The 72,089-nt window shown below is 38.0% G+C and overlaps 3 protein-coding genes across 13 annotated transcripts in view; 1 reads left to right on the top strand and 2 right to left on the bottom strand.

Annotated features, from left to right (window-relative positions):
• The window catches only part of LOC103699317 (protein SUPPRESSOR OF MAX2 1-like), a 4,432-nt gene extending 1,338 nt beyond the window's left edge, over positions 1-3,094 (bottom strand). Inside the window, exons 1-3 of the mRNA XM_008781350.6 lie at positions 1,401-3,094; positions 624-897; positions 1-538 (exon numbers count right to left, since the gene is read on the bottom strand). The exon at positions 1-538 is cut by the window's left edge and continues 1,338 nt beyond it. Of these exons, the coding sequence (XP_008779572.4) occupies positions 1-538; positions 624-897; positions 1,401-2,647 (2,059 nt within the window). The 5' untranslated portion in view covers positions 2,648-3,094. The remainder of the gene's footprint in view (positions 539-623; positions 898-1,400) is intronic.
• A 15,596-nt stretch (positions 3,095-18,690) lies between these two features.
• LOC103699326 (Transmembrane amino acid transporter family protein) lies at positions 18,691-40,953 on the bottom strand. Of its 11 annotated transcripts, none has more exons than XR_602857.6 (12): positions 40,627-40,924; positions 39,091-39,371; positions 38,624-38,838; positions 30,032-30,055; positions 29,729-29,909; positions 29,418-29,637; positions 29,169-29,304; positions 29,053-29,072; positions 28,752-28,897; positions 21,245-21,316; positions 20,282-20,344; positions 18,691-19,000 (listed from the first exon to the last, which is right to left on the bottom strand). XR_602857.6 is itself a non-coding variant. In XM_008781359.6 (12 exons), exons 1-12 carry the CDS (start codon positions 40,797-40,799, stop codon positions 18,908-18,910), a joined length of 1,596 nt encoding a protein of 531 aa, XP_008779581.4. In that variant the 5' UTR covers positions 40,800-40,953; the 3' UTR covers positions 18,691-18,907. The 11 variants fall into 11 exon arrangements, 9 of the variants coding, with proteins under 9 accessions (XP_008779581.4, XP_026657677.4, XP_088572784.2 ...); XR_602858.6 differs by having other exon boundaries at positions 21,245-21,310; XM_008781359.6 differs by having other exon boundaries at positions 21,245-21,288; positions 40,627-40,953.
• A 30,166-nt stretch (positions 40,954-71,119) lies between these two features.
• Positions 71,120-72,089, top strand: part of UTR7 (UDP-N-acetylglucosamine (UAA) transporter family) — a 6,834-nt gene continuing 5,864 nt past the window's right edge. Inside the window, exon 1 of the mRNA XM_008781376.6 lies at positions 71,120-71,851. Within this exon, the coding sequence (XP_008779598.4) occupies positions 71,811-71,851 (41 nt within the window). The 5' untranslated portion in view covers positions 71,120-71,810. The remainder of the gene's footprint in view (positions 71,852-72,089) is intronic.

Here is a 72,089-nt window from a genome sequence, read left to right as displayed (position 1 = left end):
ACTGCATCACAGTACTGGCGACTGAAGAGGCCGCCTCAGGCTGCCATTCAGTACTCTCCATTAGGCCCTTGAAGAGCCTCTTGAGAGAATCGGTCTCGGAATTGCCTACTGTTTTATCTCTCGGTTGGTCGGGGATCGGACCCTGCATGCACCCTGGGAAGCCTTTGACACGCTCTCTATGAGTTTTCTCCAATGAGTTACCGAGAGCCTTCGACTGCCCGAGAACTAGGTCAGTCTTCACCGGGCTGCCGGGCGGGCTCATAGGGCGCTCCGACGATGAGTTTATCTGAAGGCCGTGATCGCGGCTCATCTGAACGGGGGCGATGCTTCGAGGAGAAAGCGTTGATCCTGTCTGGAAAGTTTGTTGGGGACGAACACTAGGGGTATTTGCGCTTAGCAATGGAAAAGTGGGAGCCAAAGGCTTCTCGGAGGAGGCGGCCGGCGGGTGGGAGTTCCGGTGGAGGCGGACGCATGTCATCCGCCATTTATTCAGCAATTCTTCTGTCCTCTGCTTCCACCTGAGCTCTTGCGCCCTGGTCTGTAGATAAAAAACTGCAGCTTTAGAAATATTTTAGGAGATGCGATTCATAAACATGGATTAGAGTGTGGCAATGCATGAAAACCTGAGGCTGGTCTGATGTCGGCTTTGTGCAGCTGGGTGTCCCAAGCTGCAACCAATGAGGCAATGCCTGCCTGCTTTCTGGTCTGGATTCAGTTGAGGACTTCTCGACCTCACTGGCTCCGAGCTTGGCGAGCTCACGCTCGTAATTCTCTCTGCAAAGTTTGCAGAGGCTTATTTGGTGGGAGGAATTGGTGCGCTCCAGGCTCATGGGCTGGAAACCCTTCAATGGCGAGAGAGACTCGACTGAGCTGCTTAGAATTCCATTGCCTCCAAATCTAAGACGTCACAGTTGAACGATAGATCAGTGCCGCTAAGCTTTGTAAGCATCATGCTTCTCTTGGAATCAAATGAGTAACAAAAAAACAGGGGAAGAGAAGCAGAGCAGCAAAGCAGTCTGAAAATTTGTATCCTACAATTGACCCATGAACAGTAAATTGTTTCCTAATACCATTAGCTTCATATCAACGAGCAAATTTCGAAAGAACCTGCACTGATTCTGGTCGTCTTTCTTCTTTTTTTTTTCAAAAAAACAAAAAGTCCCGACAATGAAGCAAGCCCCTATATGTTTTTGATTTTCCTTTTCCTTCTCTTATATAGGATTTCTTGTTCCTTCTTTTAGATTGAGTCAAAAAAGCATCAGCTAGCAACTGAATCCATTCGACAAAAAATCCTGCTACGTTTCAAGCAGCAATAAAGTAGAGATGAAAACCAAAACCATGCATGAACTAAAGGCTAATGAAGAAGATCAAAACAGGGAGCGAGTGCAGGCGATTCACACCTCGGGAACAAACCGGTAAGCGGCGATCTTGGTGCGACGGGCACGGCCTGGAGGTCCCATTCAACCTCCATGGAGGGGAAGTAGACCTGGCACCTCAGGTATGTTGCGCAAGTCGCCGTCCCGACAACCCACAACCGTCCGCCATTACTGCTACCCTCTCCAAACCTCTGCAGAAGCCTCCCCATCTCCGCCACCACCTCCCGGCCTATCTCCGAGACGACCTGCCGCTGCTGCAGCTGAATTGGGCCTGAGCTGACTGACTCCCCGTACCCACCGGGGCCCTCCACCAGCCATTTCAGGTCCCCCAGATCAAGAATCACACCTCCCCCGCCATTAATGGCGGAAGCCTGGATCCGGGATTCGACCAAGCCGCCCAATTCCCTGATCTTGGAGGGGATCAGGGACCGATCCGAGGAGGAGAATTCCCTCTCCAAGGTGACGACCTGGGCCAGCTGAAGAGCCGGCAGGGCATGGCTGCCGAGTTCCCGCCTTTCGATCATCAGCAGAACCTCTCTCTTCGCGGCATCCGGGTCGGAGTCCCCAACGAGGACCGGATTGTGCTTGTTGGTTCTTGTCAGTATCTCCAGCACCTTCTTCACCTCCCCCCTCCTCTGTGGCTGCTGCTGCTGCTGCTGGAGGCGGGGGCTGACATAGAGGTTCCGGGAGGGGGGGCGGGGGCCGGGACTCAATCCAAGGCCGGCCGGGGTAGCGGCGGAGGAAGGGAAATTGGCGACGGGGGACAGGGAGGCGAGGGACTGCTCGATGGCAGCCTTGACGGCGGGGCTGGAGAAGCTGGCCTCGCGCATGACGCGGCTGACGGAGGGATCGTCGAGGATGGAGACGACGAGCTGCTCAAGCTCGACCTTGACGGCGAGGAGGGGAGGCTGCTGCTGCTCGGGGCACCCGCGGCGCTGGTGGGCCTGGGCGCGCTTGAGGGCGGCCATGAGGGCATTGGAGAGCGGCGGGTCCGGGACGGGATCGGCGCCAGAGGAGGCTGGGAGGCGGTCGAGGGCGACGGAGAAGCAGAGCTCGAGGGCGCGGCACTGTAGCGGGTGGGAGGAGAGCGGGTGGGAGCGGGCGCAGGCCTGGCGGAGGAGCCCAGAGGGGGCAGCCAGGAGGGTGGCGGCGACATGCAGCGGCGTCGTCTGGCCGTGCCTCCGCCGGGACGCCTCCGCGATGGCCCGGTTGAGCACCGCCGCCGCCTCCGTCGTCAGCGTCTGCTGGATCGTCGCCAGCCCCGCCCTCATCTTTCTTTCTACTTCTCTCTCTCTACTTCTTCAAAGAAGGAAAACTAAATACATATATATATATATATATATATATATATATATATATATATATATATATATATATATATATATTAGATTTTAAGGCTGTAGAGAAAGAAAGCTGGTGAAAGATATGGAAGGATTCATTCATTCATTTTGCTGGGGGTTTTCTTTTCTTTGTTTCCGTTATTCGAAGAGGAGGAAATAGAGAGGAGGGTAGGAGAGTGGGCGTCCACAGGAAGAAGAACAAGAAACGCGTTTTTTCTTTTGATTTTTTTTTTTTCCTCCTTCGTTTTGGAGAGTTTCGGTGGGGATTTGTGGGCAGAGAGAGGGGAGTGGGGTTGGGATGGTTTGATCGTGAGCTGGTGAGAAAAGGAGAGGGAGGAAGGAATTAGGCTGTGGAAAGAGAGATGCAAGAATATCTGCTTGGCTATTTATGAGATAGCAAGGCGTTCTCCCATTTCTCCGCCTCGGTTTACCCTGCCAAGAGTTTTATTTAAAACCTTCTAATATTTTAAAAAATAAGTTTTTATATTTTCTATGAACACCTTATTTAAAGCAAGTTCTAGCTAACTGCTCTTGTTTTCTTAGACCGTACTTTCAAAAAAATCTAATCTGAGAGATAAATTCTCAATTTCGCTTATTTATTAAATTAATTAGCCTTTTTTTCCAAAATGTTAGTCTCTCCCAACCTTATCAATCAGTCACTCAAAGCTGACCCACAATTGACTACGAATATCTGCTTTTTGCTGCCTGAAAAAACGTCACCACATCGCCCTTTTCCCACTTCCAATCTGCCTTTCTTTCCTGATGCCTTCTCCTGAGGTTAGCTTTTATCATTACTTTACTAGTTTTCAATACTATATTATTGTTATATTAACTTTTCTTGTCCAACAAATTGTTTAACTTTACTGCCTCATTTCTCTGTACCTTTTTTTATATTTCAAATCTAATATATATATATATATATATATATATTTGTATGTGTTACATTTTTTTCGTACTTTCAAGTTTTCACTAAAGTTGGCCAAAGACAAAGCTAGGGGAAAGAAATCATCAGCATCATTATTCGCAGTCCCACAGCACCATAACGCGCACGCCCGCCCGCTTTTTGCTGTCTTTCCTCCCTCCTACGCGTCTCTCGAGTCCGTTGGGTGGTGTGTAAAGGCAGCAGCGAGTTCAACCGGCTCTTTTGTTCTTTACTACAAACCCCTCACCTTCTTCATTACCACTTTCCCTTCTTCCTCGGCCTATTTACTCTGTCCCTGCGAAAAGTTCCACTTTTCTAGTCATCTACTAACCAGACCTAACAACTTAATTAGCTGCTGTAATAGCTATTAATTAGGATGGATGATGACATTTCCTATGAGCAAGGTAACTAGGAGAAAATGGTTGCTGGACTCATAATTAGGCTAGTTGATTTGACCCTTCTGGCACCATAGAAGATTGCATGTCTTGAAGCTCAAATGGTATTGTTGAGTATACATTTGATCTTTTAATTTGGATTTTGGATGGAACCGCTTGATTAGTTGTTTTGCTATTAGCAAAGAGTACGGGTGGATTCGAATATGACAACTCCTGTAAAGTTCCCCGACCAATATCTACCATTTGCATTGCATAGATAGATAGGATTCCGCAAGTGGCCCCAAGAAGGGATGACACCTAGATTTGCATGAATCACTACCTAGAGGGAGCAGGGCAAGTGGCAGAAAATTTCAAATGCAACGGAATGGTGCCTTGGAAATACCAAGTTATATTTCATAGTAGATAAAAGATAAGTGATATTGTCTCAATTCTTTCAAAAAAAAAAAGGGTCCAGTAATACTCTGATAAATGCTCCAACAAGTTGGTAGGACACCTTGTTACAAAGAATAAAAAAAGTTAATGCCACACCTACTCAATATGGTATGCTGTAGAGTAGTTCACATCATCAAGATGCTACGAAGGATCACATACAGTTGCATATCTTGAAGTCCAAATAACATTACAAATGCTCTAAATTAAAATTTGATATACATTTAAAATATCTAAATTGAAATACGGCTTTGTTAAATTATTTATGGAAATGCATTTATTGCCATTGCAAAGAATGATGGCTTCAACCCAAAAAAAATACAGGTCGTTTTGCATTTAGAAAGGGATAAGATTCCACAAGTCCAGGTGGAGGCACTACATCAAAATGAACTTGTCTGATTCTTTTCCACCAAATTTCGAAGCGGTGATAAAATTGGTCGGTGCTTTTTTATAATGTCGGATGAAATTCAAATTAGACGACACTTTAAAGCATAATAGAGAAAAAAAAAAGGGAATAAAGCCAATCCTCTGCCTTTTTCCTCCCTAATCCCCCTGCCTTTCTCTCTCTCTCTCGCACGCGGAGAACAAAGCCCAACCCTTTCACCCAGCCGCCATCATCCCAGCCCACCCCATCCCTCCTCTTTCCTCTTCGATCCAACTTGGCTACCCCTTTCCCCCCAAAGCCCCCACCGAGCTTCGGATCCCCCTCCCCCTTCGAGCTTCGAGGATAACCCCGTGCCTTCGGGAAAGGTGTTCTATCCCTCCGAGCTGAGGATACGGCGGTGGCGGTGGCGGCGGGCGGACTATGGTCCGACGAGATGAGCGACCATGGATGCAGGCAGATGGAGGCAGAGTTCGTGAGTTTCAAGGCCCTGCCCATCTCGTAAGTTTCATCTCCTTCTCACCTCTCCATCCACCCTTGCAGCCCCATCTCCCTCCAAGAACTCCTCCTCCTCTGACCCTCCCCTCATCGGAGGCCCAGGCTGCGGCTCGTGGCAGAGGAGAAATTGGATCAGGCCGTGGCCCATCGCAAGAAAGGAAAGAGCAGGGCTACTGCTTCCACTGCGTCCCCGAGGAATGATCGAAGGGCTTGGAGGCGGCTACAGAAGGAGATCATAAGAGAGCAGAGGGAGTTGGGTCCTCCGAAAGACGACGTTGGGAGGGCAAGAAAGTGGAGGCTGAGCCGGCCAAAGGTTACCCACAAGGAGAGGTTGAGTTTCGTGGCTTCCATCCCTTCTCCCGGTTCATTACCAAGTATGTTCTGATTCTTTAATTTTTCCTTCTAGTTCTTGAGTTTTGATCATGGGTGGGTATGCATCAAGATATAAAATCTGAAGCTCGTGGATGCATTCATCGATCAAATGATTGATGGGTTGTTGAACAGTAGAAATTTTATATTCCGCTAATGTAGATGTGGATGTCCCTCTTCCCTCTTCCCTCTTGTCCTAAATCATAGAAAATAATTTTTTTAAAAAAAGTTTAAGGCTAAAGCCGTCACTTATAAGCGTCGGCTTTGAGGCTTTTAGTGATGCTTTTAAGCGTTGCTAGAAAGCGTCGCTAAAAACCGACCTTTTACAACGTTTTTTAAAAGCATTGGAAAAAAATTTTTCCACCTAGAAATCGCCGACGCTTCGGCAACGCTTTATATAGGGTCGGGCGGATCTTTGCCGACGCTTATAAGCATCGGTAAAGGATGTAAAAAATGCCAAAAAAATCGCTTTTTTTGTAGTGAGGTAATCATGTGTAGTCTTATATATGACTACCTAGAGACCGTAGGATGAGTGGTATAGGGTATGTTTCCTTTTTTTCTTGTTAATCCCTCAAAAGTACTAAATAACATTTATGCGAAATACTGAATAAAAGATATGTGATATTTTTCTAAAATTTTTAAAAGATAAATTATTTTATGATACTTTGAGAATGCTAAAGCAGAATATGTCAATACCAACTCTTCAACATAATTACTCGATTTAGTTCCTCAAGAATAGTTTGCAGCATCACATAACACTAAGAGTGACCAGGTCACTTATAACTGCATATGTGCGAGTCCATATATACATAGCATCATTACAAATGCCATAAATTAAACTTTGATATTTATTTGCAAAAATATAAAAAGAAGATATTTTGTTGAATTATTGATGGAAATGAATAACTATTGCAAAGCTTATTGGTTTGAATAAGAGAGTCCTATAAAGTCCGTCTATCAATATTTCCCATTCTATATTAATTTTCACATTTATGGAGGAATATAATTTGTCAAGGTACAGTGGACTTGCATGGGTTTTTCCTCATCAAGTAGGCTAAGACAATAAGTGGCAAAGTGGCTTGCCATACAACAGGGAACATGTTTTTTTGTGCTAATCACCTTCTTTCTCCTTTTCTTTATTTTTTTTATTGAAGTTCTAACACCTCAAAATATGAGTCGTACTTATTAATATTATTAGATAAAAAAGGATATATGTTTTTTTGCTAATTTTTAAGAAAATAAAAAGTAGTTGCTTCCGTAAGCTTATATAGAGACTGAGCACTTTAGAGCTATCTATTAATGCTCCCTAATATTTCTCATAGAATAATCAATTTAGCTTCATTCCCAATATCAAGTGTTGTTTGATTAGCTTTATTTTCTTTTAATGAAAGATTAATTCGGCTTGTTTACCTGCAAATTATTAATGTAAGATAAAATTCATTGGCAAATAGAAACATCAATTATTTCAAGGAAACAATATGAAAGAATTATCCATGAGAAATATTTTAGAAAAGCATCGTCCAGAATTTGAATGCAAAACCTCTTCTCAATGGGAGAAACATTGGACACTGGGCTATTGCCTGTTTGCAAAATCCAACAAAATATTAGCCACAAATGATAATTTGATCCTATAAATTCCATTGGAGTATATTACCGATACATAGCCTACATGGTAAAGGAGAGAAAGTTTCTTCTCGACACACAAAGTATTTTGTGTGAATTATATTCCTGACTTGGACCATTTTTATATTGTGATATGGTCTGTCTATTATCACCAATTGGAACCAGTCTTGGGTCACCATATTGGGAGTCACCATTTCTTCATAGCATCTTTGGACTGTATACAATTGGTAATTAGCCTACAAGAAGTTATTGTCTTTATACTATAAACACTAAGGTATTGGAATATAGCATAATTAGAACTTAGAAGTGGGATTCTTTTTTTAATTAAAAGAAACTTTAGCCAGCATAGAACATAAAACCTTTTTTTTTTAATTTCTACATTTCTGACATGCTAATATAATATTGGTTCATGATACACTTTTTTGGAGTTGCCTTGCTCGTCGTACAAATTGAACAAAATGTCCAAAAAGAGGAATGAAAAAAAGTAAAAATAATTCTTCTATATTTAAAGTAATGATTCCATGTACTTACAAGCATGACTTGCCAGCACGATGACAAAACCCTAATGGAATTACATGCACCTCACCATCTTTGTTGTTACCAACTCTTCATTTCTTTATCTCTTAAGGCTTTGAGAGAAACTTCTGTCTAAATACATCATACTTGCTTTTTACTATACTATTAAACAAAGAGAAATAGGAAAAGTGCAAACATAAAAATAGGAGTCTATTTATTAACTTCCATATTTGATTAAAAAATATATTTGATATAAGAGATCACAACAATCTATGCATCTTCTCTCTTGTTTAGAATTAGTAGAGAGGTTTCGCTAATAATAAAAAAAAATTATAAATAAGATAAAAGTTAATAGAGCTGGTAAGTAATCAAAATGTTACAAATAACACCAATTGTTGCAATAAATAGCATAACATTATTTACAAGCATGACTTGCCACCATGATGATAAAACCCTAAGGGATAGAATTGCACCCCACCATGTTTGTTGCTATTAACTCTTCATCTCTTTATCTCTTAAGGCTTTGAGAGAAACTTCTGTCTAAATACATCCTACTTGCTTTTTACCATTAAACAAAGAGAAATAGGAAAAGTGCAAACATAAAAATAGGAGATCACAACAATCTATTCATCTCCCCACTTTACTTGTTTAGAATTAGTAGAGAGGTTTCACTAAAAATAAAAAATAAAAATAATATAAAAGTTAATAGAGCTGGTAAGTAATCAAAATGTTACAAATGGCACCAATTGTTGCAACAAATAGCATAACATTATGTTAAGAAAAACACCAGCATTTACATCTGTTCTATCTTTTCTCCTCAAGTGTGAATATAGTGTCAAGAATACATAGTGATAATTAAAAAAATGATAATATTTATGATACATGATCAATAGAAATCTCATAATACTTATAATTACAGAGCCTTGAGAGAGAGAAAGAAAGAGATTTTATTATTATTCCCTAGCCCAATCTCCTTGCATTCTACCATTTATCTAATTTTCTTGTTTTCATTAAATTATTAACCATTTAGCTGATTGACAAGTCATTGTAATATTAACTGAATATACATTGATCAGCCAAGGATTAAGTAGTTGAGATATAGAAATCTATTAGAGTCATGTGGCTTAGTTCATGAAGTTAGGGTTAGGGTACACAAATATATTAGCTAGTAGTTGTAGAATAGCACGCTATGTAGAATAGATCGACCATGTCGGCCCAAAATCTAGCACAAAAACCAAACAAATAACAAAAAAGAATGAGCCACACGAAAAAGCTCTCTCTCACTCCTCACCAAGAAGAACAACTCTCACTCTCTCATTTTCTCTCTTTTCTCACATCCCTCTCCTTTTCTCAAGCCACTCTTCCTTTCTGAAGCCAAACCAAAGGTGACACCAAAGGTCCTTTTAAATAGAGTGGAATATTTGATTCATACTCAAATTCAATACCCACTAAAAGATATGACTTATCACTACTAAAGGATAAGGATAAGACCTGTCACTACTAAAGGATAAGAATAAGATTTATTACTACTAAAGAATAATGATAAGACTTATCACTACTAAAGAATAAGAAATCTAATAGAATAACACTAGCAATGATTCTCAATACTTCTCCTTATTAGGAAGTCCATATTGACAACATTGAACTTATCAATGTCGTCCCCCTCCTTGCAAAGTCCATGCTGACAACGTTGAACTTATCAATGTTGTGAAACGCGACAGCAGTCATTGCCAATATTGCTGCAGTAATAATAATATGTAATAACTTGTCAAACCAATAATTGAATCGTAAAACTCCTTGGCCGGTTTGTCTTTTTCGATGCATATGTTGAAATCAATGGTGTCTTTCAACATGTCTCATGGGCATAAACTCCATGATTACTATATCGAGATTTCATAGAACGTCTAACTTATACTAATGAACATCAAATTACTATTTGCAATCAATGTAAGCATCTACCATTACCTCCACTTGGGCAGTTTTAAGTATCTACGTATAAATTACTCCTACATATAAAATCAAATCTATGCATAGTCTTCTAATAGCTCGAACTTTGGAGCAGCTTCAAAATCAATTACTATACTAAAAACTTGTCGAGGCATAACATGAATCACTCCATCAAGCATATCTTCTTCCTGCTTTATTATTAAAACTATTCAAAATTAGTTAGCTTTTCAACCTCATGGCTAACTAAATCTCTATAAGAAATGCACATATCTTGGATAGCTTCGACACAAGACTCTTTTGCATTATTTGATTTCTTAGCATAGATCTCTATAGATAGATAAGCTGTAGTATCCTTTGACTCTTTCTAAGCAATTTCAGAAGCAACTGGTTCTTCATCCTTTGACTCTTTCTAAGCAATTTCAGAAACAACTGGTTCTTCATTCATAATCTCTTTTTAAACTTGATATAATATCTACCTGATCAAGCTCTTTCTATTCCATATTTTCTTCTTGATCTGGTTGATTTTTGTGCTGATCAATTTTGTCATACTTTGAGTCTTCCGAACTTGAACCAGACTCTAATTGATCAAGCTCTCTCTTATTCAAATCTTCATCTTTAAACCAATTATGATCTTCTTCTGAATTTCTAGGAAAGCCTGGAACCAAAATTCACTCTTCAGGTAATCTTTTTTTAAAGATGTCTCACCTTGCTTGAATTTAAATGGAAGGCCGCAAGAATATCCCACACTTTTTTTGGCTTTTGTATATCTTAAATATGGAGATAATTTTTTGTATCAACTGAAACTTGAATAATCTATAACACCTTTTTTGATTTTAGATTCTACTTTCTTCTTGCAACCTCATTGTTGAGAATATCTGTTGGCATAATCTTTGACTTATCCAAGATATCCCATAAATCTTATTCTATCAAATGAGACTTGACAATAGCCTTCCAAATCGGATAATAGGTATTGTTCAACTTTTTTATCCAATTGCTAGAGATGATAGTAGCTTCAGCCATAATGATATATCTCTGAAATCACCAAATAGGAGTTCACACGCTTGCACCGCTGCATAGCGAATTACTAGAAGCTCTTCACCATGCCGAGCTACGAACATACGAATAACCAATCTCAAAGCCTATGACTCTGATACCATATAGAACGTCATATTATGCGAAGTAGATTGACCGCGCCGATCTAAGATCTAGAATAAACACCAAATAAATAGCAGAAAAGATATGCTAGAAGAAAAATAATTAGGAGAGAGAAAAAATACTTTATTAAAAAAATGAGCCACATAAAAAAGTTCTCGCTCACTTCTCACCATGAAGGACAACTCCCACTCTCTTTTTATCTCTCTTTTCTCACGCCACTCTCCTTTTCTCAAGCCATAGCAAATGAGACACCAACAGTCCCCTTAAATAGAAGAGAATATTTGATTCCTACTCAAATTCAACACCTACTAAAAGATAAGACTTATCACTACTAAAGGATAAGGATGTGACTTATCACTATTAAAAAATAAGGATATGACTTATCATTACTAAAGGATAAAAATTTTTGTAGAACAAAATTAGCAATGATTCTTAACAGTAGTGCTGGGGTTAGAGTATAGTAATCGAGGTAGATCTAGAGTAGATCAGAGGTGACCTTGAGGTCGAATACCTTGAAAGCTCCAAATTAAAGGAACAAGGCCTTGGTGCGTGAGATGAGGGCATCATTAGGGTTTAGAACCCAGCTTTTAGGGTAGGGTTTAGGGTCTTAGCCTTAAAACAAAGGAGTAAGATATCATAAAACTAAATAGGTATGCAAAGGCAAAGGAGCAGGAGCAAACATTGACTGAGAAGAAATGATGGATGGGTTTGAGAAAGGAATGAGAAGGTGAGAGGAAAGGTGGGGAGGAGAGGAGAGATGAACTAAAGCTCAAGAGGTGGAAGCAAACCTTATAACTCAACCATAAATCTATTACCACTTACATGGGCCCCACAACAACTACACCAAAAGCATGATTTTGGCTAACTCCTTCAGCTGGGGTTCACTTACACCAAGTCGTAGGTAACCAAATAGGCCCTCAAAAAAATTCCTTAGGCACATTGTGCCTATTGATTCCTTAAAAAAAGTGCTGATACGTACTAACCAGCTATACCTACATCTTTTTACAAAGTCATGGTGTTTATAATTGATAAATATATAGTAATCAAAAGCATCATGCCATCTATACTAGGTTACTAATGTCGACTGGCACTTCTATTAATTAGTTAGTAGGGCCGTCAAAGTTATGATTTTTAGTTAATCAACTTTGCTTTCAGTGGACATGGCCAGCAAGCCGAAGGAAATATATCTGTTGGCACTGAGAGAGCTCTGATTATTGGCTGAACTATGACTACTTAAAATATTTTTCTGGGCAACATCATCTGGAATAAAAAAGATATAGTGAAGAGCATGATTATTCTAGGGCTAATCAGATACTATGCGGCTAATAGCTTGAGATACAAAGGGACTAGTTTTAACTAAGAATGATTGTAAAATTCTATGAACAAGAATGCCAAACGCTCAAAAATCGTATAGAGATCATGATTAAGAATAGACGCAGCGTACTCCCACTATAAGTTCTTGAATTCAAAAGATAAGAAGGCATCCACAACTAGAGCCATAGAGAAAAAGCTCATGTAGGCCTCCCTTTACAAAAGTAGTAGTTGCAGTCGTTGCTTTGAAGGGGGGGGATGGGAACTTCCCTTGAGAATTCTCTTTCCCTTGTCCTCCTCTACCAAACCATATCCAAACCATCATATTTTAGTGATTCCTTTCCCATCCCAAAAGCCATGACTGACCTCACCATTCCAACTCCCACCACCTTTAGTGATCCTTGAAGGACCACACATCTCTAACCATCATTTATCCCCTTAACCTTCTTGTCCTATCTCTCTTTGCCATCCTCATGGTAGCTGATGATTGAATGAGCAGGACCAATGCCTGGTGGACACAATTGGAGGAATTCTCAACAAGGATTATGAGATTGTTGAGAAAGCAGGAAAGCAAAGCAATGGAACAAATTATATGCATGGGCTTGACTTGAGGTGCAACATGCCTAGTTGATTGGATATCATTAGACATGAGGGTCCCTCAAGGCTTTTCACTATTATAAGTAACCACCTCCACCACCACAAACCCTATAATCATCATGCACAAATCAAGGCCAAGCTTTAAGCAACATGCACAATCTATTGTGAGAAGGGCTGAAGGGGGCTTGAATAGGTTTTGATATCCTCTTGCACCCACAGAGTGGCTGGAATTGAGAAAGTAGATTTGCTTTAAGAAACATAATTAGTTTGGCACTTCGAAACGCCAATCAAGCAACGAGAAAACCATTCGTTCCTTTTGGGAATAAAGGAGCTGCATTAATTCATTAAAACTCGTATGAAAAGTGGTCTTGGACACGGACAATTGCAAAGTGGAATGCACCCCAAAAGGCTTGCTTTTTCACGCAAAGGCAACCCCCTTCCATGTGGCTTTTGTGTCTTGGGATTCCTTAAAACTCGCCGGCAAAAGAAACCCCCCACTTGCACAGAAGAAGATTTTTCGGCTGACGTAGAAAAGCTTATAGGAACACTACGTTAGACCATATCTTAAACTAATGGAACAGCAATTGCCCCTCCACTGAGGTTTAGAGCTTGGAAAAGTTATACGAGATATATGAGATATTTCATCTATCAAATGCTCTTAAACGATTTGAACAGAACAAGACTAGTTTAAGAAGTTATGGTCACCCTTTTGGTTTGTATATTTTCTAACAAAAATATGCTACAGAAGTTAAGAAAACATCAAATTTACTACGAAATGATATACTTGAAATCTTTTTTTTTTTTTTTTTTTTTGGGGGGGGGGGGGGGGGCACTTATGGATGATGTGTATCCTGATAGATGATGTGAGCCATTGTTTAAAATGTTTCACCATCATTAAATGTTAGTTATTTCTCTCGGACAAAAAATTCTCTTATCCTTAGGAATATCTGGTCATCCTCTCTAGATAGATAGATAGATAGACACATGTGCATAATGTTTACATGCACACATGCAAGAGATTGTGATTATCTGGAACATGATTCAATCTATTATGGAAACAACAAGATCTTGTAACATGTCAAAGAACATTAATAACAATTGTTGGACATGGTCCCTAATCTATACCAAGACTTTGGGTGGGACTTGCAAAAGTTATGTGAATCCAATTTCAGCAGTATGCATGCAAAATTCAAGAAAAGATTAGCTTCAAGCAACATCGAGCATCAACATACCACTTGATCTACCCTTTAGGAAGTTGATATTATGTTCTTAAATACTTCTAAAATTCAATCATATTCTTTCCTTTCAGCTATTCCTATCATGAGTTATGATTTGATGAAACATTAGATTAAAGGATCGCGCAATGGGACAAGGTAGAAAGTGAATCATGAGATGATAAGAGAAAAAGATTGACTAAAAAGATGCAGACAGAAAAAGTTGGTGAATGGTTCTTTTCCATATTTCACATGTGAACAAACTTTATGGGGTGTAAAAAATGAAAAACCGATTTTGTATAGCTGACTCAAAATAGGAGATAGTCAAGCACCACTCTGGTCAAAGGGCAAGCCTTAGCACAACATTAAGATTGCTCCATATGATCTATGTATCATAAGTTCGAAACACGAAAATAGCCTCTCCATACATAGGGTTACGGATGCATGTATCTGACCCTCGTCAAATTCTATAGTGGCGGGAGGAATGCCCAATTTTAGGGGCCCCAGTCACAGTCAAAGGCCTTTCTTCTTTTGGAGGAAGAAAATATCAAATTTCATATCTTTCTATGTCCCACCCTACCATTGAGGACTCCAGACTTCCTCAAAGGTTCAAACCAACCCATGGACATTTGACTGGGCAAACCCTATTCCTAGTAGATACGCATGTATTCATGTAGTTAGGAGGCCTATGAATGAAAGTCATTTCCAAGTAATTGCTTCTCCAAAAAACCTATAGGCCTAATCTGAGAAAAGAAGAAGCATAGCATATGTTTAAAACATATTTGCCGATCCAGAATTGCTACAAAATTCTGGGCAAATGCACATTGTCATAGGAGAGATTTTTTTTAATATGGTCATATGGTGCGGCGTTTTAAACGTCCTTCTTTACTTGGAGGGATGCTCATAAATTATATATACAATAATGCAAGGAATCCAACACTAGGTCAAGGAGAAGAAATCAGGTTTGAGTACCTGATCTACAGCTTCTCTAAGCTTTGGTAGATCATAATCTCCCTACATAGATAGGATAACGAATGCAGGGGGAAAGATTTGGTAATCATCCCCTGTACTAAGAAGCAAAATGCCTCTAGGACCAGTTTTTACATGGTTGGATCTCCCGGTATAAGTTATATATCTTTATATCTCTTGCAGAAAGAAATAGATGAAAAAAAAAGACAATTGGAAAGGCCAAAGCAATTACAAATCATCTAAAAGACCGAGAAATGTAGCTCAGTCAGAGACGAGCTAGGGATCCGGCCCACAGGCGTGACGCTGTACCATGGGCTGCCCCTTGTCGTGATCTTCTTGGAGAATCCCGCGGTACGCCCTCCTTTCTCTCCAAAGGAGAGACTTGAGAATCCATTAGGTTTGAGGGGGGAAAATAAAGAAAAGGAAAATTGCCACTAAGAGTGGCTCAATGCATTTGGGGACCTAAGGCGAACTCAAAAGCCCTAACGTAAATACATTTGGAGGCCTCAATACATAAATAAGGAAAGAGATAATAAATTTCTTTAGATAAAAAATACGTCCTAACATAAATGCATTTGGGGCCTCAATGTATTTAAATGCTTGCCTTGGAACTTACTCTAATAAATGCATTTAGAGGCTGGGGCTTAAGATGACCGCTTCAATCGCCTATGGGTTGAGTTAGCTCTAACTGCCGTCTACCCTCTGTGCACTAATGTGGTCAAGCCAATCACGGCCGTTGGTTCATATAATGATATATCGAGATACATGTTTGATAAATGGAGCCCGATGAAGAAATTATTATGTGTACTGTATACATCGGCATGATTGTGCATGCAGCCAATTATGACAGCTGATTTCTATAATGATTCCTCGAGATTTCTGCTTCGTGAATGAGATCCATAGAAATCAGTGGTCATTGCATGCACGGCCATATGATTGATACAATGTGGACAATAATTTCTAAAAATCAGCAGCTGTGTGCACGGCCATGGGATGAATGCAGTGCAAACAACAAATTCTTCAAAAGTAGAGAGGACGAATGGTGCCATTGTCCTACGGCCAACGCCTTATATGGCTAGATGAGGTACCATGTGGCCCTCTTCCCCACCATGTCCACGGTCCACGGATTTGAGGGATGGAAGGAGAGCACCAATAATCGTACGGTGGAGACTTATTGATAGGCTCAGTGTATTTGCACCCCCAGTAACCTAGGATGCTCTTTCTGATCCCAACTATTTTTGGCGAATTCTAATTATTTTGAGGGGAGGAGCTAGAGTTCCAGTATCCAGGTACGCTGTTCGCATGATATCCTGTGCTGGGTCGGAAATGTAAAGGCTGCCCCATTGCATGGTTAACATATTTGTGTAGTCACATACCTTTAATATCCAGATACTCTATCCGTACGATAGATATCCTGTGTACAGCGAATGGAAATGTTAGGCCTGCACGGATAGCTGGTAACGTAGTACTTCACATTCAATTGAAAAGGTGCTGCTATATATAGAAAAAAGAAGAAGCCATACATCCAATAATCTCCAGATTTCCAAGAGGTCAGAAGAAATTTAACAGTGATTTCTCATATCTGAAGATCATGTGATATCGGGATCAACAGCCTCTCCCACTTCTCTTGCCTCTGTTTTTGTGTTTTATTTCTTAACCTAGTGTTCAGTATTGGAATAATATGATGGCCGTCCCATTAGAATCTTCCTTTTATATTCAATGTTTCATGTGCACATCATATTCAAGCATGGATCATGTTTAAGATGGTTGCTGCCGCGGGTGTTGTACCTCGGTGGGAGCTAAAGAGAGCAAAAGGGATGATGGACAGGCACTGGGATGAACCAGCCCATCAATCCTACATTTTTTGGACCATAGAAGGAGGATTTTGTCGAGTTACAAAACAGAGCTCTCTATTCGTTTTTGCATAAAAAGGAGACACGTTTTATTTTTGACAAAAACAAATCATTCAAAATCATTATACGCCTATTCCTAAATGAATGCATATATTTTCAAAGCATGCGAGTTGAGAATGGATGCACACATATTGTTTGCACATGTAGCAATGTTCTTGTATTGGTTGAAGAGGCTTACATGCAATAGTCACATAAAGTCCAAAGTCACCATATCTAGGAAAAATCAATGGATTTTTCTTGCAAAATTTTTCAGATAATAACAATAGAAACAATAATAACAAATATTACAGTAATGTCACTGTTGCAAGGTCAAAGGCTGCCACAGTACTTGCTACCTCTCCCCACCTCTTCTGCCTTAGCCAATTCCTTCTTACTCTCAAAATAAAGGGGAAAAAAAAAACATTATCCAAAAGATGATGATTTCCAGTGTCTAAATCTGATGTGCAGCAATAATCTCTGCTTTTTTTTTTCTTCCTCTTAGAGACCTATCAATCCACATGACAAGTGTGTGCATAAATGAACCTCCTAATTCATGAAGCTCCTGCTGTTGCGAGGCCTAGAGAGCGTCAAATATATCAAACATCAACCTAGCTTGCGAAGAAGCTGTTTTCATATGTCAAACCCTTGAACCCCGGTCACAATGGAGCCTTACTATTGCACCAATACTTGCCCTCATACAATGTACCTTAGAATTCTTGGATTTACCCAGAACTGCAAGATTATGGACCTCCTAGAGCTCGAGGACAGCAATCTGGGATCAAACAAAGTAGACTGCAAATGAAAAAAAGCAAGCTCCAGAAGTTCCAACGCAGGTCAAGAGGATTGCAAATAAAAATGCAAGCTTGTAGATCAGCAACCTGGGATCAAACAAAGTGGATTGCAAATAAAAAAGCAAGCTTAAGGAGTACCAAATCAAGTCAGGGCGATTAACCTGACCTATCATAAGGGAATGAGGAAGGACAAATCTTCAACAATTAATCAGAAGAGTTGTGAGATTCACATGCTCATTGAATGTATCCATGTTTTCCATGGACATTGGTCAATTAATGACAAACAAGGGAAACTAGAAGGAAAGCCATTAGTTATTGACAAAGGCTATGAATCTTTCAGAGGTTGGCTTTTCCATTCATAAAAAGTTCCTCCTCCTTCCAATTATTGGTTGCAAACTCAAACGTCATCCACAAAATAATGCTAGAATATAAAATATTTTATTTCAACTCTCTCTTCAAAGGAATGACTCCAACGACGTCACCTTCCATATGTAAAATTAGGCTTGCATGAAAAAAATTGTTACAGAATGAAAATGAGCGCATCAACACATTACTAATCTTGGGTAAAAACTCCTAGTCGTTGAACAAGAACAACAATCACGGCCCACCGAATGACACAAACTAATTCAAAAACGAAGCACCAACTAGACTGATTAGGCATAAAAAGATCAGATTATGATCGCTTCAAATAATATATGCTATGTTTTCACGTCAGAGCTCCCTCCATCTCAGGATTTTACAAATAATAAAATTGCAACATATGACTACTTGTTTCTCTAAAACCCCTTTTATGGTGTAAATTCATAAATGAAACCCAAGTACAAAAATGTTTAAAATTTCCAAAGATCTTCCTCTGCTGATAAGAGCAATCAACTCATAACATTTTTTAAAAAAAGAAATTTAAGACACTAGCAACATCAAGAAAGCAGAGAAAAGGAAAAAAAAAAGAAAGCTACACAATATGTGAATTTCAGAAACCAACTTCTAATTATTTATGTCACAAACTCTATAGTTTAGCATTATCTATTTCATCTCTCATCCTTTTACATAATAAAAAGGCCAACAGTGCCATATATTTTATGATGCCCTTGCCAAGACATCAAGCAGACAGTTATTCAACCCAAATTTAATTGAAACGGCTCAAGTATCTACTGCAGTAGCTGCTTCTGAAAGCTTTCACCTCAATAGCTACTTGTGATCTGTGTTATTGAAGAATACGTTCCTATGGCTGCACTGACAATGCCCAATGCAACAATTGCAATGCTCACAATGACCTGAAATTCATGAGCATGCAGAAAGATGAATAGAAGCATTATCACAGCATACATTTTTCTCCACCTATGCTCCAAACAATCTTATAACTGACAAGGTTTGAAAACTTGGTTTTGAATTCAATTCGGAAGTTTCGGTGGTTTTGGCAGAACTAGCTCCAGCATTTGGAGTTCCAGTCATCAAAATCAGAAAAATCTCAAAAATGTTGAAAAAAGTAGAAAAAGAAGTCAAGAAAAATATAGCATAGCAATTTATGATATGTAAATTCATTATTTGTGTGGTTTCAATAGTTTTGAGTTGCATATGATTAAAACTACATGGGTATATGGGTATCTTGTATTGCCATATATTATAGAGCAATTACTTCTTGAGCTTCAATTGTTAAAAAATTATTATATTTAGCAATGCAAAAGTTTTTCAATGCCGAGTGCATTGAAATTTCTTCATCATCATTTTTTTAGTATAATTCATAAATTTATTGAATTTGGATTTTCCCTCACATTTTTAAGGTTAATTGACTATTTAATTTAAGTAATTATAAATAAAATACTTATTTTATTTAAAAAAAAGTCATTAATATGAATGGTGGTGTCTCCTGTCTAGTTGTTTGTATTGGTCCTTTTATTAATAATAAGGTCCTTTTCAAGGGTAATGCCCATGTTCAGGGTTACAGTTATTATCTGTATCCTCGTTAAAATCAAGAAAAAGATGAAAACTACCAAAAGTTGACACTTGATAGTCTATATGCCTAAAGAAATAAATAAATAACCCTATTTTAATGATAAACATCAAAAAAGGACATTAGCAAAGCATCCAGTCAAAACCACCTAAAAAAGTGGACCAAAACCAATCTGTTTTAACCAAAACTAATTGAAACTATTGAAACTGAAACTCAAAACTAGGGGTCGATGTAGGTTCGTTTCAGCGAAAACCGATTAAAGAGGACCAAACATTAAGTTAATGAATCCCTTTAATCTACCGATCATTCACTCTGAAAGCATCTTAGCATGACAAAAATATTAATGTGATAACATGTCTACTACTATTGAAACTGAAACTCAAAACTAGGGGTCGATGTAGGTTCATTTCAGCGAAAACCGATTAAAGAGGACCAAACATTAAGTTAATGAATCCCTTTAATCTACAGATCATTCACTCTGAAAGCATCTTAGCATGACAAAAATATTAATGTGATAACATGTCTACTTTGAAAAGGTCCCAAAGTTTTCCTCCATAGGGGGGAACTCTCGTGAAGGCTCAAACCAAAATAACTCCATACCTACCTGCAAATGGGTAGCTTTGTTCCTTGCAATCTTTAAGAAGCAGAGAGCTGGCATTATGACTGCCTGCAAAGAATACATTATTAGATTGCTTATGCTCTCGCTAGACTCTTGTTTCTTCCGGTATAACAAAGGTGACGATTTATGATCCTTTCACTAAATCTGATTGATTTTTTGATAATAAACATTGTCATGATTGCTTGTTCATTAAAGAATTCTTTCCCACAAAGCTGAAAAGATGTAGGAAAAAGAGTGATAGAGAAGAAGAAATAATATAATACAGAAGACTACCCAAACAATGTATTAGCTATGAATGTAGCTTAGGTTTTTGCACATATATAAATGGAAAATGCTAGATAGTCTTTACGCTGATTCAGTTGGACATAGACTGGCGTTATTATAAATTTCGTGCCGAACAACGATAAGTCATATACAATTTACAGTAGAAAACAGATACTATCCAGTCAATTCATAATAATGACCAACATGAATTATACTACTACTCACAGTCTGCCTTTTAAAACCTTCTTCCGAATCAAAATAAGCATTATGATATCCTCTATAACAACTTCTGCGATTTTTTTTCTCCAAAATATAACCATTTGCAGGTTGGCCCTGACATATCCTTGTTTTCCCGTTCATTTATATGAGATGTTACAGTTTTTATTAAAAATAATCTTTAAGAAATCAAGTATCACAATTTATGTCAAAGTACAAGTTGCCACTAGTGCAGCTAAGACCCAAACCTTATTCCACCAAAAAAAAACAAAAAAAGAGCCAAGTCTTAAAAAAATGCAGTACAGTTCTAGCACATATTATCATTTGTATTTAAGCAGAATGACATATTTGCAGTTTCTCAACATGCATTGTCATGCATATGATGTAGTCTCCAAAAATTGCTTCCAAAAAAAACTGCATACTCATCCTGCATGACTATTTACATAAAGATAAAGTTAAAAGAAATACCACAAGTATACTAAGGAGGGATCCAATCAAAGCCATCACAAGTCCTGCACAAAACGGCATGATCGACTGCAACTGAGATAGTGAGAAACAAAATTTATGGAACGCAAAAAAGAAATCAACTAAAAAAAGGCAGCCTATCAACTACAGTTAATAATAAACCGAAACAAAACTATGCCCTGGTACAACCATTAATCATAATAGAATGATCAGCAAATTGATAATCTGATTAACATATACTACAATAACCTTTGCATAGCATGAAAATGTAAGCAACAGGACAGGCATATAGAATGATAAAAATAACCAATTGACGGAGATAAGAATGCATCATTTTGAACTGTTCCACATCCAAATCAAGCGCCATACACCTATGGGTTAGGCATGGTTCCAGAGATAGACCCACATAATTTTTCGGATTTAGATCTACCAAAGGTTTGGCCAACTGAACCTTACCCAGTCTGGTCATTTAAAAGTAAGGGTGTAGGTTTGATTTTCATGGACCCTGATGGGGGAAATATGGGACATCTTGACCTCGGTTTAAACGAACTTCTTTGACCTCGGTATTAACGGAGGTGAATAATTTTGGTGAAAACCGAGATGCCACCCTGCTCGTGCTAATAAAGACCAGCAGTTATAGCGATACTGCAGTCAACGTATGATCAGTATAATTGCTGCCACGTGCTACTCACACAGAACGATTACCACGTTGGTAATGTGCAGCCAACCGTTACTCTGCAGTTAAGGCACAACACGCCAAATCAGATAACAGATCAGTATTCTACCATATATAAAAGGATGGCCTGGGATCCTCAGGTAAGCTTATTTTGGATATTACTTTCTATAAAATTTCTCCCTTCTATACTGTTGCTCTACTATTCTGACTTAAGCATCGGAGGGTCCATTGCTGGAAACTTTCCGACAAGTAGACTTCTTGCAGGTTAGCCTCGAAGGCGACCAAATCTTCTTCACCTCGGTCTCATCCAACCTCATTCAGATTGGTTCTTACCGACCTCAAAGTGGGCCGAGCAAAGTCCTGGCCTCGGCTCAGAAGTTAGCGGCAACAAACCCTACTCAACCTGAGCCCAACCCAATTCATGTGTGACAGTTTACACTATAGATAATATATATTTTACATTACCTTTCTTATAGAACTTATCAATTATACTTTTGACTTTATCTCATCATTGAATAATTTACAAGCATGAAGAGAATTGAGCTTTCCAAAAAAAAATTGTTACCTGCTCATGACACAAATCTGGTCCTGATCCATACCCAATCCAACCCAGACCTTGTCCAACTCAGACCCAATCTCTAGCCGATCCGATCCCTACCTAATTCCACCTTAACCCAACCCAATCCTATTAATGGATGGAGAGTGGATGGATCCAAATGTAGACCCAAACCCCTCAACAACTTGTTTCTAGATGAGACAATATCCGAACCTGACTTGACCCAATAGCACTCCTAATCCCATCTGCCTCTTGTTGAAGCCTCTCAAAAGCCCACCATGGTTGCAACTTAATCCCCAAGCCTCCTTTCTCTTTGAACCACCCACCTCCTAAGAATTCCAGTTACTTATGAAGAAGAAACCCCCTGCTTTCAATGATCATGTTCCATCATTTCTTTTTTTCCCTCAGAACCACCAACTGCATTCAACACTATATCAGACTTGTAGCCCTCTCTTCTTACCCCTCCAACAACCTTTCCTATCCCCACCCCTTCCCAACACCGCACTTTGAAGTTTGAACCCAATTTCTTATTAGGCACAGGACTAGGCTTAGGTCCTCTCTACCTCATGAAACTGAATTTCAGGTTCAGAACTTATAAGATATACACAACTAGGTTCATGATGATTTAGTACACAATTCAAACGCAATTACCCCTGTTCACAGGAAGCAGCAGGTCAGCTACTATGATATGTGATTGGATCCACCTAGCTAGTCAATAGGTCAGCGCATAAGCTTTATCAAATATTCTTTTGAACATTTAGTCAAACATCTGGCTGGCAAAAATGTTTGATAGCATTCATTGAAAAAAAAGTGTTTGCCAAGGAAAAAGGTCACATGAGAGGTCAAGCTGCAACTAGCTGATCACAACAGCCTAAAGGAAGCAGGCCATGTTGAAAACAAGGCAGTAAATTATATTAATAACCATCCACTGAAAGCAGAAAGAACGTCTTAAGGTTCTTCTTTCTCAAAAGTGTAACTACTGGATTGTTCACTTTTGACCTCAAACATTACTTATAGAAATTAGTTGAACTCAACGAAGCTTAATTGAAAAATTAGGTGATATTTCTGGGAGCTACAAAGGATATGACAGAGGTCAAGTTCATATATTACATACTTTGAAACCATGAAAATCATACTTAGAGGCTTTTTATAATTCACCCTGCTGAAATGCCTTAGGACCTTTTTGCGTAATCCAGCAGGATTTGGCCGGATTTTCCAGCTAGATTTGTGGATTCGCCAGCCTACGAGGTTGAGTTGCTATCAACCCAAAATCCCCCATCCCAAAGAAAAAAAAGAGAGAGAGAGACCTATGTGGGTCTTTTTTCTTCCTGCAATTTTCGACATTTTCCCTCATCATTGCCAATCCACCACCCTCTTCCTCTCTTCCCTTCTTCCTTCCCCCCTGCATCCGTTCTCTCTCAAATTCCTGCATGTTATTCCTACAGGAATACCCAAACAGGTCCTTTATGGTATGTACATGCCAAGGATTGAATATCATGGCTATACGCAAGGGCAGCAATGGAATTGCCCTGAGCTGGGTCGTTTCAAGTTCTGATTGTTTCAAATTCAAGTTTGGTCAAAAACCCATCAACTTGGATCTAGCTCATTTCTAATCAGGTTGAAAAATGTAAGCCCAAAGTCAATCCCTTTATTTCATATGGACCCATATTAGACCCAAAAACCCAATGAAGAAAATTGCTAAACTTAAACTGTAATGCAAGATAAATAAAAATACTGAAATAATAAAAACATAAAAGTATCATAGAAATAACCATATCTAAAGAGATCTAAACAGTCATTTCCTAACAAATAATCAATGGAATATTCATATCCTTTAAAAACAAAACCACAAGTATCACAGTATACAAGGGAATAGTCATATAATAAGAGGCTAAACTACCGGAACAAATCACGATATTGTAGAAAAAAAAAATTAAAAAAAAAGACCATCAATATAAGGGGAGGGAGTCATGGAGGTGGAGCCTATTCCCTTTGATATAGACATGTGGAAGAACTGCTTGATGCTAGGATTTATGTGTGGAGATATGAGCATGTGTCTTCTCCTTTGTGTTTTGTCTCAATCCTATGGCTTAAAATTGGGTCCGAGATGCTAGTTTTAATGGCAGCCAGGAGAAAGAGGGGTAAATTTAAGGCTGGCTGAATGAACTAGAATAACAGGGTAGAGAGAACCCAATGACACTACAAATCCCTAATCTGACTCCCCTTTCCTTATTCCATGGTCCAGCCTTTTGAGTTTTCCATCTTGTCTGTCCCCTTTATCTGAAGCAAATCGAGCCTTTCTGTCATTAGAGGTGCTCTGACACCCTGGACTAAAAGGGCTTGCCAATTGGGTCCTAAAGCTAATTCACCCCATGGTAACCCAAAAAGCTCTGCAGGCTAATCTCATATTCTACCAGATTATAAAAGACCTCCGCCCTAGCCCATCTTGGATTAGTGCTGGAGGGTTGGCAGGCCTTGGCTGAATTTCCATCCTTTCACCTATTTGTACACCCTTTCACCTAAGCCATTCATGATTAAGCCATCTATTTGTATACCCTTTCACCTAAGCCATTCAGGATTCCTGATGTGTAATGTTTTTCACCCCTCTTATTTGCAACTTCTCCCAAAATACCCACATGAAAGCATATGCATAAAATATCAATATGCAAGCATACAAGACAAATACTAGCATGCATCTAAATGGGGCACCAAAATGGGACCTTGCCTCGTCTTCAAACGTCTCGGACTTAAATTCCCCATAATGAAACATGTCCATTTTCTTAGTAGTAGCCCTAAAAGTGGCAATCCGAGTGGAGTCGGGTCAAATGCGAGTTGGGTCAAATGCAGGGCGGGTCACAAAATTTGTCAAACCAAACCTAACTTGTTTATTAAACATGTCATAAATTCAGATCTGAACCCGATCTGCATAACCTGTTTATTAAACAAGTCGAATTAGGTTAAATAGGTTAATCGGGTTATGTGAGTTTTTAATAGATTAAATGGATTTAAATGAGTTAAATAGGTTAAGAAGGTCAGGTTAAACAAGAAAGAAACAAGTTAAATAGATTTTAAATGGATTAAATAGGTCTTAAACATGTTAAATGGGTCATGTCATGACCTGACCTAATTATTAAATAGGTCAAAATGAGTTAAACAGGTCAAATGTTTAAACCTAAACTTGACCTATTTAATAAATAGGTCAAGGCAAATTGACCCATTTATGATCCAAACCCATTTATGTCAAACCAGAACATGCTTAAAATGGGTCATTTGCAAGCAGGTCAAAAATTGCCACCCCTAAGTGCCCTTCTAAGGGTGTTCTTGCATGAGTTGCTCTCTAGTAACATTGATTAAAATTATGCAACTAACAAGATATGTCTCCCTTTCGGAGAGCTAGAGGCGGGCTCTTCTCTTGTCCAAAGTTGCCTTATTTAGGATTTCATTCTTAATCCACACAAAGCTGATTTTTAGGATGATAGCCAGTAATATAGGATCATCAAAACTTCGATTTGACACCTTTCCATCTGCAAATCTAGCCCAGTATGCTTGGGACCAAAGACTGTTGTGTCGGAACCGAGGTCCGACCGCTTGCCCAACAGCACGGATTGGTGCAGCCCCGTGCCGTTCCATGTCGAGCCCATACCGACATAGTAGAGGGGGCAAAGGAGAGGGAGAATGCGAGAGGCAAAGAGAGAAAAGGGGAAGAGGAGGGTGGCAGAGGCCGAGAAGGCCAACAGAGGGTTGGCGAGCCGTGCGGAGGAGGCGGAGAAGGGGCACCGCCTCAGGAAGGAGGTTTGCCGACTTCACTTTTTTTTTTAATCAGCAAGAGATTTGCCGACTTCACTTAAAAATTGCAAAAATAAAAATGGCCCCCTCTAAAAGCCGTGTTTCAAACGAAATAAGAAAACTGAAAGCGAAGCCCCTCCTTCGCCTCCTCTGCACGCTCCCTAGCCCTTCGTTGGCCGGCCTCCACCTCCCTCTCTCTTCCTTCCTCTCCCTCTCCTTCCCGCCCATGCTCTCTTTTTCTTTTCCACTCTTTTTTCTCCTTCTCCTCCATCGCCGGTTTCTCGTTTTGGTTGCCGAAACCGTCAGATTTGCCAGCGATACGCCCCAAACCAGGCGGTTCCGTCGACCATGCCTGGGACACATGTTGCAGGTCATGGTTGAAGTATAATGGTGCAAGTGCTGACATGTATTTTTGATAGCTTGCAAAATAAAAATGCAAAAGGAAGATAAAAGAATTTGTTTGCTTCAATATACTTTCTTGTAAAACACATCCTAGAAGCCAGTGTCATAGGGACTCAATTTTGCAACAACTCCCAAAAGGAGCATTTTAAGTGTATCAGATTCGTGTGAACTAAAAATAATTAAATATTATTGACCATTTCATAAAACCACGTCTCATGCATTCACATGCATTTTAGACTCCTACACCCAGATGGATTAAAATTATTTTATGTAGTACACAACAGGAAAAACTAATTATCCTACCTTTGTTAATTTTATGAATTCATATTTTGAACTTTCTAACTGAAAAGCACATGGAAAGAAAAATAATCTGAGAACTTGATGCGTGAAGCAAGTTAGTTGCATGTTGAGAAGCAAAGATAAAAGATAACTGCAATATAAGAGTATCTACGTGATAACAAAGAAGGCTTAGACAAGAGAATACTCCTGTACTTTCATGTTAAGATCCCACTCCTGGCTATGTCTATATATAAAAATACAGTAGAATAACAATATCAATACTCATAATTATTTCATAATGCTTTAAATATTTCAGATAGATAATAAAAAATAAGAGCCTATTAAGCATGCTATTATTACTAACGAGCCCATATAGGCAAGGTTCGCCGTCTCGATACCAGACCCTGTACTGGTGTCACACTAGCATAGTGTCGGTACAGTACATGGTTTTTTGGTGTACCAAATGTCGCTACGCCACCGGTAACGTCCGATTCAATACGGTACGGCATACCATGCTTGCAGGTCTTAGATGGTCACTAAGGTCCTTGGAATTCCCATAAATTGAAAACATTTCAAGGCATTACAAACTATAGATATCAAAAATACAAAAGGAAGTGCAAAAGAAAGAAGAATCCAGTAACAAGGACTGCCAGTCATGGGGCATCAGTTTGAAATGAGAACATTCTTATTGCCTCAAAAGAATGAAATAAAATATTTCATCTAATTAATATCGCCTTTGGTTTCAACTTTATTCTGTATGATGTTAACTATAAGATCAACAGCTTACACATAAAGCCTTTTTATAATCAAATATCGTAAGAATAACAAGCACAAAAGCAAAATGAATCCTCAAACCTTTCTATTTCAAATGTCTTAATAATAAGCATAAAACCAAAAAGAATCCCCAGCTGTGATAATAATTTATTAAGGGAAGCATAAGAAACTAATGTATTGCATGTATCTTGCAGCACAGACATGTTGAATGTACCAAGATCTAAAGCATGGCATAGTACCTGCATGCAAAATTTGGTTTCTACTCATAGGCTGTGTGAGGTTCATGTCCTAGGGAATATTGCAGTCAAATACTTGCTCCTGATGTCTGGTACTATCATAGCCCAATCAAAATTCAAGTCCTAGGGAGAATATGATTATTCTTCTACTGTGCACAATGTACCTAACCAACATCTACATCAGCAGCCTTTGTCCTTCCTACCTAGAGATCCACGCAAAACTCTTACACAGCTCGGGGCATAAGATTTGTCATTGTATAAAACCTGATCTTCTCAAGATCGTTACTGTACATATTGAATATCATCTCATTTCACTCTGCAAATTCAGCATGTCTGCTTCTTCTTGTCTATAGATATAACTTTGTTACTATACCCCTTTCCATTTGTTTTCACTTCCCAGTCAGCAGATAAAATATATATTTTGTGGTCAAAAAAGAAAAACTCCTAGAATAGGATACATGTTGATTGAGGGAACAGATCTTTAGAAAAAGGCTTATAATAATGTATTGCTTGTCTATCTTTGCTACTTGTTAAGTGTGCTGTCATATGTACTCTTATTTATATTAGTTGCAAATGGACTCCCGTACATGTGTTAACCTGTACACAGAGTGATTCCATTTTGACTATATGTATATGGCCCAATGCTTCATCTCAATTTTTATATTTCACTTATAAATAACAAGAATATTGTCCAAACTCGAACAAATAACTGCCCAAGCAATATAGCCTTTATATTCTTAGAGACCATACAGGTATGAGTAGAAATCAGATCTTTGTTCAAACACTAACTGAAATACATACCAAAGAAGGGCAGAAGGAAGGCAATGCATACTGTTGAAATGACAAGAGCAGTTCTAAGTAACATGGAGCACCAAACTTCATTTGCAGGTCCCACAGGAAGCAGCTCCTCTAAACTCCTGGCTAGTGGATTTAGCAATAGCGCATATCTGTTCATAGCTAAGGATAAAATAGCTGTAGAGATATAACGTAACAGAGACAGGCAACCAAACACAAAGCATGCATGTTTGCAAAACATGCACAGACCAAAAAATAACAAAGAGTAGATGCTTTATGTTCAAATTCTTGAAGCCAGAAAGGATACTTGGTCAAAGGATTGACCACCTGATAATGAGGATAGAATTAGATTGTTAGGATAAAAATTTGTATAAAGAAAAATTAGAAACAAGATAAATTTACACTAATCGACCAGACATTTACCGTTGTCCATAAGGCAACTTTTGCAAAAAAGGAATGTTTTGGCAAATTCAAAGTTATTTGAGAGAGTATGCTTTCACCAAAGATGAGATATCCGATGGTGGCAAAAGAGCCGTAGATTGCTGCGCACAGAGTGAAACTGTTTCCCAGTAGAACAGAAAAGAAGAAATTTTCAGGAAATGAACAGCGCACATATACCTACATAGTCTCAACCACTTAATGCCCTGATTCTAAAATTTTATGATGCCATACCTTATTAACAATGCCTTGTTGAATTTTGTGCGATCAGACATTGACCAGTAAATATTGGGAAACACTGCATGTCCGGAGAAACAAAAACCATATACACCAATAGCAAAAGGAAGACCACTCCACTTCACCGCATTACCAGTCAGATGGAACCCAGTTCCTTCCGTGGTACCAATAAGGAGTACTGAGAGGAAAATCAGCATAGTGACAAACACACCACCAGCTGCAGAGAAAATTATTTGTAAAAAATTTATAAGATATTACAATACAGAATAACTTAACAGTACATGTCCATGAAACATGATAAGTTGGACCTGAAAGGTAAGAGATGACTCTAAGATCTCGCAGCCAAACAGTTGGTAAAACAAGCAAAGCAGCCAACATTCCAAAAAAGTGCAAAGAGTCAACGTGTATCCCAGCCAAATCAAAACCAGCACCAGGAAAGATCCTTGTGAGATTATCACCTTCTAATATAATAAATTCCACGCAATATGACTGCATTCATGGAATAAGAAAAATATGGTAAATTTGCAGATTGGTTCATAAATCTGACCATCAACAGATAGCAGAAATCAAATGATTTGCTCTCCTAGGATCAGAATTTGATCTCCACTTACATATAATTCTGTGTATAATGCAACCTGCATCATGAACATAAGAGCATTAAGACACTACAAACAAAAATACGGGAAACAATTATAGTAGTTCCCTCAGTTACAGATGCTATTGCTGTAATCTTATAGCAAAAACACTTGATATGCAAAGGGCAGAAATCACCAAACTATAACCACAAGAAACACAAAGACTGATTATTAAGTCAGAAGAAACTGAATTTGATAGTCTGCAATTTATTATTAATTGTGCAGTTCAAATTTGCAAGATCCCCAAAAGACTAACAGATTGTTTCTTCGCAATGATTATAGCTCTCACTTTTGGTTATTACTTGCCAAAATCTTGATGCATTAACTTCTTCCAAGATAAAAATAAGGGTCGGTGTATTACAGGCAACAAATAAATACTGAAATGCATAGTGCCTCTTTTATCTTCAAAGCTGCAGTCCATAGACTAATCCATCATATTTTTGCTGCTTTCACTTTTCTTTTAGATAAAAATAAATACCAATCAAAGAACTAAGTTAAACCAACATGGAATTCCCTCAGGTAAGGTGGGTTAAGTAGAGAATTTGCCAACTTCCAAAGAACGACATCAATAGGTCTGAACATTTTGATGAACATTCTAGAGACAGAATAGTTATTTCTAAAACTTTACTAGGGTCAGGATAAACATGGAACAATCTCCATTGTGAAGTTAGTAAGAATGAGAACTAGAAATGACTATAATACTATTTGCACCAAAACCTTTCAGCACTATAGTAAACATGTGACTACCATGCCTGGTGATAGTTTTCAAGCTTTTGTAATCTCTAGATGCAAATTTTTCAACATTTTTTATCCAAATTTTATACTGACTTAATATCGAGAAGGCATAACTTTGGAACATTGAAGACCTTCCATGAATAAATCAACATTTTCGTATACTCTTCAAAAAGTTTCCATTGGCTGAATTCAACCAGTTCATGAAGAACTTTTACAATGCTGGATATTCACAATTCATTTTTCTCTTCTAACTTATTTTACAATCTATTATTTTTCCAAATTAATTTTTCCTTTTCTGCATCACCAATTTTTGTGGGCAAGCAAATCTTTAAACATGATTGCCACTATAATATTCCAAAATTAGCAATATTTTTATATATGCATATTTTATAAGTTGCAAGGTCAATACTATCAGTTTGTACCATAATGCATCATTGGGTATATACCATGCTACAGACTCATCAGCTATGTTGACTAACCACTAGAACCCAACAGCTTAATCTATTAGGAAAGGGTTCAGCAATGTATACCAAGCCTTAACATCCCACCTTCATGTGTGGCTCCAACCACGCACATTAAGACATGAATGAGTCACAAATAATTCAAGATAACAAATCGAGAATGATTTAAGTAACAAGCAGGAATGAGTCGAGAAGAAATGACTCAAGATAATAAATGGGTGGTATTAACAAAATTATCCTATAAATAGGGATTTGAATTCATGACCTTTGGCTCTAATATCATTTTAACCACTAGAACCCAAAAGTTTAAGCTATTAGTGAAGGGATCAAAAAATGTATATCGGGCTTTAACAAGATGATGTACAGCCTCCTCATCATAGGGAATGTATATATCAAATGTTATTGCATATTTGATCAAGGCACTAGTATACACATTTACCTATTATAGGGAATGCATATGTGAAAACACAGTAGCCATCAAAGAACTTGTTCTCATCATTGTCATCATCAAAGCCTTTTCCCATCAAATATAGGATTTCATATAGCAGAACAATAAGTTGAGAAGGCTACATGGGCGAGTCAAAAAAAAATCTAATCCAAGACAAATTTAGATGAGAGAAGAATCTATCAAGCCCAAAAAGTAGGCAAGGTAGGGGAACTACTCTATTGGCCATATTTAAACTCATGCAATTAAGAAACCACATTCAAAATTCCAATAGAATTTGGAAGAGCTTAAATAAAGGAGGAAAAATAGATGATGGTAACCTTTGATATACAAACATATATCTATATCTAAGACCATGGATAGCGGAGATGGACCGAACTGCCCAGTTCGGCCCGAACCGAGCTGACCCGATGGGAAACCGGGTCAGTTCGGACATCGGAATTGGTTCTGGCCATGAACCAGTTCCAAACCGACTGAAAAACGTCCAAACCAGACCGTACTGGCTGGAAGTCTGGAACTGTTCAGAACCGGCTAGTTCCGTTTGAACTCGGTGCGAACTGGAACCGAGTCGACCCAGTTCTGAATCGGGCTCTCTCCCTTCTCCTTTGTACTGATGATAAAATAATGTTGGAAAGGCCTCGCCGCCCTTCTCCTTTGTATTGGGGATAAAATGATGTTGGAAAGGCCTCGGGCTTTCCCAACATCATTTCTAAGTGCTAGGAGAGGCGGAAAAAATTTCTTCCTTCCCCTCACGGCAAACTTCACACTAATTCAGCACTTCAAAAGGAAGATCCAAGCCTAAATAAGGTGTGCTTCCTCTTTTCTATCTTATTTTCTCAAATTTTTTTGGGGAAGGATTAAAAAAATAGCTCGAAATTTGCAAAATAAGGAGAGATCATGCCAAAATTTTCGATTTGGATTTGATTTTATTATATGTTGTAGGTCTATGCACAATCTCCACGATGAAATTTAATTTTTAAATTATATATATTTTTTAAAATTAGAAATATATTTTTGGATTAAAAAATAAAAAATATATAAAAAGTAAAAAATAAAATAATATAAAATCAGAAATGTATTTTGAGGCATGCAAGATACTCTATAGCAAAATTTGGTGTCCATTTATTTAAATTTTGATACGGTCATGCGCATAGTGGCCTAGGCCTAAATTTGAAAAAAATTGAGAAATTAGTAGCCTTTGATATATGCCCACAAGCCTAGAAATATATATGTAGCATCCATTATTAGGTTCTACATGGATCTGAGCTGAAATTATTTTTTTAAAATACGTATTTAAAATTTATTTTTAAACTTTAAAAATAATTAAAATATATAAATAATATTAAAAATTAAGAAAAATTAGTAGTACATATTACATAATTCAGAAGTAATTTCTGAAGTAGAAAACATATTTTTTTGAATTTATGATATTTAAACATATTTAAAAATTTAAAAATTATTAAAAATATATAAATAAATAATATAATATAAAAAATTTAGAATTATGTATTAGATATATAAGATGCATTTTCTGGCTAAAAAATATCTTCAGCGTAATAAAATTCTGCTATTTTTAAATAATTGATAAACTGACGTCATTGATAAAACTGCGAGAATGAAACCATCAAGAAAAAAGAAGTCAGAGCGTAACATTGGTTGGGATCATTGCTGCTCGCGGGTCACTATTGGAAGTGCAACTGGTATAACACAAAATTCGTGGGAGGGATAACCAGATTGTTACTCCGACATATCTATGTATCAAAAATGTCCACAGAAGATTCGGCAGCTGATGAAGAAGCACTTGGTTGATTTCATAGCAGCGAAAGAGAGAGTTTCCAAAAAGAAAGCAAAGGTGGACCTCCATGCGACAAAGCAATATTCCTATAACTCCATGGAGTTAGAGAAGATGTCCACTCCAGATGACGAGGCACAGATTTAGGTGTCATGCAGGCGAGCCTGAATGATCAGTGGCAGCAGGATGAGGTAGCCAGGCATAGGGCTCAATTTGGGCCCCCATATTATGAGTCGAGCTCCAGTTCTGCGATCAGCAGGGTCCAGAATTTAGGAGGACCTCAGTCAGGAAGGTCGTCAGCAGAGGCGGTGGCGGTATTGCATCTATGCTAGGAGCTTTTGGTAGCAAAGAGAAGCCATCTAGAGAGATTCCACCAGGAGCAGCAATTCATGATTTAGATCTACGTGGCTTCTCCAGTAGAAATTCAAAGCAGCAGAGGGTTGACACATTGCTGAAGAAAGATATGTGGCAAGCTTTTGGATTCTGGTTCCACTTCAACCACATTTCAGTGAATGTGGCAGACAATACATATATAGGTTTACCATTTTTGCCATACAAGCTGCCAGTCCCGGTGTAAATCCTCCAAATCCAAATAATATCTACGATAAGCTTCTTGATAGTAATAAGGAGCTAAAAAAATGAATTGCCTCATTACAAGGGCAAGTGGCCCATATAGACTGACGATGATATGTGATGGTTGGATCGATCCTATCAGACGGAGCATTATCAACTTTCTGACATATTGTGATACGAAGACTTTCTTCCATAAGTCGTTTGATACTTCTGATCAAGTGCACAATGCCATGTACATCCTCAAACTGATAGAAGAGGTGATTAATTAGGTAAGAGAGAAGAATGTCGTGCAGATTATCACTGATAATGGGCCACAATATAAGGCCACCGAAGAGATCTTAATGGAGCGGCGACCACATATTTTCTGGACCCTATGTGCTGCACATTGTATTGATATTATGTTGATGGACATTGCGATTCTTTGGGTGTAGCAAACAATGGAGACAACCTAAATCATCATTAAATATATTTATAACCATATATAGGTCCTTTCACTGATGAAGGGATATGCAGGAGAAGAGATCTTGAGACCAAGAGCCACGATTTGCTACCAACTATGTTGCACTTGATAGTCTTCTTGAAAAGAAAGCAGCCCTATGTTAGATATTTATTAGTTTCGAGTGGAAAAAAAGTAGATATACGAGGGTTGGCACTAAAGGGAGCATTGTTGAGGACTTGGTGATGAGACAGACATTCTGGCAACGGACCACTATGATAGTGAAGGCTATCAGACCATTCTAGCGGCAGACAGTGAGAGATACCCTCAAATGGGTTTCTTGTATCACATGATGGAGAGGGCAAAAATTCATATCATGGATGTAAATCTAATATATGCCCACGAGTACATCGACATCATTGAGTGGCGGTGGAACTACCAAATGGATAGGAACTTGCATTTAGCAGGTAAGAAAGAATATTGAAAATTAGACTGCTCCTATACTTGTACAATTTTACTAAGACAATAATAAATTGTATCGGCAGCATATTATCCGAACCCTCGATTTCAGTAGACCGTAGCTGAAATTGATATGGATGACGAGCTTCTAGCCGCTCTTTGTAATATGATTTACAAGATGGAGCTTGATCTAGAAATCCCGGCTTATGTCTAGGAGAGGTTAGTTAACTTAAGTGACATGTGTAAGTTAATCGGTATCTTCAATTATTAATATATAATAATACGGTTCTTTTTCACACACCAAAATATTTAGAAAGGGCACCGACAGTTGTTGTAAGAAAAGTATGAATCCAGATATGTTATACATCAGGAGGATATTAACCTAACGGTTACTAATATGGTACTATCTTATATATAATTTTCTTCAATATTTTTTGCAACCGAATGGTGGATTCATTTTGGTTTGTCTGTGTAAAATCTTAAGCGACTAGCTATCTGGATCCTCTTCCAGACGGTCTCCTCGAGTGGTTGTGAGCGTAACTAGTCTACCTTCGCCCTCATCCACGACAAGCAGAAGAACCGTTTGACACAGAAGCACCTCAACGATCTTGAAAATGTTCACCACAATCTGAGGTTGAGGCTGAAGTGCATTCAGGAGGAAGTAGAACTAAAGTACACACATCCTATCCATAGTGCTTTCGTTGATGATGAGAATGATCCTATAATCGGATGACTTGTAGGCTAGCAGCAGGAACCGGAGCTTGATGGGCGAGGATCACCTCCACGACCAGCCAGTTTCGTAGCCAGCGAGGCTAAGATTAATGGAGAGCAATGGGCAGAGATCAACATTCTACGCATCTTTTCAATTGATCAGCCACAACCACGGGGGAGCTGGTCACCACATGACTCTTTGTCTGAGATATCCTCTCAAAAATATGATCGAGAGATGCTTAGACAAGGCCACTACGCTATCTAGTCGACTCGATCAGGAGGAAGACATATATCCTCCTAACATAGTCAGATAGAGAGAAGCATGAAGAGTAAGCAGGCAGCGAGTGGCAAGAAGGGTAAGAAGACAGCTGTCCAGCATACCAAAAAAGAAAAAGAAAAAGCACCTACAGCCCCAAAGGAGAGTGTCGAGGATGAGTCAGTTTACTCAGATTTAGAGACAAGGAGCAGCAGAAAGAGAGTGGAGGACATAAAACCATTTATGAAACAGCCGCAGGGTGGTCTTTGATTCACCGGTGAGTCTTAATTTACGCATGCTACATAGGATAGGGACCACGATGCACGATTTGGTGAAGCCCGCAAGGATCCGATTGCATATAGGAGACGAGCTTCTCGAGGTCATTCGGACACGATGCAGCTGTAAATGATCTTGCACGTAGAGTAAGATCTATAGACGTATCAGATTCCAAGTCGTATACTGAATCCTATTATCCATAGCCACAAGCAGCCTATAATCCATACGGATATAGATATGGTGCATCTGAGGCATCTTCCGATGGCTACTATCCTACGCAGCCCAAAACATCTTACAGGTCAAATTTTGTTGCTGACTTATTCGGATAGGCCCCTTCACAGTCGTTTTATCAACTAGAAGACATCTCTTACAGCCAAAGCTTTAGCGAAAAATTCTAGAGTGCTTATAATTCGAAACGCATTTCTTATGGGATGAACATATAAGACTACAACGTCGCTTGGTTAGAGGAGTGGGCTGATGTGCCTTCTGACTATGTTGATGATCCGGATATCTATGAGAGGCGCCACTCGATGAGATTTTAAATATTAGTATGTATGTTCTACTTTAAATACATATAATTAATTGCATTATTTTATATTTTTTATCTCACTACTTGATTTGAAGATATTTCATGTTGCTTTTTTAGTATGCAACATCTCACTAATTATTTTATAATTTATATTATTTTAAAACAATAAGATGCATCATTTAGGTTAAACCAAAATCATAAAAATATCAAAAAATATCCAAAAAAATCAAATTAGACTTAAAATCATTGAAAAGTTAAAAAAACATTGAAACCAATTAAATCAACTTGAAAAAACTCTACCAAGAAAATTGAGCGTATTGGTACGGAACCGGCACGCACTATCGTACCGACCCATCCGTCGACCGGTGCAGATCTCGGTACCGATTCGGCGGACCTTATCTAAGACAAATATAAATCAAAGAGCCAAAGGAAACAACAAATGCCTAAATGCAACAAGAAAGTCATTTTGTGGATACTTTTTAATGCCTGTAACTTTAAATCCCAAATGTATAAAAGGTTAATAGATCGAGCTTTCACAGTTCATATTTATCTAGAAGTCATACAAAATTTTTCCAAAAGATGAATTGGTTTTCAAGCAGAGCATTCATATGTAGTATATGTTTTCACAAAGCTTGTTCATTTTAAAATACTAGCAGTCTACCCTGACAAGGGGATCTTCCAAATGTATCTTTGTGTTTCTCTCCAAATTTCCAAAGTATAATTTTATACCAGATGCCAGAGGTTCCTATCTGATGTCAACATACTTGCCTGCAAATCAGTCAGTTCAATTAATTTTCGACCTGTAAGTTAATTATACATTAACTAACCAAAGAGTTCCACTTTGTTACAATACAACTAGATCTTTAACACTTTATCGCATGTCTAATGAAATTTGCCCCTCCCCCCCTCTGGTTTATCTACCACATTTGATGATTGATAACTTTGGCTGGGCAAATCATTCAAACTATTATCAGTCTATTATTGGTTGCTAGGTCATATGGGAATTCAATCTCATTCTCCGGATCTGTAATAGAAACTAACTGTAGTCCAAAAAACCTTCAAGAAGAGAACATGCAACAGCTAGGTTATCGTGTGAACTATCTCTTTCCCAATCTCTAGATTCTGCTTTCACTTTTTCATTTGTAATATGAAAGTGCAAAGGAGAAACCCATTTTATGGCCACTCTAATTCCCCATGTATATGCAAGCCCATGGAAAATGACTTTTTCTAATATGAAATCCAGAGATAGCACCATTACCATTACATTATGAAAAGCTTTAATGGATACCCTCAACCCCCATCGATCAAGATTGTCTGGAGATCTGACAAATATTCTTACCTTTTAATCTCATCTTTTTTTGTTTTCTTTTCCTTTGCATTTTAGAGCGAACATGGAGAGGTACATACAAGAAGGAACATAGACATGCATCCAAGGAACCCACTTGTGAGGTGTCTGAGAAGAGCAAATTAGGGGGTGGAGAGGTATGAACATAATTCCGACCCCAGGGGGCTTGCATTATAATATTGCTTGCATTATAGTATTATGCATAACATATCTTGTCATCAGATGTCCATTATGCTTAAGCCATTGTATCAAATTTTAGGCAAATGGTTTTCCAAGCTATTGTCAAAAGATCTAATGCATAGCCTATAAGCTTAAGACTTTGTTATAGGTTCATATTTTGCAGGGGATAATAAGTGTTGTACCCAAGTGCAATGCATATTTGAAGCTGGAAATATGTCTAAGGCTTTAATCATGCATGGGTATCATCACTTTGCAGAGGCATACTCAACATATAAGCTATTTTTAACCAGAAAGAGTCCAGCCAGGGTATGTTCTTCTTTCTCATTTCTGTAATTTTAAATTACTTAAGGCTTTAATAATGAGAACTTACAGATATAAAAAAGCGCCCAAATCTCCCGAATGCAGCTTCCCCGATATCTGGGTAGCTTGAAATGCCATCTTTGCTCTCTAAACTGTATTTCATAAGAACGCCCGTATAAAAGCAGACAGCGGCAAAGAGAACCAAGAGTATCATACTAGCCCACCCAGCCTCTTTAACTGTTAATGGAGTAGAAAGAAGACCAACACCTACCAGTACATTAACTCCTGTCTCATAGCAAGAATATGAGAAGAAAAAACGAATTAAGTTACAGGTCAAAATGAGTAATTGGGAATATAAATTAAGTGTGTCAGCAATTAAATCAAGTCAGCGATACAACAAGTAACAATATGACAGATTCAGCAAAAAAGAATGAAACAGGGTTCATACAAAGTCTAAGAAGAATCACAACACACACACACACACACACACAGAGACAGAGAGTGAGATATGACAATTAGTCAAGTAGATGAGTGTACCATTAAAGACAGTTTGAGTGACGCTACAACGATGTTCAATATACCCTTCTGCAGTATGCTGCACATGGAAAGAGACATGCTCATCTGCTGCTAAAGTGTTCTTCAAGCTCTTACCTGATTCTTGCTTTTCGAATGTGCTACCAGATATAAAAGGCAATCTCATGTCTGAGTTCAGTCCACCTTCAGCACAAAGGTCAAAACTTGAGCATCTAGGACTCAAAGCAGACCCAAGGTATCCAAAGCTGGGGGTTGCAGTGATTGTGAAAGAATCAGTTGTTTCCCTGTCAGGGCCATCACATGGGAACCGGAACCAATGGATGCATTAACAGAAATTCCAGACATCTTAAGCATTAAAACATCTTGAACATAGAAATAAATCCATATAGCCTATGGACAGCACCGAGATCCTTTTTGTTCAGCTACCAGTACAGATATTACTGGTACAAGGTGGTGATTTCATTAAACTCTAAAAAGAATTCAAATCTTGATGTCACATCTACGTATTCTTATCTATGTTTGTTTGGACCTATATGCATATCCTGAGCTTAATTTGATAACCAATGAAACTTGACTTTGGAAATGCTATCTGAAAGCAAAATAATGAGGCAGCAAGAGATCAGAATGAAATTTCAAAATATGCCACTGAGTACACCCAAAAGCAAAAGGGAAACAAGCAAAAAACACACACAATTCCCAGAAACATTTATATTGACAAAAGATATAGTAAACGCATAAATAAATTCTTAATTTTCTTCATATTTTTCCATTACTTTGCCAGATAACTTTAGTAATTTTTGTTGGTAGACGTTGCTAAAATAAGAAAGGTGATGAGTTCTATAGGATTCAGCATATAGCGTTCTTGGATTCTTTCCTGCATGGTCAATATACTACATTTAGAAGAATGCATAAGAATCGTGTAAGAATCGTTACTTACACAAGTGTTTTTATGTGTCGAAAATCCCAGGTCATAGAGGGGAACACATACATTGAATTATTTTAGCTCGAATAGTTCTAAAATAAGAAGGAACATGCTTCCTGGTTGCAGGAATGTGTTAAAGAATCATCCTGGCATAATTTTTCCCGATCCCTTCCCACGAGTTTGACCGAGACTATTTCTCGAGTGACAAGTTCACATTTTTACCACTCCTTTCACTAATCCACACCCCCTTTACCTGTGGTGGCTGGTGCTAACGTGCCAAAAACTCACCACTCCGTGCTATCCGTAAATGGGCGTTGCGGTGGGCTCTATTCTTTACCAGTTATAACAGGTCAAAGGGTTGGATTAGCTAAAGAAACAACATGAACGAAATAGCAATGGAAATCCCACCATCGGTAGGGGCCTCCGTGCTCCAGATCCAGAATTTAAACAACAGGAAGAACAACAACGATACTACTGGTAAAAAAAAATCAAGAACAAGAAAGAAGAACGGTAAAAGAAAAGAGCAGAGATTGGTAACAGTTGCAGTGGATAAATAACTCGAAAAGAAGTCTCGAAGAGAAGAAGATGGAAGAAAGAATGGAGAAAGGAGGCCAAACTTGTAGCTTTGGGGCCATTTCCCAGAGTAGAACGGAGACGAGGGCTCCTCCTCCTGTTCTTCACAATCGCTGCCATCCCCAAATTCGCTCTTCACCACCACGCTGCCATCGCTGCCGTCCTCCATGAAAAGCTCCATGTCCTTCTCCGCCATGGCCGCGGACGATTTCTCCATCCAAGAAGAAGAAGTCCTAAACCCTAGCGACGCTCCGCTCCAAAGACCGCAAGCAAGAAAGAAGAATCGGGAGAGAACGAAACACGGGAGGAAAGTCCGGCTCTCTCTTTCCTTATAAGACGGCGAGGGCGGGGAGAGGCGGTGACGCGCGGGTACAACATATGTGGTCACGGGTTAGCGAGAGGAGATAGCGATCACCGTTCGAGAGAGTTTGGGATGCAGCGTATGGAGGGAATAAATATTAATTAATTAATCAAGAGTATTTAAACGCGCGTCTGCGAGATCAAGGGAACGGGAACATGGCTCCCCCTTCGTCACGTGCTTGTTTTGTTTCTTGTTTTCTTATGGTAATATTTTTGCCACATGGTATTATTCTTTTTTTTAATATTATTCTGTTTTCCAAGCACTATTGGTTAGCGATAAACGCAAGCGCGTCCATCTGGGAAGGAAGAGAGTTGCCTAGGATCCTCCAAAAATTACTGTTTTTTTGACTTTTTCTGAATGTGACTGTCTTAGAAAAAAATAAATAATAAAAATAAAAATGAAAGGCTTGCAGTTGGGTCCGACCTGGCCATAATAATCCTCCAACGAATTAATAAAAATACAAATCTAAAATTATATAATAAAAAAATAAAAAAATATACAATAGACTGAAAAATAAATTATAAGTAGAATATATTTAATAATTAATGATCATTTCATGACATTGGCCGACACTTTAACCTGCCCGGTTGCTTCGACTGAAATGTAGTTTTTTATTTTTTATATATCAAATTTAAACAAGGCTCGATAAAAAATAATCAAGTAAAATTTTTTCTTGTATTTTCTAAAATAATTAAGAAGAATCTATTTTTAACGGCTTCTAATGTCTGGAAATTCTAAATTGATGGCTTCAAATATTTTCTAACTGCATCCCTGAAATTATCTGTATGTTTCTTAAGTGGGGACTGATAAAAGGTAAATAAGAAGATTTTCTATATTCTCTAAAATAATTAATAAAATTTTCTATATGTTCTAAAAAATTAAAAAAATAAAATAAAATATATATTTTTAAAGATGAAATTAAAATTAAAGATCAAACATACGATATTATGAAACTCATGATTTAATACAAATTAATGGATCCATGATCGTTTTACCATTAAGCACTATTTCTGAATAATGAACTTCATATTTATGAAATTTGTATTTATATTATGAAAAGAATAAGAATTTTTTTGTATTTTCTAAAATAATTAATAAGATTTTCTGTATTTTCTAAAATAATCAAGAAATTTTGGAAATAAAAGATATTATGTTTCGGTGCATTATTGCTAGTACGCCTCTAACCCTTCACTAATTAAGTTCTTAGTTTCTATTTGAACGGTATTTGTTATACCAGTTATATTGCTGCATAGAACATGCAATTTTTAGACCATTATTTGATTTTTCTGGTCTATAGAATCAAGAAATTTTTGAAATAAAATAAATTATTTTCTGAGAAATTAAGGAAGCAGGCTTTCAAAAATATTTTTTTCTCTGAGAAATTTCTAAACTGACAGATTTGAATAATTTTTTTCCTCATAATTCTTTCTTAAAATTATTAATAAGATTCTCCTAATATTTGTAACATTTTTTGATGCATGGGAACTATAAAGGAACAACTTCAAATATTTTCTAAAATTTCTTCACCACTTATTTAATTTATGTGTTTCTTAAATAGAGCTCAAAAAAACATAAATAGAAAGAGCTTTCATTTTTTTCTAAAATAACTAATAAGAGTTTCTACATTTCCTAAAATAATTCAAAAATATACTTCCTTAAAATATTTTTTTATTTTTTTCTATAAATGGGTGGCATGTCTTCTAGAGACTTGATATGGCCCACTTGAATCAAGAAATTTTGGAAATAAAAGATATTACGTTTCGGTGCATTATTGCTAGTATGCTTCTAATCCTTCACTAATTAAGTTCTTAGTTTCTATTTGAACAGTATTTGTTATATCAGTTATATTGCTGCATAGAACATGCAATTTTTAGACCATTATTTGATTTTTCTGGTCTATAGAATCAAGAAATTTTTGAAATAAAACAAATTATTTTCTGAGAAATTAAGGAAGTAGGCTTTCAAAAATATTTTTTTCTCTGAAAAATTTCTAAACGAACAGATTTGAATAAATTTTTTCTTCATAATTCTTTCTTAAAATTATTAATAAGATTCTCCTAATATTTGTAACATTTTTTTAATGTATGGGAACTATAAAGGAACAACTTCAAATATTTTCTAAAATTTCTTCACTACTTATTTAATTTATGTGTTTCTTAAATAGAGCTCGGAAAAACATAAATAGAAAGGGCTTTCTTTTTTTTCTAAAATAACTAATAAGAGTTTCTACATTTCCTAAAAAAATTAAAAAATATACTTCCTTATAATATTTTTTATTTTTTTCTATAAATGGGTGGCACATCTTCTAGAGACTTGATGTGGCCCACTTGAATCAAAAAGTTGGGAAATAAAGATATTATGTTTCGATGCATTATTGCTAGTACGCCTCCAACCCTTCACTAATTAAGTTCTTAGTTTCTATTTGAACAGTATTTGTTATACGAGTTATATTGCTGCATAGAACATACAATTTTTAGACCATTATTTGATTTTTCTGGTCTATAGAATCAAGAAATTTTTGAAATAAAACAAATTATTTTATGAGAAATTAAGGAAGTAGGCTTTCAAAAATATTTTTTTCTCTGAAAAATTTCTAAACGGACAGATTTGAATAAATTTTTTCTTCATAATTCTTTCTTAAAATTATTAATAAGATTCTCCTAATATTTGTAACATTTTTTGATGTATGGGAACTATAAAGGAACAACTTCAAATATTTTCTAAAATTTCTTCACTACTTATTTAATTTATGTGTTTCTTAAATAGAGCTCGGAAAAACATAAATAGAAAGGGCTTTCTTTTTTTTCTAAAATAACTAATAAGAGTTTCTACATTTCTTAAAAAAATAAAAAAATATACTTTCTTAAAATATTTTATATTTTTTTCTATAAATAGGTTGTACGTCTTCTAGAGACTTGATGTGGCCCACTTGATCAAGTTTACCATAAATACAATCTTATCAGTAGTTTTTGTGATGGACTAAAATTTTTCACCCATAAAAAAATACTATTTATATGATTCTCCTAATATTTGTAACATTTTTTGATGTATGGGAACTATAAAGGAACAACTTCAAATATTTTCTAAAATTTCTTCACCACTTATTTAATTTATGTGTTTCTTAAATAGAGCTCGGAACAGCATAAATAGGGAGAGCATTCATTTTTTTTCTAAAATAACTAATAAGAGTTTTTACATTTCCTAAAATAATTAAAAAATATACTTTCTTAAAATATTTTTTATTTTTTTTATAAATGGGTTGCATGTCTTCTAGAGACTTAATGTGGCCCACTTGATCAAATTTACCACAAACACAATCAGTAGTTTCTGTGATGGGCTAAAATTTATCACCCATAAAAAATTACTATTTATATGCTTCACAAAAGCATTAAACAAAAACAGCCACCGCCTCTTCCAGATTCGTCACAGAGTATATTATATCCTGGGAAACCAACGTGGGACTAAAGTTTCTCCTTTACCCAAGCCCCTTTCCCCTTTGTTTGAGAACAGAAGGAAGGGAGAGGGGGCAGCCATGGCCGCCGCCACCCCGGCAGCCGCTGCTGGCTCGCCGGAAGGGAGAGGGGGAAGCCATGGCCGACGCCACCCCGGCAGCCATGGCCCGCCGCCCCGGCGAGCCAGCAGCGGCTGCGACCCGCCATGACCACCATTGCCGAGGCGGGCGGAGGGGAAAAGGAGGAAGGACGGCGGCGCTCAGGCTTCCGCCGCCGTACCCTTCTCCCCCGTGGTGGCCGGAGAGCAACCGGTGGCCGCAAGGGCCATGCCGCTCGCGGCCGCGCCACCATGCCAGGGGAGGTCTTCTTCTTCCCGTCGGCCCATAATATATAAAAAAAAAAGAAAAAAAAAAGAAAGAGGAATGAAGATGAAGGACGGCGGCGTTCAGGCTTCGCCGCCGTACCTTCCTCTCATGTGGTGGCTCGAGAAGCCACCAGAGGCCGCAAGGGCCACGCCGTCCGGCTAGCGGCCGCGCCGGCGCGAAAGAAGAAAGGGGCCGGGGTGTTGAATAATTTTTTAGTTATCTGTTGTCCTATTCTTTGGGTATTAGTTGGCTACGTGTCTTTAAGCTTCCTAGTTATCAGGATTACATGTTATATTGTTTTTTAGTGGCTAAGTGGTTTCTAAGTAGTTGCTAGGTGGTTTCTAAGTAGTTGCTAAGTGGTTGCTAATTTTTAGCTTAATTTAGTTGTTGTTTTTAGCCCATTTTATAAGGTCGTTTTCTTTCTCTTGAAGAATATGAACAGATGAATTTCCTCTTCCAATTGGCTTGAGTTTACATTCCTTTAGTTTGTTTCACTTGTAAATCTGTTTATGCCCAGCAGGTGTTAGCTTTAATTCCTCAAAGAATATTCACCTTAAAGCTTTTGTTCAACTCTGTTTTTCTACATTTGGTATCAGAGCAGGTTCATTGAGGGGACCAAACGCAGCAGCTAATGGCGTCTGAAACCTTTGTGCAGCCAGCAATTCCTCGCTTTGATGGTCACTATGATCATTGGAGCATGCTGATGGAGAATTTCTTGAGGTCCAAAGAGTATTGGGATGTGGTTGAGTCTGGAGTAGCAGAACCAACTGCTAGGATGTCAGAAGCTCAGAAGGCAGAGTTGGAGGCTTTAAAATTGAAGGATCTCAAAGCAAAAAATTATCTTTTTCAGGCAATTGATCGGACAATCTTGGAGACTATTCTTTGCAAAGATACCTCCAAGCAAATTTGGGATTCAATGAAGAAAAAGTACCAGGGAACCACAAAAACAAAGAGGCAGCAGCTTCAAGCACTTCGTTCGGAGTTTGAAATACTTCGAATGAAAGAGGGTGAGACTGTTACTGACTATTTCTCTAGGACAATGGCAATTGTCAACAAATTGAGGACCCATGGTGATAAGACACAAGATGTTACTGTTGTTGAGAAGATACTGCGTTCAATGACACCAAAATATAATTTTGTTGTCTGTGCTATTGAGGAGGCAAATGATCTTGATGAAATGTCACTTGAAGAACTTGAAAGTTCCTTGCTGGTACATGAAAGGAAGCTGAATCGACAAGAGCAGAATGAGCAAGCTTTAAAGGCCACAATCGGCACCTCTTCTTCATTTTCAAATAGATTAAACAGAGGAAGAGGCAGAGGTAGAGGAAGAAATCAGCAAACTCAGTTTTTTGAAGGAAGAGGAAGGGGGCGTGGCAGATTTCAGATTTCCTATAGACCAAAGTCAGCAGACAAGTCCAAAGTTGAGTGCTTTCGGTGCCACAAGTATGGGCATTACCAATCTGAATGTCGAGCTAATTTGCCTAACAATGAAGGAGAAAAATCAAATTTTGCAGAAACTGAGGAGGAAATATCCTTGTTGATGGTATGTCATGCTGGAGAAGGGTCAAATAAGAACCTGTGGTATTTAGACACTGGTTGCAGCAATCATATGTGTGGAGACAAGGCAGCTTTCTCCACCTTGGATGATTCTTTCAGAGATAATGTAAAGTTCGGAGACAATTCTAAAGTCTCGGTCATGGGAAAAGGACAGGTGATCATTCAAATGAAGCGTAATGCCTCTCAAAAAATTTCTAATGTCCTTTATGTTCCAGAATTGAAGACCAATCTGCTAAGCATTGGTCAATTGCAAGAGAAGGGTTATGAGATTATCATCAAAGATGGAGTGTGCCGGATTCAAGATTCCAAATTGGGCTTAATTGCTCAAGTTAAAATGACAGCTAACAGAATGTTTCCTCTGCATCTAAATTGTGCTAGTCAGTCATGTTTCTCAGCAAAGACAAATGATGTGGCTTGGCTGTGGCATTCTCGCTATGGTCATCTAAACTTTGGTGGTCTCAAGCAACTTCAACAAAAGAACATGGTGACTGGTCTGCCTAATTTTGAAAGTCCCTCAATTGTTTGTGAAGAATGTGTTATTAGCAAGCAACACCGTGATCCATTTCCAAAGGGGAGTTCAACCAGAGCAAGGAGGCTATTGGAGATTGTACACTCTGATATTTGTGGACCAATTAATCCAGTTTCCAATGGAGGTAAACGCTATTTCATTACTTTCATTGATGATTTTAGTAGAAAAACATGGGTGTACTTCTTACAACAAAAGTCTGAAGCTTTAATGGCTTTTAAAAGCTTTAAAGTAATTGTTGAGAAGGAAGCAGGGAGTCAAATACAGGTGCTGCGTACTGATTGTGGAGGAGAATATAACTCACAAGAATTTGCAAATTTCTGTGAGACACATGGAATCAAGAGGCAATTGACAGCAGCCTATACGCCCCAACAGAATGGTGTTTGTGAGAGGAAGAATCGCACTATCTTAAATATGGTGCGGAGCCTTTTGAAGAAAAGCAACATTCCCAAGAATTTTTGGCCTGAAGCAGTCAACTGGAGTATTCATATTCTGAACAGAAGTCCAACTTTTGCTGTTCAAAATATGACACCTGAGGAAGCATGGAGCGGAAGAAAACCAGGTGTGGATTATTTTAAGATTTTTGGTTGTATTGCTTATGCTCACATTCCAGATGAGAAGAGAAAGAAGTTAGATGATAAGGGAGAAAAGTCTATCTTTCTTGGTGTTAGCAATCATTCCAAAGCATACAAGCTGTTCAATCCAAACACCAAGAAAATCATCATCAGTCGGGATGTGATTTTTGATGAAGGAAAATTCTGGGAATGGGATGAAGGCAAAGCTGAACAGAAGATACAAGTTGTTTTTGATGGGGAAATTGAAGAGGAAAAACAGCAGCAACTTAGGGAGAATGAGCAGCAAACACCAGGGAGTCAGAGCATCATTCCAGTAGCTCCAGCAACTCCACAAGCTCCAGAAGCTGAATTAAATGAAGGACAACAGTCTCAACGTGTCAGAAGAAGACCAGCATGGATGATTGATTATGAAGTACCTGGAATTGAACAATCTGATGAGGAAGAACTGACATATTTTGCTCTATTTTCCGACTGTGATCCTACAGTTTTTGAAGAGGCTACCAAAGAATCCAAATGGCAGAAGGCAATGGATGAAGAAATTGCAGCTATTGAAAGAAACAATACTTGGGAGTTAACTGAACTTCCAAAAGGGAAGAAGGCTATTGGAGTAAAATGGGTCTACAAGACAAAGTTGAAGGAGAATGGTGAGATTGACAAATACAAAGCTCGTCTAGTTGCCAAAGGTTACAAGCAAGAATTTGGTATCGATTATAAAGAAGTTTATGCACCGGTTGCAAGGCATGATACGATTCGCTTGGTAATTGCTTTGGCAGCACAGAATTCATGGCCACTCTATCAACTGGACGTTAAATCAGCCTTCTTGCATGGAGACTTGGATGAGGAGGTATTTATTCATCAACCCCCTGGTTATGTTAAGGCTGGAAATGAGCATAAAGTGTATAAATTAAAAAGGGCATTGTATGGACTAAAACAAGCCCCACGAGCTTGGTATAGTCGTATTGAATCTTATTTTCTGAAGGAAGGTTTTGAAAAATGTCCTTATGAACATACACTTTTCATAAAATCAGAAGGTGGGAAGATGCTTATTGTCTGTTTGTATGTAGATGATTTAATCTACACTGGAAATGATATGGTTATGTTTGATAAGTTTAAAAAGTCTATGATGGCTGAATTTGAGATGTCAGATCTTGGATTGATGCATTATTATCTTGGAATAGAGGTGAATCAATCTGCTGCAGGCATTTTTATTTCGCAGAAAAAGTATGTTCAAGACATTTTGGACAGGTTTAGAATGAAGAATTGCAATCCTGTCAGCACACCAATTGATGCAGGAATGAAGCTTGTTAGAAATCCTGAAGGGAAGAAAGTCAACAGCACTTTGTACAAGCAAATAGTGGGAAGCTTGATGTATTTAACTGCTACAAGGCCAGATATCATGCATGCTGTGAGCCTTATCAGTAGATACATGGAGAGTCCAAAGGAAATGCATCTCCTGGCAGCAAAAAGAATTCTCAGGTACTTGAAAGGTACAGCTGAGTATGGTTTATTTTATAAGAATGGAGAAAAGTCAGACATGTTTGGCTTCACAGATAGTGATTTTGCAAGGGATCTTGATGACAGAAAGAGCACATCTGGTTATGTTTTTATGATGGGAACAGCAGCTGTTTCATGGTCATCAAGAAAGCAACCGATTGTGACTTTATCAACAACTGAAGCTGAATTTGTAGCAGCAACTTCATGTGCTTGCCAAGCAATATGGTTGCAAAGAATTCTTGAAGAATGTTATTTCAAGCAAGAGGGACCGCTTATTATTTTCTGTGACAACAGCTCAACAATTAAGATGTCCAAGAATCCAGTTTTTCATGGAAGATGCAAGCATATAGATGTGAGGAATTATTTCTTGAGGGACCTTGTGAAAGAAGGGGTCATTGATCTTGTCTACTGCAGAAGTGAAGACCAGATTGCTGATATTTTTACCAAACCTCTCAAGTTGTCAACATTTCAGAAACAAAGGAAGTTGCTCGGTGTTTGTATGTTGGAGAAGTTATTAAACTGAACTTTGATATAAAGTTTAGTTTAAAGGAGGGTTTGTTGAATAATTTTTTAGTTATCTGTTGTCCTATTCTTTGGGTATTAGTTGGCTACGTGTCTTTAAGCTTCCTAGTTATCAGGATTACATGTTATATTGTTTTTTAGTGGCTAAGTGGTTTCTAAGTAGTTGCTAGGTGGTTTCTAAGTAGTTGCTAAGTGGTTGCTAATTTTTAGCTTAATTTAGTTGTTGTTTTTAGCCCATTTTGTAAGGTCGTTTTCTTTCTCTTGAAGAATATGAACAGATGAATTTCCTCTTCCAATTGGCTTGAGTTTACATTCCTTTAGTTTGTTTCACTTGTAAATCTGTTTATGCCCAGCAGGTGTTAGCTTTAATTCCTCAAAGAATATTCACCTTAAAGCTTTTGTTCAACTCTGTTTTTCTACACGGGGGGGGGGGGGGGGGGGGGTCTTCTCCTTCCCTTCGGGTCTCCTCCCGCCCGGAGGGAGCGGCGCGGCGCCTCCCATGTGGCTGGAGAGGCTGCCGGCGCGTTTTGCGGAGGAGGCGGCCGCCGCCGCCGCCGCCGCCGCCGTATGGGGAGAATGGGGTGCCGGTTTGGCCCGTTCTCTTCCCTTTCGATCGGGAAGATGAAGAACCGGGTTCGGGATTTCGGCTTTGGAATCCGACCCGCAATCCGAATCCGGTTACAATTTTTTAAAAAAGGGATTACGGTTTCGGGTATTGGGTTTCAACCCGAAACCCGAATCCATTTGGCCTGAACTGTGCTTTTACAGTTAAACCCCTGATAGTATGTTAATTCAGATAAAGGTGCTTCAGAAATATATATGTAATCCCCAAAAGAAAACTGGATTACATAAAGGTCCGTAAAATGTTTAATTGACCCCTGACATACGTCATTTCACAAAAAGGGTCTTCCGAAACTTACATGGTCCTCAGAAGTAAGTTTTATTACATACAGGTACTCCAAAATATTTATGTGGTCCCTATACTCAAGTTTTATTACATAATAGTATACTGATAATTACGTATTGCTTTCTTATGATGTATCATGATTATTTAAATTGTTCATATTTTCATGATCAAAGGTGATACATGCATAAGACAAAGATAATTAAAATTTTTGCATATTTATGGTGATAAGCCATAGCATCCCATAAATTTTTGAATGTTTTAATTCAGTCAATAAAAGATCTTTTATCACCATCTCATAAAATTGAACGCTTGCATCATACATAATGACCCGGCCCCAAAGGAAAGTTATTATATAAGGTTAATAATGGGATAAAATAATATTATTAGTATGATATTTATGATGAAATTTTGTTGGATATCTAGTGAAATTATCCATTGAATAACGGTGTCTAAGAAAAGCTTGTCAAAAAGGCATATATGCCTAAGAAAGGCTGGTACTTAAGTAAGCCTAGTGCTCCACCACCGATCTGGAGCTGATTTGCCTGTTATTCTTTGGATTTTTCAACTAGACATCTAAAGTTCATTAACTATCATACTTAATGCATTAGTTTTATCATAAAGAGGTAAATCATGTAAAATTATTATTTAGGATAATTAAGATGAATTATAATAATTTATATAAGGTATTTATCCCATTAATCTTTTATTTTGATACCGTTTTTTAAAGAAACATCATGATAATTTGAGAGTAGCCACAGTATCTTAAATTATTATGATGTGTAATTTTGGATCACATTCAGAGTCGTGAGACAAAATTAAGGAATTAAATGGTATCTAATATTGCAATTAAGTCTTGTTGTTTGGGATAATTAAAATAAATTGTAATATTTCATATAAAGTATTTTTTTCATTAAAGCTTTATTTTGATACCATTTTTAAAGAAAAACATCATGATAATTTGGGAGTAGCCATAGCATCTTAAATTATTATGATGTGTAATTTTGGATCACATTCAGAGTCGTGAGACAAAATTAAGAGATTAAACGATATCTAACATTGCAATCAAGTTAATAGAATAATTATTATACCCATAGAAAAATAATTATTTTAGTGACTTAATTGGAATAAGATAGTGAATTCATCACTAAAATGATATTTTCTATGTCCATAGATAATGAAAATTTCTTATTTTTAGTGTGTGATATTTACTAGTCTTATTAATAAAGTTTAAGTGAATTCAATTCATGTTGCAATATTTGCCCACAGGGAATTTACTTTAATTTTGGAAATATTTTATAGCATAATATGTTCTTCGTTATTACAGTTATTTCTACTACATTTTTGAGTACTAAATCATCTAGGGTTCCATTATTAAGTGGTGATAATTATTCTGATTGGAAAGATAAAATTCTGTTGACTTTGGGGTGCATTGACCTTGATTTAGCGCTTCGTGTGGATGAACGATGGGGGCAATCTAATCGCTTAAGTTTAATGCTCATTAAGTCTCATATCAGTAAGGGCATCAGGGGTTCGATCCCTAATTATGAACATATTATGGAGATGTGTGACATTGCTGCTCGACTCAGAGGTTTAGAGAAAGAGATTTCAGAGTCATTTTTGATACATTTTATTTTGAACTTTCTTCCTAAGGAATATGGTCCTTTTCAAATTTCATATAACACACATAAGGAAAAATGGTCAATTAATGAACTCCTAACCATGTGTGTTTAAGAGGAAGAGAGATTAAAATATGAGACTCTTAAAGTTGCGAATTTGGCATCTCAAGGTAAAGAAAAAACTCATAAAGGAAAAGGTGTTTCTAAAGGAAGAATGCTAAAGTGTCTTCCAAGCGTGAAGGCAATAAGGTTGCATGCTTCTTTTGCAAGAAAAAGGGACACATAAGAAGGATTGTACCAATTATAAGAAGTGGCTCGAAAGAAAAGATAATCTACTATCTCTTGTGTGTTATGAGTCTAATTTTGTTAATGTTCCTAATAATACATAGTGAATTGATTATGGTACTACAATTTATATTGCCAATATCATGTAGAGCTTTTCTCTCCCTAAAAATTAACATAAAGAGGAATATTATTAAGGAGAACTCCTCGTTATTATGGCACAGCGATTGGGACATATCTCAATGGCTAGAATAAAGAAGGTTAGTAAATGAAGGGGTACTAGATACTCTTGATTTTACCGACTTTGGTACTTGTGTGGATTGCATAAAGGAAAAAAACCAACAAGACCACTAAAGGAGCCAAAAGGAGTTCTAAGACTCTTCAGATAATACACACAGATCTTTATGGATCATTTATCCCATCTTGTCTGAATGGTCAGAGATATTTTATCTCATTTATTGATGACCATACTCGATATATGCATCTTTATCTTTTATATGATAAGGTTGAGGCGCTTGATGCTTTCAAAACATATAAAGCAGAGGTAGAGAAATAAACCGAAAAGAAAATTAAAATTGTAAGGTCAGACAGGGGTGCAGAGTATTATAAAAGGTACACAAAATCTGGATAGATGCCTGGGCCATTTGCTACATTCCTTAAAGAAGAGGGCATAATTGCTCAATATTTAATGCCAGAAACACCACAACAAAATGGTGTGGCAAAAAGAAGGAATCGTAAGCTGATGGACATGGTAAAGAGCATGCTTAGTCATTCGAATATTCCTATCAAGCTATGGAGTGAAGCTTTAAAAACCGCTATATATGTACTAAATAGGGTTCCATCTAATGCTGTTCCTAAAATTCCTTTTGAGTTGTAGAAAGGATGGAAACCAAGTTTAAGACATTCACAAATATGGGGTTGTCCAGTTGAGATGAGGATTTATAATCCACACGTAAAGAAATTAGACCCCAGGATGGTTAGCGGTTTCTTTATTGGGTATACTGAAAATTTCAAGGAATTCATATTCTATTGTCCTGCACACACATTTAGAATCGTTGAAGCTAGAAATGCTAAATTTCTTGAGGATCATGAGTTTAGTGGGAGTGGTTTTCCTCGAACCATATCATTTGAGAAAATAAAGGAACCAATTGGCGAACCAAGTGGGAAATCAATTAGTAATATGGTTGTTTTTCAAAATCTAGTTCCAAATATAATTGAAGAACAACAAATTCAAGAGCAACCACACCTTGAGGAACAAACTCATACGGAACCTCTTATTGAATTAAAATGATCCTCAAGAATAAGGAGACCAGCAATATCTAGCGACTACCTTGTATACCTTCAAGAATCCAACTTTGATATTGGACCTCAAGTTGATCCTAATTCATTTTCAGAAGCCATGACAGGGGATCATTCCTCTCTATAGCATGATGCCTTGAAAGAAGAGATAGAATCAATGGCTAAGAACCAAGTCTAGGATCTCGTTGAATTACTACCAAGAGCAAAAGCCATTAGCTGTAAATGGGTCTTTAAGAACAAAAGGGACTCTTCTGGTAATGTTGAACGATATAAGGCTAGACTTGTGGCCAAAGGTTTCAGTCAAAAGGAAGGAATTGATTTCTATGAGACCTTCTCTCCAGTTTCTAAGAAGGACTCTTTTATAATAATCATGGCATTAGTAGCTCATTTTGACTTAAAGCTACATCAGATGGATGTGAAAACGGCTTTCTTGAATGGTGATCTTGAGGAAATGGTATACATGGATCAGCCTGAAGGATTTTCATCTAAGGATAGTCATCTGGTTTGCAAATTAAGAAAATTCATATATGGACTTAAACAGGCCTCCCGCCAATGGTATATTAAGTTTCACAACATTGTTACTTCATATGGTTTTACGGAGAACATTATTGATTAGTGTATATACCTTAAAGTCAGTGGGAGTAAATATATTTTTCTAGTCCTATATGTGGATAATATTTTAAGTGCAACCAGTGACTTAGGTTTGCTACGTAAAACTAAAGATTTTCTTTCGAAACACTTTGAGATGAAGAATTTGGGTGAAGCCTCATATGTCATTGGCATAGAGATTCATACAGATAGATCCTGAAGGATATTGGGATTGTCTCAAAGGGCCTACATCGAAAAAGTTTTAGAAAGTTTTAATATGAAGTTTTGTTCACCTTCAGTAGCACCCATTGTCAAAGAAAATAAATTCAGTTTAAGACAATCACCACAAAACAGTTTGGAACTGGAGCATATGGAAAGTATACCTTATGCTTCTGCAGTTGGTAGCTTGATGTATGCTCAAGTATGTACTCGTCCAAACATTGCATTTGTAGTAGGAATGTTGGAAAGATACTAAAGCAATCCAGGGCAAGAACATTGGAAAGCTGCCAATAAAGTGTTGTGGTATTTATAAGGAACCAAGAACTTCAAGCTTATTTATAGACATGCGGATTTTTTGGAGATTGTCGGATATCCAAATTCAGATTTTGCTGGATGTTCGGATACAAGAAAGTCTATAATTGCTTCATTAATTATAGAAGCAGAATTTATTGCATGCTATGAAGCATTCACAGGCTAGCAGGACTAAAAGTCGTTGATTCTATATCAAGGCCGATAAAGATCTATTGTGATAATTTGGCTGCAGTTTTCTTCTCTAAAAATAATAAAAGTGGCAGCCATAGTAAACACATAGACATAAGGTGTGAGAGATAAAGTAAGTAAGATTTAGAGATGTGTTCATTGAACATATCAGTATTGAGCTGTTGATTGTTGATCCCATGAATAAAGCATTGCCGGCTAAAGTTTACATTGATCATGTGGATCATATGGGACTTATTAGCTCATTTGATATATGATCTTTCCTCCCATTTTTGTATTCACATTTTGTGAATAATGCTTACAGCTTTGATGCATGACTATAGTTGTGCACATAAAGTTTATTTTTGTCATATATGGTATCTTTTGGTATAAAAAAAAGGATCCTAAGGGACTATTATTTAGTCATTCGGTAAGATATGGATATATCTTATAAAGTACACATCAATAAATACCTTACATTATAATACATGGAAGGAAATGTCTTCATAATAGGATATAATCGCTATGATTTATGTAATGGTATTTGTTGATTAAGTTACATGATTGGATAAATTTAATTTATAGCCATACTACAGTTTTATCACCATTATGTCACGTGGGCCAAGTGGGAGAATGTTAGCACGTCTCTTAATTCTAGGAGACTTGATGTGGCCCACTTGATCAAGTTTACCCACATCAGGATAAATACAACCTCATTTAAATGCTGACTTAATTCAATCTGATTAGAGGTTATTCAGAGTTTATCTTATCAGGTAGTTTTTGTGATGGATGGAAACTAATTAGAGATAAACGTTAAAGATAAAGATCTGGATTCCTAACCTAGGATCCATCACCTAAGGCACTCAAGTCCTGCATAGGTTGGAAGCTCCGGATCTCTCCTCTCCTCTCTCGCAGGTCTCTTCCCTCTCGTGAGGTCTTCGTGGTGTGACAACTACGTGTTTGAACAGCATGGGGGGAGGTCAGTAATAATTTATTTATTTATTATTCCGCTACAGTTAATCCAACATGCCATTCTATAATTTCAATTTTCTAAGGTAATTCTAAATATTTTTATATATTTATAACATATTTAGATAACTTTGGCATATATCTATATATATAGAGAGAGAAATATTTAATATACTTTAGCATTACAAAAAAATTGAATAATTGAAGGAATAACGAAATGTTTCTATTATAAGAAAAAAATAAACAATCGACGGAATAATGGTAAAAACCACAACAGTAAACCTCCTAATCATTTTGATTATCTATGCATGGATTGGCACTTCAATTGTAGGAAAAAATAATGATAATTTTTTTCGGTCTTCTATTACCTTCAATTGTCGTGATACTAAACGTTAAGGTTGAAACTATTTATATGTTGAGAAAAATAGTAAGTAGCAAATTTTTTTAAGTTTGCAAAAGAAATAAAAAATTGAATTCTTTTTGGACTTTCTTTGTGCATGATTCTTTTTGTGAGCTAATTTATTCGTGATAGATTTTCATTATGAAGAGTCCCACATTGAATGAATGGTTGTCCTTTTTTTGGTGCATGAAAAATAATTTACGTCTCATATTATTTCCCTTTTGAAGAGTCCAAAACAAAAAAAAGGCACATGGTTGTTCTTGTTTTTGTTATTGCATGGAAAAGAACGAATCCATTGTGAAGAGTACAATAAAAGTCTAACTCGTGCAACATTTTTCATTTCTTTAAAGTTTCTAAAAGAAATAAGGAACCCAAGCTTTTTCCAAAATAACTAATAAGAGTTTCGACATTTTCTAAAATAATTAAAAAATATACTCTTTTAAAATAATTTCTGCTTTTTTCTATAAATGGGTGCCATTCTATAATTTCATTTTTCCAAGGTAATTTTCAATATTTTTATATATTTCTATAACTTTAGCATATCTCTCTCTCAAAATTTTTTAATATACTTTAGCATTACAAGTTGAATAATTGAAGGAATAGTGAAACGTTTCTATTATAAGGAAAAAATAAACAATCAAAGGCATAATGGTAAAAACCATAACAGTAAACCCCCTAATCATTCTGATTATTTACGCACGGAAAGACACTTCAATTGTAATAAAAAATAAAAATATTTTTTCTGCCTTCTACTACCTTTGATTGTCATGATACTAAACATTAAGATTGAAATTATTCATATGGTGAAAAAAAAATATTAAGCAGCAAATTTTTTTTAATTTTGCAAAAGAAATAAGAAATAGAATTTTTTTTGGACTCTCTTTGTGCGTGATTCTTTTTGTGAGATAATTTATTCGTGATAGATTTCCATTATGAAGAGTCTCACTGTTGTGGAAATAAAGGAGTTCCGACTTAGTCTCACATCGACTAGATAGTGAAAAAGTTCTGTGCCTTAAATAGAGGACTCGATTACCCTTTCCTCAGGAGGCACCTTTTAAAGGACAAAACCGTGAGGGGTGGCGCCCTCCAGCGAGCCTACTGGGCCCGAAGCCACCAATCTCCAAAGCGGACAATACCTTCTGTGAGGACGCATTCTTCTTTTCCTATTTCAGTTCGGTGGGGGCTAAGGTCTGAGGTCGGAGGAACTTCGACCTCAACAATGGCGCGCCAGGAAGAGGCCGAACCTTCGACTTTCTGCTTAGGAAACAGAAAACGCCGCCGCTGCTGCCGCCGCTTTCCCCCCCCCCCCAAATCCGACGACGCACGTGATCTCAATAGACATGGTCTCGGCAGCCATGGGCTTGGCGAGCATGAGCTCGACAAACGCGCCCTGACCGAGCAAAGCCCGCTCGACCTCGAGGCTAGAAAGGACCCAGTTAAAACCCACAGCCGACTCCATTGAAAATCAAGCTGATTTTTGAATCGAAACGGCTACCACGTCCTCCATATCCGGGATCGACTACCGCAATCTACGCCACGACAGCTGTCGAATTCAAATCCTTCCGTTCTCCGCCAAGGGCCAGCTAATTCAAATTCTCAGGCCAGTTGAGGTAACATATTTCAGTCCGAAATCCCCACCATATTGCCTGATAGCGTGTAACTGTCACACCACCTCCTATAAAGAGAAAAAACTCCAAGAAGACGGAGACTCTCCCTCCTCCACGCCTGAGCTTCTCCACTAAAAACTGTCTCCAAATCCCTCTCTGACTTAAGCATCAGAGGACTTTTGCCGGAACCTCCGGTCCAGGCTTTTTGTAGGTTCTCCGGAGGTAGCCATCAGCCGCCACCATCTTCCGGAGATAGCCTTCTACAACCGCCCATGACGGAAGCTCCTCCTTTTGATCTGCGATCATCTCCGGGTCCCATTTCCAGCAACAACACTCACTTTGAATGAATCCTTTATACTTGATTGTTTTATATGCATGGTTGTCCTTTTTTTCATGCATGAAAAATAATTTACGCCTGGTACTGTTTTCCTTTTGAAGAGTCCAATAAAAAAAAGACACATGGTTGTTATTGTTTTTTTTATTTTTTGGCAGGGTGCGTGGAGAAGAGCGAATCATTTGTGAAGAGTACAAATAAAAGTCTAACTCGTGCAACACTTTCCATTTCTTAGAGTTTCTAAAAGAAATAAGGAACCGAAACTTTTTCCAAAAATAACTAATAAGAGTTTCCACATTTTTTAAAATAATTAAAAAAATCATACTTCCTTAAAATAATTTCTGCTTTTTTCTATAAATGGGTGCCATTCTATAATTTCATTTTTCCAAGATAATTTTAAATATTTTTATATATTTGTAACATGTTAGATAACTTTAGGATCTCTCTCTCTCTCTCTATATATATATAAATGTTTAATATACTTTAGCATTACAAGAAAATTGAATAATTGAAGGAATAACGAAACGTTTCTATTATTAAAAAAAAAAACAATCGAAGGAATAATGGTAAAAACCATAATAGTAAACTTCCTAATCATTTTGATTATCTACGCATGGATTGGCACTTCAATTGCAGAAAAAAAATAAAGATAATTTTTTTTTCGGTCTTCTACTATTTTCGATTATCGTGATACTAAATGTTAAGGTTGAAACTATTCATATGTTGAGAAAAATAATAAGTATCAATTTTTTTTCTAAGTTTGCAAAAGAAATAAGAAATTGAAATTTTTTTGAACTTCCTTTATGAGTGATTCTTTTTGTGAGCTAATTTATTCATGATAGATTTCCATTACGAAGAGTCCCACTTTGAATGAATCCTTTATGCTTGATTGTTTTATATGCATGGTTGTCCTTTTTTGGGTGCATGAAAAATAATTTACTTCTGGTATTATTTCCCAAAAAAAAGATGCATGGTTGTTATTGGTTTTTTTTGGTAGGGTCCATGAGAAGAACGAATCCTTTGCGAAGAGTACAAATAAAAGTCTTATGCAGCATTTTCCATTTAGGCCCTATTTGGGGGAGCTTTTGGAGGGCCAAAAAGTACTTTCTGGCCCTCCAAAAATACTTTTAGGTAAAAAATTGTGTTTGGTAAAATTTCCAAAAAGCTGTTTCAGCTTTTGCGGGAAGCTGAAAACAGCTTTTTGGCAGAAGCTTCATTTTGGAGCTTTCCGAAAACGTTGTTTTCAGCTTTGTCGGAAAGCTGCATTTTTGACCAAAATACCTCCATTTAAAAGTTTTTTTTCCCCCAAAAATCTCAATCCCACCGCCCTTTCTCTCTCACCATCCCCCCTCTCTCTCTCTCCCTCTCTATCTCCTTCTCCTCAATGCCGCCGGCCCTCCTTTTTTTTTTTGGGAGGCAGCCCGTGGCTGCCCACGGTGGCAGCCATCACACCGACCACCCGTGGCCACGCTCCCCAGCCGCCGCTGTGGCCTGTCGCCCCGGCCGCTGCGACCCACCGCGGCAAAAAAAAAAGAAGGGGAGGAAGGGGCCGCCATGGCCGCCGCCTCCCCGGCAGGCGCTACGGCCCGCCGTCCCGGCCCCCTCCCGAGGCCCCCCCTCCCCCGCGGTAGCCACGGCCCGCCGTCCTGGCCCCCTCCCGAGCCCCCCTCCCCCCGCGGTCGTCGGGGCCCGCCATCCCAGTCCCTTCCCGGGCCTCCTCCCGCGGCCGCTGCGGCCCGCCATCCCGGCCCCTCTCTCGCGGCCGCCGCGGCCCGCCATCTCGGCCCCCCTCCCGCGGCCGCCGCGGCCCGGCCCCCTTCCGGCGCCGCCGGCCTCGCGGGAGAAGAAGAAAGGAGAAGAAGGAAAGAGAGGAAGGAAGGAGAAGAAGAGAAGAAAAAGAAAAGAAAAAAAAGAAAAAAAGGAAAGAAAAAAAGAAAAGGAAAGAAAAAAAAATAAATATGTATATAAATGAACAAATAAATAAATAAATAAAACAATAAATAAATATATTTCAATGAAATAAAATAATAAATAAATAAAAATATTAATAATTATTTAACCATTTTTTTACCTAGCTAGAAAATTTGTTAGAGAAATAAATGGTCATCAAAAGAGTGAAAAATTAATTTATACTAATAATTATAATATTTTATACATTTATTATTGTATTATACTATAAATATAATATAATATTATATTATGTTATGTTAAATAATTTAATATTATATTAAATTATTATCCTATAGTATACAATGTTATAGTATTATATTATAATAATATTATGCTACATTATATTAATATTATACTATATCATATATTTATGTATTAATATATATTATATTTTATTATGCACTATTGTATAATACTAGTAATGTCCTTTATGGTCATTTTGTCATACAAAAGTACTTTCTCAGTTTGTTTACCAAACAAATGTTAAAGCGCCACAGCACTTTAGAAATATAATTACCAAACAGCAAACAGCTTTTTATAAAATCTCTACTTCCAATAGCTCTACTTCTAACAGCTCTACTTCCAACAGCTCTACTGCCAACAGCTCCCCCAAACAAGGTCCTAAGAGAAATAATGAACCAAAGCCTTTTAGGCTTTTTGTGCGCTAATTTACTTGCAGCATATTTCCATTATAAAGAGTCCTGTTTAATCCACCATGGGGCTCCAGCAGGGATGTCCTTTATCCCCATACTTGTTCATCATATGCTCTGATATCTTGTCTCGGGCACTACAGACTGCGTGCGTGATAAGTGCTTAATAATGAATAAATTTATCTATTTTACATAGCACTTATTATTATTTTTATGCACATATTTTAAATATAAACATAAAAAAATGTGTTTCCCTTCATCATTGCATTTTAATAAATTATTCGATAATTCGAGTTTGATTTAATTATTTTGGGTCGAATTCAACGTATGCAGGTCGGGTCAAACCCATCATCTGACTCATAACCATGAAGCCTGATCACGCTAGAGCACACATGGCAGCCATCCCGAATGACACATGCCAAAGTACATGGGATTTCAAAAGTAAGAAGAATTATGAACGCCTGGATGGCAGGATTACTTTGCAAACAAGCATGCATCCAATCATGATCCAGCATTTCCACTTCTCCGTGATACAACCCATGCATCCCAGCTCATTTTCTTATCCAGCATCTACATCCAACTTCATGTTATCTTCCACATCCAACAAACATTCCTCTGTTTCGGGATTAATTCCAGCAGAGCATCACTCTCACCGTTCCAAAGATCTCGTATATCCCATGAACAAAACCGAACCTCCACGTCCAAGGAACAGAGCCGTTGGCCTGTTTCCAGCTGAATAAAAAGCTCAATCCCATCTTCTTCGTGATCCTCTTCCTCCTTAAATCCTTATCCCACGTCCACTATTTTCCCAACTGCATGCCCTCCTTCCAGATCATCTCCACTGTCCGTGCGTATACAGCTTCATCTTCCCGAGTTTCACGACATCCAAACACATCCCCAAACCTCTCTCTGTTCGCAAGATCAACTCCCAGCAAATCTAAATCCCAGCCTTCACGGAAGAAAAGAACAAAGCTCACGGATTTCCTTTTCCGTGAGTTCATCCCAACTCCCCTTCTTCATCCACATCCTCAACCGAATCCAGACTTCATCCGGATTTGCTCCCAGCTTCATCTCTTCCGAATTCCTCTGCGTCCGTCCCAGCTCCCCTATTCCAATCTCATCCTTCCGAGTCCCTAGCAGTGAGCTTCTCCCACGAAATGCTCCACGTCCCAGCTTCATCCCATCCGCTATCATCTCCCAGCTCACGCGTTTCTTTTCCTCTACGTCCTTCCCAACTCCCGTGTTCCAAAGTCCACAGCCGGAACAGAGCCGAGACCCACGGACCAGCATTTCGCATCTCCCCTTGCATCCCGACTCGGCCACACCCTCAACGTCTTCCGCTAGATCCCAGTCAAAATAAGCCTTCCAGATTTCCTATCATCCTTATCCAAAGCCGAGACCCATTCCCTGTTTCTAGATCATCTCCCAACCGGATCCCCAGCTCCTTATCCCACGGATCGACCAAACTCCCGGATTAATCCCAGCGTCCAAGCCAATCTCTTCCGCATCCAAAGCATCTCCCAAGTATTCTTCGACTTCATCCTCCCAGCATCCTTATATTCTCTCGCGTCCGTTTCTCCCAAACAACCTCTTCTGGATTTTTTTCAGCTGAATTCCCATTCACTGTCCAAGCAGATCCTCTTCTTCCTCCCGTTCGAAACCAAGTATCAAGATCCCATCTCCTGTTCGCGTTCATATATGCCGTGATCTCTCCCCTGTTTCACGTACATCCCGTTCGTGATTCCACTTATCCCAAAGCCAGTCCCACACTCCATCCCACGTTAATCTCTTCCATCTCCCTCCACGTTGAAACCATATCACCTTCTTCCCAGATTTCTTCCTAGCATCAGCCGTTCACATATCATCTCTCAACAACCACGGTTTCCCCCTGTTTCGGAACAGAGCCCGGATTTTCCTAGCAAATCCAAGCGTCCACAGGCCATTTCGCACGCGATTCGATTCGTTTCCACCTCTCCATGATCTCCTTCCAGATTTCCCCCATCCACGGATTCGAAGTCATTTGGATCACTTCCTCCCAGCCGTTCCATCCTTCCACAAAATCCCAGCAACCTTCTGCGTGGTTCATCCTCATCTTCTCTCAGCCGTGAGCATTCACTCGAATCTTATGCATCTTTATCTTTGATTCGAAAGAGGGGAAGAAAGGGGTGTGGGCAGGCTATAAAAGGGAGTCGATGCATTCCTCCTTCCGCACCGGGGGGGCATTCCCTCTTCCCCACCGGGGACTGATCCCCATCAAGATCTTCTCATAGGCGGAATCCCACAAGCTCCCACGGGAAGAAGAAAAAAATAAAAGGAGAGATAAGAGTTTGGGTATTTTGGGAATATTTCAAAGGAGCCGGTTACCATGAAGTCCCGTTGCTGTGCTGCTGCTGCCGTCCACCACTGCATGGAAGCCTAAGCTCTTCACTAGGGCTGGATGCAGTCCTAACAAAGGGACACGGGTTTTATATTTTTAATTTTATATTCTTGGAGTTGTATGAACTTATTGTTTTTAATGAATATCTTCTTTTATTTCATGTTTAATTTCTGTGATTTTAAATATGAAGTTTATACAACTGTTCTTCATGATCATTAAAGTAAAAATAAAATAGTCCATGCTTAAGGAAGATGCGATGTACTGCCACCTTAGATTAGGGTAGACATTTCATGCTAACTAAAGATGGATTATGCCTAAATTACTTTTGTGAGATTTTATTCAAATGCTTATTAGGCTTGTAGCCAATTTGCATGTTAATCCAAGAATGAATTAAAATACAAATAATCCTTGTTCCGATGTTAGTGGTGAATTCCTTGCCCTAGGTTCCCCCAAACTGATATCATTTAATTGTATTTTCATTAAATTGCTTAGTTTAATAGTCTTCACAAATTTTTTTTTTTTAAATATTTTTAAGAAAACAACTGTACCCCAATCCCTGTGGATCGATACCCGTAATCACTATTCTACCAGATACGTGCTATTGCGTGGTCTTTAAAGTTGACTATTAGGAGGTGGTTTGGGTGATTTGCATGTCTTACCAGATTTGGCTGGCTAGGAACGCTCGAACCTTTAGCGAACACAGTATGTCGCCGAGACTTATGGTGGAGAGTGCCCGTGTGCAGGCGGCGGAGCTTAGTCACATCATACCTATCAAAGGGACCTTGACAACTCGGAACATCTGAGATTTCCATTCTGCTTCCGCAGCATTCCGTACAGTATTTTTTACCTGAAAGCTCCCACCTCCGAGTTTCCTCAAGATCAACTTCGATGGGTCTGTCTTGGACGGAGGTATGAGGGGTAGTGCGGGTTTTGTTATTCGGAACCCGTCTGCTAGGGTCGTGGCTACAGAGGGCAGTCAACTCTTCGATATATCGGTCCCAAGTGCGGACCTGAGGGCTGCTTGGGCGGGTCTTCGTCACGCTCGGTGTATTTTACGGGCTAGTTCCATTATCTTGGAGGAGGATTCGACCACTATCATCCATTGGGTCCGGGGGTGCTAGGGGTAATGGTAGTGCCCACCCTTTGCCCTGAGATATCTGGGCAACGGTTGGGGCTAGATGGGCCTTCCAAGCCAAGCATGTATTCCGTGAAGCTAATGGGGCTGCGGACTGGGTGGTTGCTTATGTAGCCAGTCACTTCGGTAGTACTCTATGGGTTGCAGTGGGGAGTTGCCACTAGTACTCCGAGGTATTTTGTTTTTTGATTTTATTGGGTGTATCCATACTCGTCAGGTATGATCTGCCCGCCTTAGCAAAAAAAAAAAAGAAAAAAAAGAGTACTGTTTTGAATGAATTCTTTGTGCGTGATTTTTCTATCTGCATGTAGGTCTTTTTTTTATGCTTGGTTTCTTTTTCGAATTCCTTAAAAAGAGTCAATTTTCCTACAAATTTTTTTCCTAATTTTTAAGAATTCCAACATTTTTCTGTTTTTAAAAGTTTCCAAGAGAAATAAGAAGCTGAATTTTTTGGGGCTTTCTGTGTGCTAATTTACTCTTGGTAGATTTCCATTAGGAAGAGTCTTGTTTTAAACAAATCCTTTTTGTGTGAATGTGTGGTTTCCTTTCTATATTCCTTAAAGAAGACTTGATTTTTTTAAGAAGAGTCGTTCTTCTACAATTTTTTTTCTTCTAATTTTTCTAAATTTTAGAGCTGGGTCAAGTTTTCTCTCTCCTCTACGTTTAATAGATATAGAGGTAGAGATAGGTTGCCATAAATGGAAACGGAGAGTAAAGTTTCATAATGTTGTCCATAAGTATACCTATATATCAAAGGAGATGTTCCTAAGATATGCCTTAATATTACCAAAAAGATGCCTTGAGTCATGCATCTTTATTGTATGTTAGGTGGCATCCAAGGGTGGTGGCAAACCAAATTTTTGTTAGTTAATGAAGCAAACCCCTCCCCCAACGCACAGTGAACATTGCACAAAAAGTTATCACCATGAGAATCATGAAAATGCATGGATCCACCATTAAATCAGGCTCGATACTTCATGGGATCTTCATTATATACTCTTGTGCCATGCAATCTTCATTCTATATACTCATCTACAATCATATATAGTTGATTCTACAATTCAATGGGATTATAAAGGCATCAACTCTCTCTCAGCAATGTCTTCTCAACTTTTTTCTTTAATTCATATTCACAATATGTAGTTTAATAGGATTCACCATACACCTAGGCAGATCGATTTTTTTTTTTGCCACATATTTATTTACTTGGGTGGCATGTGCATGTTGCATGAAAGCAAACATATATAGCTATGGATGGTAGTAGGTCAAGTGTTAGGTCGAGTGGCATCGGGTTTGAGTCAGCTCAAATAAGGATAAAAATATATTTTTTTTTAAAAAAAGAGATTTGTAGCCGACCGAAGACTGGATACCTAAGCCCATCCACACATCATTTCTAGCCGCCAATAAACCTGACCTAACTCGCCAAATCTAACATTTACAATATTACCAGTTAATTTTTGAAAACTAAAATGGCACTTATTTGAAAAAACATGTTCACAAATTCTTATTCAAGATCATAACAACACAAACTAAATGATATCAACCAAAACCAAATCCTACTCTCGTTAAAGTGCCGACCCAAATTAAACCTATAAAATTCAGGTTAGAAAATTTGACCCATATCCTGTGCCAACATTTTTCAAAATAATTGACCTATATCCGATCCGAGTACGTCAATCTTGCCTACCTATAACACAGGTAATTTGCAGTATACAGTATTGTAATAAGTCCATCAAAAGCCAATCTCTAGTAAAACCTCAGAGTTGATGAAACCAAAGAGTGAGATCCTTCACAAGTCAAGTGTTGTGGAGTCTAAAAAAAGTTTTGGTCCATCCATCACTTCTTTTCTCATCCAATAAAACAGTCTGAGAAGCAGCAGTTTTATCCTTTCTTGGATGCTTATTTTTTATTACATGTTTAATTCCATCAAGTACATCCTTTGCTCAAAATAGAATCCATCAAGTTTGTCCTCTATAGTTGGCCGTCACTGTTAACATATTCAACATCGTGTTCTTTCCTTTCGTACAGGAGAATGAAACACAAGCCTAACTTATCTTTGTTGGAAAGAAAATCTATGTCGCCACCAAGGTGGTAGCCTAGTGGTACTGGGCAGAAATTCTAACCTTAAGGTCCCAAGTTCGAATCGCTGCGGCAACGATTAAATTGTGAACCGGAGCTCACTACTTGGGCCACTGCTTGGACTTGAGGTATAGGACCGCTCTTGAACCGCTAGTAGCCGGGGTGGTGCCGGGTGTGACGTACTCACACTTGGGACTCGAGCCAGAGCCTAGAGGGGTAGCTGAGCCGGGCCCATGGGTGGGGAGGGTATGAGTAAAACCGGTCGGGGTGCCCAACACACGGCCATTTCTGCCCGCATCGAACATTCTCCTGGCGGGGCGGGGGCCCAGTGGGGGCTGCTACGCGGGGTTGGGCTTGTCCCTTCCTCCCCCCTACCCCTTTTCCTTTAGCAAAAAAAAAAAAAAAAAAAAAAAGAAAAGAAAATCTATGTCAGAGCAAACGTATGACTGCTCATGCAAACTACTAAAATAATTCTCAGGTGAAAACAATACCTGCCAATGCCTGTCTTCTTGAATGAGGAATTCACAAGTGTTTGTTTGTTTTTTTGCATTACAGGTCATCTTTTCTGATGCTATCTTACTTCTAGGGCTCGTTTGGTTCGCAGGAAAACGAGGGGGGAAAGTGTGGTCAACGGGAAAGTAATGAAATGCCTCTTGTTTGGTTCGAGTTTTCAAAGGAGAGAGATGGGAAAGTTGTATTCCCATGGGAATATGATTCCCACATTTCATGGGAAAGTCTTTCCCATGAGAAACATGGAAAAGTTACTTTCTCATGAGGTGGGAATCACTCCTTTTTTATTTTTTCCCAAAAAGACCCTTCAGCATTAAAGAAGCATTAAAGAGGCATTAAAGACCTAATTTTTATTAAGGGCATAATAGGAATTATACATAACTTTCCTAGGAAAGTGGATGGTCAACCAAACATAAGCACTTTGGAAATTAGTCACTTTCCCATGGTTAACCAAACATGTCAAAAGTACTTTCCTAGGTATCCTTTTCCTAGGAATCTGATTCCCAGGAATCATATTCCTAGGAGGGAAAATACTTCCCGCGAACCAAACGAGCCCCTAAGATCTCTGTTGTCGTTACAATGCTATTAGTTGTTGCTTCTACAGCAGTTTGTGTGAATTTTTTCCCCCTAATGGTCATTCATTTGTCCATCACTTTAAGGGAACATTTGCTGACCCAAATAGAGTTACCACAGTGATCTAAGATCAGTGGTAATTTTTTATTGTGGGATAATTTGTTCTGCGGTGATGATCTAAAATAAAAGCACCATATTTGGTATGTCATGGTATAACAATTAAAGATTTTTGAGTATCCATGAGTAATCTATTTGGTATACCATGAAAATCTAAGATCACCCGGATTATATCCTACTGTATCCGTTTCCGTATTCAATTTGGATCGGATTCGGATACTATTTTTTTTAGTCCAATTGGATTCGGATACAGATCCGGATAGTCAGTTTAAAAATCTCTCAGATACGGATACGGATACGGATGCGAATATATCTGATTTTTTCGAATTCGGTTCCGAATATCCGTATAGCAAGGGAACTAAATAAGTGATTGACCTAACCTAAATTAGAAGAAATCCGGATTTCGGATGAGTGTCACTTAAGATGGATATCCAAATAGGGAAGACCTGATTCAAATAATCCTACATGCTTGAAATGCTCAAACCTCTCATTCGTTTGTTTCATCTTTCTTTCATCTTCATTGTCTTCAAGCAATTAATATTTCAAAAATTTCGTCCACTTCTTAATTTCCACCCGATGATTGCAACCGACGATGGCCGCAAGACGCCTTGGAGGTGCCATAGATCTTGTCTACTTCGGTGACAAGCAATCTTGAGCGGTATATCTTTTATAAAATTATTAGTTTTTATTATTGATAAATTCTTGTTAAAATTATATTTTTTAATTAAATATTTTTTTTATAATCATGTTTTTATTGCTATTTTTCGCTATTGAGTTTTACTCAAAATTTGATTAATATCCAAAAAGGTATCCACCTTATATCTGCATTTGGATAAAAAAATATGAATATTCTTAATATCCAATTTGTATTCGTATCCACTTATAACAAATATAAATATACTTAATATCCGATTAGTATTCGTATCCATTTAAAATAAATATGGATATTAATTTTATTATTTATTTAATATCTATATCCATATTTGTATTTATTGAAAAATATGGATACAAATATAGATATACTAATATTTGATTTATTTTCAACCTTAATTACTGGCCATATAATACCAAAAATATCCCAAATATATGTCATGGGAATATTTTATGTATTCTCAATTTTTATAAATTAAGAATATAAGAAAATATACCGATTCTTATAATGATTGTATTCAAATAAATAAAGCATTTCAACAAATCACCACTTTGTGATGCAGAGTGATTATCAGCTTGTCAGAGATAGAAACTTTATTATTAATCCAAAAAAGATAAAGAAAAGGCTCTAAACTCTTTTCTTTTTTTCAATTTATAGATTAATTTGTATCATTGATTCAACCATCCATTCTGCTACTAATATTTTCACAAAATGGAGAGCAAATATACCAATATAAATCACGGACGATATGCAGATGGAAGCCAGAAATTTTTGTAGGTAGTTTTTCCATGTAAATTCACAATATATTTTCTCTTTAGGTACACTCTTTATTGTTATTCTAGGAGATTGGGAAAGAAAATCCCACCAAAAAAAGGAACGGAAGAAAAACTATTTCATATTGGGCAGAGGGAAAATATTTGAGTGCTTTATATATCATAAAGAGACATAACATGCGCGTGGATTAAATTAGAGCACCATTACTCTTTCTTTTCCTTGAAGCTATTCTCTCTCTCTCTCTATTTTTTTTTAGGGTGGGGATTATGGAAACTAGTAAGGTCACAATGGAAATTAACCATCGAAAACTTACTGTTTCAAAAGAAGACAAGGATGAATCCAACAGCGCATGGACACAGCTCCGAAAAAATTTGTGCTCGAAGAATTTGGATTTATCTGAGAAAATGGATAGATCTACAAGATAGAGCTTAAAAAAAAACTATGCATCTCAAATCCTATACAAAAATAATAATAATTATGTAGCTTAAATATGCAGACAAATCTATAATATCAAAAAAAAATGATTTTCTGCATGCATATCAATATTCAGAAAAACAAGGACTCAATCAAATATAAGAGATCAAAAGATCTTATATGAAAAATCAGCTATCCAAAGCTTATACTTTTTGGTATTATTAGCCTTCTTGCAAACTAGTCTGTGAGCCCATTACCCTCCATGAATATATGGCTAGTTTGAATACGTATAACCTGCCATTTTAAAAGAAAGATTGATGAATCCAACATCCATTGCGCAGATATAGCTCCAAAAAAATTGTACTTAAAAACTTCTAAATGAAACATCCTAGGTGATAGATAGATTTACAGGGTAGAGCTATGGAAAAAAATTTATGCATCTTAGATCCTATATATAAAATTTTTTTTTGCATCTCAGACATACAAACAGATGTATAAGACGAAAAAACATAATTTTTTGTATGGATATCAAAATTCAGAAAAACAAGAGGGACTCAATCAAATATAAAAAAATCAAAAGATCAAAATATCAGAAAATCAAGAGATAAAGAAACCAATACCTTACTAAAACAAGAAACCTCTATGGCCAAAAAATGAAGAGAGGAAGAAAACCAGATAAAAATCCAAATCCATTGCCAATGGTGCTTCCTCGCAGATACTTTTTCTTAGACGTCTCTTTCTTAAAGCCTCTCACATGCAGCACGCGGGAATTTGATCAATAGTCGACCACTGGATCGAGCGGCAAAATTATTCCAAAATTTTATTCCAAGATCATCATATTGGGATAATATTGGATATCCATCCTCAAGAACGAGTTTTTCATCACTGAGTTAGATGGTGATTTGAAAAGTTAGGGTGATCTAGGATTAGGATCATTAGGGTATAGCCAAATACGATGATCTCATCATCTTCACCTAGATCGTCCTCGAGCATGAATGGATCACTCAATTTGAAGCACCCTTGTTCCTGTTAAATCCTGAATAGAGGTCGGAGTACGGTTCGGCTTACTCTGAGGTCGATGAGAACTAGACTGAATAAGATGATCGAGAGGACGAAGAATTGGTTGCCTTTGAGGATGATTTGCAAGAAATCCACTTGCTAAAAAAATTTCTGACGGGGATCCTCGGATGCATAAGTCGGAATGGTAGGGCAACAGTGTGGAATGAAGAAATCTTGTAGAATAGAGTCTTCGAATGAGCTTACCTGAGGACTCTTAAGCTACCCTTTTATATAGAATAGTATACCGATACATTATCTGATTTGACGCGATGTGCATTAATTACAAGATAACATTCAGTTGCATATTTTACAACATGGAAACTAAAAACCATCCCGCGTAAGCAACATGCAGCAGTAATTACGTCAATTGTGCATTGTCTGCAGTATTGCCATATCGACTTCCTCACAGTTTCCGTCCCCATCTACTTCCACCTCGACTTCCGGCAACCAACCATTGATAGTTCTCCCAACACCGAGCAGAAGAAGAGCTTGGACTTTCTCTTGGAAGAACTGCGAAGCCTTTGAAAAAAAGGAAGTGTGCTAGTCTTTATTAGTTTGTGCGGAATGACTCCTCAATTTTTACCGAAGTTATTCACCTCAGTTAATACCGAAGCCAAAATGGGGAAATCGAGATATCCAATATTTTTTCATCAACTTTTTAGGCTTCATATTCTTTTTGCCTTTCCGTTACATTTCCATACCTTCTAATCTTCACATAGGTTTCGATTTCAGATCTCTCGCCCTCCTATTTCCTATTAAAAAAAAAAGTGTCCGTATTTTTTTTTTCTTGGAAAGTGTCCGTGCTTCTCCCTTCCAATCATAAATTTGCGGTGGCAAAGCAAGTGAGCTGCGTCCAAGGCTTCCCCCCTGCTGCCGAGCGCACTCTTTTCCGTGTATTTCTTCCACTGCAAATGATTGGGCAATAATGTGAACCCATTCACGAGATCTTGACCTCATTCCTCGAAACCCCTTTTCTTGTTTTCTTAATAATTTATTCGCCGCTCGATCCGATCGCGATGGCTCTATCCAAAGCCACGCCAACCGTTTCCTTACCCTCCGCTCCTCGTTCGCCCCGCGTTTGTTCACTTCTCCTCTCCTCTTCCTACTTCCCCTCCTCTTCTATTCTAACCCTAACCCTAAGCTTCCCCGGTGCTCGAGAGCGAATCCTGCGGATCTCTCCGTATCCCCCATCCTCGATGTAAGCGGAGCTGATCGGAGGGCCGGCCTTCTAGTTTTCTTCGATTAGATTCTTCTAGAGGATCCTTGGCGATGTAGTTGGATCGCTGCTGCTGCTGCTGCTGGTACTTGGCCTGCCCCTGCGGACGCCGCCGCCGTTTCAATTCTTTTGCGGGGAGATCGCGGCCGAAGGTTTTTAGACCCGGATTGCCATGGAAGGCGGCAGTAATGTGGAACCGAGTCCGTTCTTGAGGTAATTCCGTCTCCTCCACCGCGTCTGGTTTCTTGATGCGAATCAATCGATTCCGTTGTTCTTTGATTGAAAATTAGGTCTGTTGATATCAATTGAATTCGTTATCATTTCCTGTAAAAGTTGTGCTTGGATGCTTTATTTAAGCTAATTGGAGATCCTATTCTAGATAGGCATGTCATTAGCCAAGTTCCCTTACGGGAACTTCATAGGTGACGGGTTGAAACTATAATTTAGTATT

The sequence above is a fragment of the Phoenix dactylifera genome, chromosome 2 (genome assembly GCF_051530095.1).
Source record: "Phoenix dactylifera cultivar Ajwa chromosome 2, Ajwa_hap1_PhDact_Kaust_v1.1, whole genome shotgun sequence".
Taxonomy (NCBI): domain Eukaryota; kingdom Viridiplantae; phylum Streptophyta; class Magnoliopsida; order Arecales; family Arecaceae; genus Phoenix; species Phoenix dactylifera.
The sequence above is the reverse complement of the archived record's forward strand: the minus strand, read 5'-3'. Positions and strand labels throughout refer to the sequence as shown.

Coding starts and splice junctions, on each gene's coding strand:
- LOC103699326 (XM_008781359.6), bottom strand. CDS start 40,799: ATGGAGAAATCGTCCGCGGCCATGGCGGAGAAGGACATGGAGCTTTTC. Junction 39,372..40,626: donor AAATGGCCCCAAAGCTACAA/GTTTGGCCTCCT, acceptor TGGCCCTGACAG/GGAAACAACTGATTCTTTCA. Junction 30,056..38,623: donor TTGGGCGCTTTTTTATATCT/GTAAGTTCTCAT, acceptor TTCATGATGCAG/GTTGCATTATACACAGAATT.